The sequence below is a fragment of the Gekko japonicus genome, unplaced genomic scaffold (assembly GCF_001447785.1).
Source record: "Gekko japonicus isolate JY-2015 unplaced genomic scaffold, Gekko_japonicus_V1.1 scaffold1751, whole genome shotgun sequence".
In the NCBI taxonomy this organism is placed as follows: domain Eukaryota; kingdom Metazoa; phylum Chordata; class Lepidosauria; order Squamata; family Gekkonidae; genus Gekko; species Gekko japonicus.
In genome coordinates, this window is record NW_015171554.1 from 185,131 (window position 1) to 248,784 (window position 63,654).

General features: G+C 41.5%; 2 protein-coding genes and 1 long non-coding RNA gene across 4 annotated transcripts in view; all 3 read right to left on the reverse strand.

The window, feature by feature from the left end:
* Positions 1-5,400: 5,400 nt before the first annotated feature.
* CCDC138 (coiled-coil domain containing 138) lies at positions 5,401-43,268 on the reverse strand. Its single transcript, XM_015419708.1, has 12 exons — positions 43,244-43,268; positions 37,343-37,506; positions 35,686-35,844; positions 34,100-34,219; positions 32,370-32,447; positions 32,172-32,282; positions 31,327-31,491; positions 29,166-29,282; positions 27,592-27,784; positions 21,281-21,457; positions 6,574-6,712; positions 5,401-5,575 (listed from the first exon to the last, which is right to left on the reverse strand). The coding sequence occupies exons 1-12, from the start codon at positions 43,266-43,268 to the stop codon at positions 5,401-5,403; spliced, it is 1,623 nt and encodes a 540-aa protein (XP_015275194.1).
* A 2,145-nt stretch (positions 43,269-45,413) lies between these two features.
* Positions 45,414-46,231, reverse strand: LOC107117569. Its single transcript, XR_001482740.1, has 3 exons — positions 46,196-46,231; positions 45,696-45,837; positions 45,414-45,492 (listed from the first exon to the last, which is right to left on the reverse strand). It is a non-coding gene; the product is annotated as an uncharacterized LOC107117569 (long non-coding RNA).
* A 5,782-nt stretch (positions 46,232-52,013) lies between these two features.
* The window catches only part of RANBP2 (RAN binding protein 2), a 42,435-nt gene continuing 30,794 nt past the window's right edge, over positions 52,014-63,654 (reverse strand). For both annotated transcript variants that reach the window (XM_015419711.1, XM_015419710.1), the window contains 9 exons: positions 59,921-60,088; positions 58,579-58,671; positions 57,073-57,275; positions 55,800-56,010; positions 55,159-55,257; positions 54,839-54,984; positions 53,483-53,756; positions 53,052-53,386; positions 52,014-52,498 (listed from right to left, as the gene is read on the reverse strand). In XM_015419711.1, coding sequence (XP_015275197.1) covers positions 52,193-52,498; positions 53,052-53,386; positions 53,483-53,756; positions 54,839-54,984; positions 55,159-55,257; positions 55,800-56,010; positions 57,073-57,275; positions 58,579-58,671; positions 59,921-60,088 — 1,835 coding nt within the window. In that variant the 3' untranslated portion in view covers positions 52,014-52,192. The remainder of the gene's footprint in view (positions 52,499-53,051; positions 53,387-53,482; positions 53,757-54,838; positions 54,985-55,158; positions 55,258-55,799; positions 56,011-57,072; positions 57,276-58,578; positions 58,672-59,920; positions 60,089-63,654) is intronic.

Here is a 63,654-nt window from a genome sequence, read left to right on the forward strand (position 1 = left end):
ACAGAATGTGTCCCCTTGAAGGGGAGGGTCCGCTGAAGACAGGGGTATATGAAGTGTGGGGGTCGAAACCTTATTTTGGGTGCAGAGGGCACTTCCTTATTCAACTCTTCTTTGAAATGCAGGCCTCGGGGAAGCCCCGCGAACAGAAGCTTGTGGCATCAGAACCGGTGTTTGGACCGGGCATCACTGTATGTCACCTTGCAGGGCACAGTCTCCAGAGCGTGGGGATGTGTCATTTGGGGTGGTCCAAATATTTTGGGGGGGAGCAATCTGGCCCCAGTGTCTGCCTGTGTTTGTCCTGGGTGCACCGCACTTTAAAGCAACTGGCACCAGAACCGCGCTTTGGATCAGCACACAGAATGTGTCCCCTTGAAGGGGAGGGTCTGCTGAAGACGGGGGTGTATGAAGTGTAGGGGTACAAACCTTATTTTGGGTACAGGGGGCACTTCCTTTTTCAAATCTCCTTTGAACAGGCCTCGGGGAAGCCCTGCAAACAGCAGCTCGTGGCATCAGAACTGGTATTTGGACCGGGCATCACTTTATGTCACCTTGCAGGGCACAGTTTCCAGAGCATGGGGATGTATCCTTTGAGGTGGTCCAAATATTATTTTGGGGTGCAGCCTGGCCCCAGTGTCTGCTTGTGTGATTGTCCTAGGGTCACTGCACTTTGGGGCAGCTGGCACGAGAACTGTGCTTTGGACCAGGGTACAGAATATGTCCCCTTGAAGGGGAGAGTCCTGTGAATGTGGGGGTATATGATATGTGGTGGTCCAGACCTTATTTTGGGGTTCAGAGCTTTTCAACTCACTCTCCTTAGTGTTTATGAATGACTACACGAATAAGGAATGAATAAGGAATGAATAAGGAAGTGCGAATAAGGAACCAAATTCAGCCTCCTCTTGATTGCCCTGGTGTATGACCTGCACTGGGAGATGGAAAGAGGGTGTGTGATTCTGTTGAATTTGATTGGTTGTACAGTGTTTTTTTTTTAAATGTCGCTTTGGCCACCGCAGCACAAGGACTTATATGATGCTACTGAAGTCAAGCTGTGGCAAGCATTTTGTGACTGGCTATACCTTCTGTGGCTAGGGCTGCCAAGTCTCCCCGGGGGCGAGGATTCCCCTGCCAAAAGGGCCCCCAATCTGCCGGTCCCAATCTGGCTGGTGGGGGAACTCCACCCCCGAAGTGGCCAGCTGACGTGCCCAGCATGACGCCGCCCGGCAGTGATGTATTCACACTGGGCACGTCGCCGGGCAATACCCTGAAAATTCTATGGTACCATAAGAGTTTTTAGGGCGATTGCTAGAGCATTGCCCTGTGACGTGCCCAGTGTGATTACGTCACTTCTGGGCGACGTCATCGGGGCGCGTGCACGAAACTCCCGGACCAGGACCGCCCCCTCCGCTATACCAGATAAGAGACTTGGCAACCCAATCTGTGACAGGCATTTTGTTGCTGTCCCCACCATGTCGTGTCAGAATTCCAAATGTGCCCGCAGGCTCAGAAAGGCTGGGGATCTCTGAACTACACTACTGAATATACTGTATTGCCTGCCTTTAGCACCTGAGCAGCAGGTATTATGTGTCTGAGAACTGACTGCAACGTAGACTCATGGACAGACACTGAAGGCATACAGGGACACTTTAGTTGTAAGTTTTTACTCACACACCCCAATTATTTTTCACTATATACGTTTTTAATGTTGGAGGCAGAGAGACCTCTTCTCTGAAACGAACTTTTTAATTTACACACAAACAAATAAGGATTTACTGGATCTAATAGTGAGCTTGGAAGCCTCAGGCTTACATAGATTTAACCACAACCAGGAGGATATTATTGCATATTCAGACAACTCCCCATAAAATATTGTAATTATAATCCTCCAGCTCACCCTGATGAGAACTGAGATATTAACTGTCTTCTAGAAGCACGGAATGCTGAGGGCAGTCAAACATCAGTTGGGAAGGCAGAAAGAAGAGGAAGAGGAGGAGGAAGACGACGATGACGACTGAGCAGACGAGTGATCAGCTTGCTAGAACCGCATGAAAATCGACAACTGTATGAAGGCAGGTATCTTATTTATTTACTCCATTTATACCCCCCCCAATCTTTCTCTCCACCCCGCCACTTCATCCTCACAACAGCCCCATGAGGTAGCTTAGGCTAACTGGTCGAGTGCCACCTATGAGAGAGTGGGGACTCAAACCTGGGTCTCCCACACCCGCAAAGCCTTTACTTACCTTAAAGTGTACCTGGAATGAGTAGGGGGGGGGAGCACCACAAGGTGTCTTCTTCCACAGCCACTAGCCCAACGCTCTTATTACTACACTGGCTCTCTGTCTGCATCTTCTGTTGTCAAATGGTAAGTCAGGCAATTATCACACCCCCACAGCCCTTTGTTAGCATGTTCCAGTCACAAATGTTAAAGGCTTTCTAGGAATATTAGGAACATTACAAGTGTTAAAGGTTTTCTAGGAACCAGAAACAAGGTGAAGAGGTGTGTCCTGGTGGGGGTGGGGGTGGGAGTACTCTGCGGGGTTAAAAAGGGTAAGCAACCATGCCAAGTGGTACAAATGGCATCTGACTTCATAACCACTGGCAGTCACATATACAACTTTCTATGAGGGAACAGGACTGTGCCATACACAGACTCTGCCAGTACTCCAACACCCACATACAAAATAGCTGGTAGCAGACACGTCTAAACTTTCACAGTTCACCTAATTATATCATTTATGGGGGGGGGAACTCACCCCAAAATCTTTTTGAGATTGACTCGCTAATCTAGGACTCGGCTAAGCGTAGTCATATGGCTTATTACATTTTTAAACATATAAACTGGTACTAACAGTTTATAATAAGCAACCAATGTAGTGTGTTAAATGTAAGTCACTGGATTACCACAACTGCTTATGTGAAAAAGCCACGCACACAAAAGAATAATGGCTTTTTAAAGATTAAATTAACACAGAATAACAATGGGGGGAATTGAAAATAATTATATTCACCATATAATTAAGAAGTTTTAATTTTTAGTTTTACATTAAAATGCTTGGGGGAACAAAAGATGGACACTTCCCAGAGAAGGCATGTATGAACACGGTGCCATGGCCTAGGAAAACCCAACTCTCCAGGCTAAAGAATGTGGCTATCCCAGTCCTATTTGAACAAGTTCCATGTTCAAGTGAATCCAACGTGGGAACCAAGATATTCCATAAATCACCATGAATCCATAAAGCTACATACACTTAAAAAGGAGAAAACAGCAACTATGGTGAACGAATCAGAAAATCAGCACCAATCTTTCTTGCTTGGCTTCACTAATTGGAATTATTTGTAAAAGACATACTAAACACAAAAAAGTTTATGTATAAATGTTAGTATCAGTAAAAAAACAACCCTGCTTATACAGCTTTGAGGATATTACTCTCTAACGAAAAGGTGGCTTAAGACCTTGCAGTCTGTAGAAACCAGGCTTCCAAGTATGGATCTCCCACTACAGCACTGGCCAACTAGAAACACATGCCCAGGGGTTTTGTGCCCCTTTCCCCCATTTGAAAAAAAGGTACAAATGGCATCTGACTTCATAACCACTGGCAGTCACATATACAACTTTCTATGAGGGAACAGGACTGTGCCATACACAGACTCTGCCAGTACTCCAACACCCACATACAAAATAGCTGGTAGCAGAAATATCTGAACTTTCACAGTTCACCTAATTATATCATTATGGGGGGGGGGAACTCACCCCAAAATCTTTTTGAGATTGACTCGCTAATCTAGGACTCGGCTAAGCGTAGTCATATGGCTTATTACATTTTTAAACATATAAACTGGTACTAACAGTTTATAATAAGCAACCAATGTAGTGTGTTAAATGTAAGTCACTGGATTACCACAACTGCTTATGTGAAAAAACCACACACACAAAAGAATAATGGCTTTTTAAAAGATTCAATTAACACAGAATAACAATGGGGGGAATTGAAAATAATTATATTCACCATATAATTAAGAAGTTTTAATTTTTAGTTTTACATTAAAATGCTTGGGGGAACAAGAGGTGGACACTTCCTTCCAGAGAAGGCATGTATGTACACGGTGCCATGACCTAGGAAAATCCAGGCTAAAGAATGTGGCTATCCCAGTCCTATTTGAACAAGTTCCATGTTCAAGTGAATTCAACGTGGGAACCAAGATATTCCATAAATCACCATGAAACCATAAAGCTACATACACTTAAAAGGAGAAAACAGCAACTATGGTGAACAAATCAGAAAATCAGCACCAATCTTTCTTGCTTGGCTTCACTAATTGGAATTATTTGTAAAAGACATACTAAACACAAAAAAGTTTATGTATAAATGTTAGTATCAGTAAAAAAACAACCCTGCTTATACAGCTTTGAGGATATTACTCTCTAACGAAAAGGTGGCTTAAGACCTTGCAGTCTGTAGAAACCAGGCTTCCAAGTATGGATCTCCCACTACAGCACTGGCCAACTAGAAACACATGCCCAGGGGTTTTGTGCCCCTTTCCCCCATTTGAAAAAAATATCAGGAAAGGAATGCTGTCTTTTGAGATCTTTTCTGGGTTTTCCTCAAGCTTGCCGATAACCCATCCCACCATGCAATGGAGGGCTGCTGCCTAAAACTCTGGCATGTCTTCTCACTTGCAGACCTGAGAAGAGGGGGGGGGGAGAGACTGGAGAGCTGTGCCGACCAGACAGAATGCAGAAGCATGTTCCGGCTGCCCTCCTAGTTGCCTAGCACTCCCCTTGGAGTTCTAAATTAGAGGGTGCTTCTGCATTACTGACTACACCTCTGGGTTATGCAGCAGAGATTGGCATGGGTGGAGTGGAGGGACTCTTCCGGCCAACATGTGTGTGTACACAGGTACATGCACAAATGTATTAATTACCATGTACGAGACAAGATCATGCACAGGGGGGCTCAAAAATCTTGCCATCCTGAACCGGCAATTCATTCCATAAAAGGGGATTTACACGCTGCTGCACTCAGAGTTGCAGGTAAGGTTCCCAGTCAGATTCGGAAGCACTGATCAACTTTTACAAGGGACGAACGGGAAAATGAATTCTGTTGCCCATTAACTCCAAGCAGTCATCAGTACACTAGCTTCTGACAGCAGCCACCTTCGGATGGTGCTGCTGAGTGTACATTTCTCTGGAACAAGACCACTTGCATTTATAAAATGTTTACAAAAAGGGGAAAAAACCCACCATTATTCACTTTAAATAAACAATGGCAAACTATCCCCTCCCGATCTCTCCAAGTCTATTGGAGCACCCAATGTGACAATTTTTTTTTGATCTCCTCAATTCATGTACTACGAGCAACCTGCAGGAAAATAAAAAACCTTTACGTAAAATGCAGCTTGTTACTGATGTGTGTTCAGACTGCTGGCAAGAGGGCTGCCGCCTTTTGTCAAACCCAAATTAAACAGAATGGAGTTGAGGTTAATGCATAAAAAGGCATGCTCGGGATGTGCTGTCCTCTGTAGTTCTTGAATCATCAGGTGAATAGTAAACAGTTCAAACATCTTCTTATTACTCCTGTAAAACATTTCCCCAGAAATATTTGTAAAATTAAGAACATCAATTTGAGTATAGTACAGAATGGCAAAAACTTCAGTTGGAGGGAGAGCTAAACAACTGCTTGAAATTAAAAATGTTTGTCATTCTCTTTTTTAAAAATCATGTAAAAGGTATGGCTCTATCTGTCCTGTGTTATTCAGGTTTGGAATATAAATGAATGGATGGCCAACAAAAATTAACAATAATATTACTGTTAAGTAAAGATTGTTTCAAGGCATAATTCAGTGACATATGTATCATTACTATTTGCTATCATGGGAGAGGCAATGGAGAAAACTCCCCACAACAGACACCCTGTGAGGTAGGTGGGGCTGAGAGAGCTCTTGACAGAAACTGCTCTTTTTCAAGAACAGCTCTTATCAGAACTACTGCTTGCCCAAGGTCATCCAGCCAGGTGCAAGTGGAGGCGTGGGGAATCAAACCCGGTTCTCCCAGATTAGAGTCCGCGCACTTAACCACTACACCAAACTACACCACAAAAAAGACTGAAAGGCCGGATATCAACAAAAGAGGAATTGAAGGTAGGCAGCCCTTAAGTAGAAAATGCTGTACGCTTAGCAGGATAGTAATGGGTAAAGACTTTGATTCCATTTTTTTTAATATAAAAGGAACACTGAAGGCAGTGCTATCTGGAATGACTTTTTAAAAATTACTTAATTTCAATAAAAGTGCTTAGGGATTAACTGACGCTTTCAGGGAACCACACTCCTTTGTCTAATACTGGCTTGAATTCTGAGTAGGGGTATGTATTCGGTCAAGGCGGATAAAGCCCGAAAAATACCTTACTGGTATGGCTGAACCCCAAAACATTCAGGATTGTTCAGGACTGCTGGATACCTGGATTTGAAGGGTGTTTAAAAGGACTGCAGTCCTTTTAAACACTTTCCAGCTGAAGCCACAGCTTGGAGAAGGCATTTAAAGGGACGCAAAAGGCATTTAAAGAATATAAGACTTACTTAATTTTCGAGAGCTTTTGTAGTAGAATGCTGAGTTTTTCCAGAACCGGTATATCTAATTTAGAGTTTCGAAGTAGCACTGAACAAGTACGGAAAAAGGACTCACTGCTGCACGCTTCTAGGAACTGGTGCAGAAACCCTGTAAAAGGAAGTAATCGATTATGATTAACAAATTTGGTTAAACGAGATAGTAAAATTATAAATGTAAAGTATGTGGTATCACACCCAATAACCGCAACTACATCAAGCTAACATTCCAGAGTCCAGCTTCAGCACCAATATCACTAATGATGAACTACTCACTAACAAGAATGCTTTCACATTGTTTCATTCTTGACTGATAATCAACAAGACATCTAAGACCCTGCAAGGACCAAAGAACCAGGATAAAACTTCCTGAACTCTCCCAGGTGGCTTGAAATCACCTTAGAAAAGCAGATTTAGTCTTCTTCTTTTGTAATTTCAGCTGCTGAATGCTAGCCTCCTCATCCAGAAGAAGGGTCCTCCAAGTGACCGAGGAAGAACCTATGACCATTCTTGCTGCTCTGTCTGTTCTAAACTTGCCATAATATGTGGATGCCCAAGGCTATGAAATACAGGTAACCCTTTGAGCAATACCACTGCATAGATTATTCAAATCATCTAGCCCTCTGGTCCTCCTGAACATGGTTTCAAGATCTGGTCAGACGATGCCCTGCCTGTTTCATGGCACCTTCCCCTTATCAAGGATTGGTTGCCTAGTTATCTTTCACCCGCAGCCTGAAGTCCCCTAAAATTGTGCATTCAAAAGTCTGATTTAAGTGTGTGAATAAGTCCTTGCAGTCAAAGTAAGTTTCACGAGGTGGCCTTCTACTGAGGGCACAAATATAAGGGGGTGAAAACTGTTTAATCCCATGTGATGAGAAGGTGCGGCCCCTCTAGGGGATGCTCCATTAAATTTTCCACTATGCCTCAAACTATTGCTAAGCTTCCCTTTTTCGAACACCCTTTGATCTCTTGGCTACGTGTTCACTGCATGGATTCATCGTTAATTATTTCATGGGGGCTGGGAAACGTCCTCTGTCTACCAAGGTCCTGAATTCAAACCTCACTCCTTGGTTAAAGGGCTCTGTATCATCTGTCAGACCCTACTGTTATATCCCAATGCTTTCTCTTTCCAATCAGATAGAGAGACCAGTTCCATTCTCTGTCTTGTACAACCTGGAGTTTGCCTAGAGCAGGGGTGGCCAGACTTGCTTAACGTAAGAGCCACACAGAATACACGTCAGATGTTTGAGAGCCGCAAGGCATGAACAAATATTACGTTTTTATTGAAAAATACGCAGATTTGCTTGTTATTAACATTAAATGAGACTGCCAAAAATAAAAAAATAAAAGGGGTTAAAAACAGATATTGATAATTATTTGATAATATTTGTAGGCGGGGGGTGGGAGTGGGCTTTGAGAATGCATTTAAAGTTGCTTTCTTTCTTTGCTTTCCCTCACCTCAAGCCCACCCAGGGAGGGGAAAACTGGCTGGGGAAAGGAAGACCGATTGGGGAGGCACGCCTTCCCTTCGCTTCCCCAGCCGCCCTACTGGGAGCTACACAATATCTGTGAAAGAGCCGCATGTGGCCTCTGAGCCACAGTTTGGCCATCCTTGGCCTAGAGTGAGCATGGTAAGGTCTGGATATGAAATGTGGAATTTCTCAAAAGGGAAATTATTAGAAAGGGGGGGGGGGCGGTTCTTACTCAGCTGTGGAAGACCAAAAAAGATGTTTCACAGTGGAGAAAAAAATACTCGTCTTAACTGAAAAACATACCTACTCCTCTGTTTTAGAGGCAAAGAAGTGAGCACTGAAAAAGGTAATACAGAAACATCATTACAACACCCACCAACACACACTATTTTGTGTGACAAATCCAGTCTTCAAGTCAAATTTAAAAACAAATGGGACAGTCACAAGTCTCTCTCCTCTTCAGTGACTGTCTACCTCCACTTGTCCAAGCCCTCTTGCTTACACTTTCTTATCCCTGTGTTTTTATGCATAAGGCACTTGAATTTAAGAATGATTGAATAGTAGGAGGAGAAAGAGAGGGAGGGTCAATGGACCTCTTCAGGATTGCCAGGTTCGACCATTGCACCGGAGGAGGAGGGACTTTCCGGGAGTGGGGAGGAGTGTCACAATGTGTGTATGTAAACAGGAAGTGATGGCTTCAAGTCATAGAGTTTTGTCCAAAACCCAGAGCGTCGCCCCCCAGATCCCCAATGTGCCTATGTCACTTCCAGTTTTCATAGGCACGTTGTGATGATTTCCAAGTTTCTGCAGGTAAGTGGGGGCAATTTGTTTTTTTTTGGGGGGGGGGAGTGCCCGAAAGCAGGAGACTTCTGCCTGCTCCAGGCAGTCTGGCAACCCCTCCTCCACGCTTTGAATGGCTCAAGGTGTTAGGGTTGGGTTTAGAGAACTGGATCTGCTGCATTGAGCGAGAGCTTCCTAGGCAAGTGACCCACTCTGCTAGCATTAGGTTACTAACTCATCAAGTTTTTCAAAGCTATTTTTGCTAAAGTAATTACTACACCAAAAGTGAATTTTTCAAATGTAATGATATTGGGTGATCATCAGATCCATCTGTTCTGGCATTTGGCTCACAATTGATGGAGGCCAGAGGGCTGGGGAAAACAAGAGAACATATCACAGAGAATGTCATTGGTAGGGACATTTCTGAATCAGCAGTTACAAAGATCTTCCCTTGAAAATAACTGCACTAATTGGTCTGTCTTTACTATGTGTTTACGCCAACCACAATGCAGCAAAAAAAGGGGATGTGGTTTCTCTATACAATCTCGCCATTTGGAATACCAGTCTCAACAGTTGCTGTTAACAAAATGTCAGTTAATGGAAACAAGGAACAACATGAAATACATAGTTCCACTATTAAATGAACCAGTCACTATGGAAAATGAAGAGAAACTTGTACACCAATGCTATCCAGTAAACAGGAGGGCTGGGTATCGATTCCACCAGTTGCAACCTTACCGAATTCCTACATATCCAGTACAGAGATGCCTGATAAACATGGTGTCCTATGACTATTTCTAATTTTAAATTGTGCCCATTCTGCCATACCACCTGCCAAACACTTCCCTCTACCCATAAAACGGATGCACTTTTTCCGCATCTGTCATACATTTAATCCCTTGGGCAAAAGAGTACAATCTTATAAACCCTTATCCCAAATGAACCGGGGGGGGGGGGACACTCAGAAATTTGCTTACATTGAAACCAATGGAAAATAAAAACATGCAATGAAATATATAAGTTAAGCTTTCTGAAAAGAAAAAAAATTGCACCTCCAACTTCTAAGTCATGCTTAAAATGCAGCCACTAGAATCACAAATATCAAATGAAAAATTTAACATAGTGTAATAAGAACTGGTGCATGTGAAGAATTATGACTTTCAATTACTTTGCTTTTCTAGTGATAGGGAAGCAGAGTCTACGATATGCCTTCACAAAAAACTCTAGGTTTCTAGGTGGTCATATTCCTTGAGTATCCCAGTGCCTGCTCCCCGTATCCTACCCTCAACGTAAAACACAGATCTGGTTTCTATTTTGATTACAGAATTCTGGAGCACAACAGTTTAAGGGCAAAGTGGTGCTAATTCTGCTGCTCCACCATATCCTGTCATTTCTCAACAATGCCAGGTGTACCAACACCATTGCTCTCTATATATAGTAAAGGTAAAGGTTCCCTTGCTCGAAAGCCAGTCAAATCCGACTCTAGGGTTGCGGTGCTCATCTCCGTTTCAAAGCCGAAGAGCCAGCGCTGGCCGAAGACGTTTCCGTGGTCATGTGGCCGGCATGACTAAAAACCAAGGCGCATGGAATGCTGTTACCTTCCCACTGAAGTGGTACCTATTTATCTACTTGCAATTTCTTGCTTTCGAACTGCTAGGTTGGCAGGAGCTGGAACTAGAGATGGGAGCTCACTCCATCATGCGGCACCCGGGTCTCGAACTGCTGAACTACTGACCTTCCACAGCCTGCTGTTCAGTGTCTTAACCACTTGAGCTTTGCTACCACAAGTGTAAAGAGCATAAATTATTAGCTGGGGGGGGGGATTAAAAAACACTGAAACTACACACTTCAAAGTTAGCAAAAAAAACCCCTAGGTATTAATCTGGATATTAGGATATCACGTATTCTCATCCAGTTAGCATTAGTTGCTGCTCCAAATGGTATTACCGTTATAGGCAAAAGTCACAATACAAACAGGGATTTCAAAGCTTACCCTCAACAAAACTTTGCAAACGTCTGAACAATGTTCTTTTACAAAACATAAACATAAATGGTAAGGTTGCAAATAGTTTCAATTGTTAAAATATTCCACAGACATTAAAGCACCTTGCCTGATCCTGATTTAACAAGAAATAAAGGGGCACCCAATTGTATAAAGCCAAAAAGACTAATGCAGACTTGGGGTGTATCAACAGACGCATAACAATCAAATCACAAGTTGCCATAGTCCTGCTGTATACCGCATTGGTCAGGCCACATCTGGAGCACTGTGTGCAGTTCTGGAGGCCTCACTTCAAAAAGGATGTGGACAGAATGGAGTGGGTGCAGAAGAGAGTGATGAGGATGATCAGGGGCCTGGAGACCAAGCCCTATGAGGAAAGGCTGAGGGACTTGGGAATGTTATTATATTATCACAACTCCACATGAAAGACCTGTTTATTTTACAGCCCCACTAGCATAAAGGGGAAGTTGTCTGGTATATATGCTGAAGCTTGATAGGGGAGGAATCACCCATGTAGAAATTTTATAGCTCTGTTCTTAACAGTGGAAGAAACTGTTTGAAAGGGCTGCTTGGTCCAAATGGAAGACCAAATTTCAAACTGGAGAGTATTGCCAATATCTGCATTTGAAGCCAGGTGTAGGGCATCTACAGTGTCACAGCACCATAGGTTAAATAAATCATAGATGAGGGACAGAAAGACTAACCCTCTTAATTTGCAGGAGCTTGGACAAATGAATGTTTCAGTGTTATGTATCAGCTTGGGACTTGCTGGGCACGCAGGCTCTGAAAGGAAACAGCTAACTAGGTGAATCTGGAACCAGTCAGTTTCTATATTGTGGAATTTGGTCACAATAAGCTCCCCTGTTATTAGTTTGTCTGATAAAAAAGGACCACCTTGTCTTCTGGGTAACTGCTTGGAACTTGCTGGGCAACCGCAGGATTTGAAAGGAAATGGCTAACTAGGTGAATCTGGAACCAGTCAGTTTCTATATAAGCTCCCCTATTATTAGCTTGTCTTTGATAAAAAAAAGACCACCTTGTCTCTCAATGTCTGAATTGCTGGTACTTATAAAAACAAAGGGTGGTCTAAGTGGGTGGTCTAAGAAGAGGATTAAAGGGGGCTATGCAGGAACTAATTTGTTCATCTATGCTCTCCAAATCTAGAGCACTTCTTTCATAAAGGGGCACTGAATCAGATGGAAGGATGTAGGTTTTTTTAGTGATTTGTGGCGGGAAGGTACAACCCTTACTGGAGAGTGATAACGCAACACAAGCCCTAGATTGATAGCCAGTGCTCTGCACTATATGTATAAATTGTTCCAGCTGATAGGACTTCATAATAATATGTAAGACTGGTTGGGATTTCCATACTCTGTATTTTTATTGTGGGAACAACATGCAGGAACAACTGACACGGCTGCAACTTTGCTCAGGTTTGTCGGGTATAAGACTGTCACTATTGCAAATCATCTCTTATTTTACTAGGACATCAAGATTAAGCTACTGAAGCATATTATGAGACAAGGACACTTTTCACTGTTGAACTCTAGTCCCTCAAATAAATAATTTTCTTATGCAGGAGCAGATGGCTCCACGGAAGCAGATGCCTGGCTTTGGCCCAGGGGGGCATGCATGCCACATGCTGGAAGCAGGCTGAGTGGGGGAAACCCAACTGGTATCCTCCTGAGCAACCTTCACTCAGTCTTTGGAGTCATCGTGCAAGAAGCTATGGGAGAAGAGACCGGAGGCAACCCATAGTTCCCACAAGCTATGTGGCACTGTAAGAAATGTCACAGTCAAAAAAGTAGTACTGTTGGGAGCGAATCATTGCTTCAAAGTGGTCATTTTAATCAAGGCAATAGAAAGGAACAATGGAATTAAAACAGGAATCCCCTTTGAAGTTCAAAGCCTCAGGAAAATGTGTAACTGGGTAGATGACAACACTGCAAGAGATGCTACTGAGGAATTGGTGAATCTGATCCACAGGATTCATCTAAATTCTACTCAGTAGTTTCACCCTGTTCACTTGTAACAGAAGACTAATTATACTTACATTTTTATTGTAAACTTTCACAGGTTTGTAATAATCAAAATACTATGGGCATTTTTTTATTAGAATTTTAAAAAATGTTTATATTTTAATGAAGAAAAAATTCAAGGCAACGAACACACAGTACTAGAAGTGTGCCAAAGGCCGGGCCTTGCTTGTCCATCCTTCTCTACCGAGTGAGTGGTACAGTCGCACTCTTGTTTTTCCATATTTTTACTCAAATTCCTATATGTCCGCTACTACCCCCCCCCCCCACAATCACATTAAGTCTGGGAAGATCTTACCGTTTCTAGTGTGGCATAAATATCAGAAATGGTGCCTCAAAATAAACAGATGACACCATTTCAGTTCCCAATCTCATTGATACAGTCTAAGAAAGCAACAAATCACATAGGAGACTGTTATCCCATGAGAGCTTCTGGGTCAGGAAGCACACTGATACCTCCCCCCCCCATGACTTTTCAGGCCTTGCAATGTCTGAGATTGCAGGAGGACAAAGGTTTAATACTGAAGCTGAGAAATTAAGACCCAGCTACACTCTAACAAGATGTCAGTGCAAGGGAGTAGCCAGATTCCTATGGAAGCCCAGAAACATCCTGACCATTACTCTATGCTATGATTTCCTGAGGACTCATCAAAATCCAGGCTACAGTTAACTATTGAGGTTTGCAGGACAACAATTAACCTTCTAGGACCAATCGGGAATCTGCCTTACAATGCGGATTTCTTTGGAAATCTGATCAATCAAGAGCTGACCTAAGCCCACCAGCCCATCCCCTAGCCTTGGTAAACAAGCATCAGCCAAATCAGTCACTCATATCATTCAAACATCCCACTCAGATCCATCTCACTTTTCCATTACGTTACCTAGTACCCTTCTTTCTGCCTGCATCTTGCATAAAGAAAAATTTGAGTCTGTTGATGGAAGCCAAGATTCTGACCCCTTCCCCCAAAAGAACAAGGATTCTAATATTTCTCCAATCAAAGAGCATCCTTAGTTCACCCAGTTACAGACAGAGTCCTGAAATTTGGAACAACATATAGAGAGGATCCAAAAGTCCCACCAACAGAATTTGGCACCACAACAGCCCTGACAACTACAGACGAATGGACTATATTTACATATGTCTAGCTAAGAATGCACACATTCCTACTTACACAAAAGTGGTAAGCGTAACCGATGCCAGAAGTCTGATATTCAAAAACCTTAGTAGCAGACATCTTTGTGCTAACTAAGCAGAAATAGTGAAACTGATTTTTTTTTTGCCCTAGATAATTACACGAATCGTAGACCTCTTAATTTTAGCAAGAGGCTGATCCAAATTTTTCCAGGAAATCCACATCACTGGTAAAACAAAACGAGCAAGGGTTCTCCATCCAAGAATGGACTGCTCCATCACTATCAGACAAGACTTAACACATGTAAGGGTTCATTCCCCTCGCCCTCAATCAGCCTCTGCCACAATGCTGGTCAAAAGTTTGCAACTTGGACACACTAAACTTTTAAGGTTCCAGGAGGGTGTGAGAACTCAAGCCACAGATAGTGCTATGTCAGTTCTGCTTTGTTAACCCAGGACAGCATTGCAACAGCAGTGTGTTCTGGTCTACTTCTTCCTCTGACCCTTTCAGTCCAAAAGGGAGACACAGAACCTAAAAGATCACAAAGGCATACAGAATGAGAAAGGAGGTACTGGGACAGGGCAATCCTATAGCTGTCTTTTAAAAGTACTCAGGATGTGGTGGATTAACCTTTGCAGCACCGTTTATACTACACTTTAGCCTCTTTTACATTGTTAAAACTGGGCCTCTATAGAAACAAAGCCATTAAACAGTTGCAAAATCAAGAATGAGAACTGAAGCCTTTTAAAAATATCTGGCTAAGAATTTACCCCCTCCCACTTACCCAAAAGCAGTAAGAGTAACAGATGCCAGAAGCCTGATAACTCAAGGATGTCGGTAGCAAGTTCACACCCCTAATGTAGCCAATCCTCCAAGAGCTTACAGAGCTCTTCTTACAGGGGCTACTGTAAGCTCTTGGAGGATTGGCTACATTAGGGGTGTGTCGCCTAATATGCAAAGGAGTTCCTGCTAATGAAGCAGAAATAGTGAAAATGATTTTTAGGTCTAGATAACTACACAAAGCAGAAATAGTGAAAATGATTTTTAGGTCTAGATAACTAACACATATCATAGACCTTTTTTTTTTTTTAACAAGGGACTGATGCAAAGGCGTGTAGAATATACCAAACAAAGATCAGTAATTTGTTCTTTAAGGTATAATTTACAGTATCTATTAAACACTCGTGGCATTTTGAACTGGCTGACGTTCTAGATTAGTATGTTTCTTTGAAGAATCTGAAAAATTAGCCTGGCATTGTAGCCTGAAGCAGGGGAAAAGCATATAAAGGTCTGTGGCAAGTCAGAGTCATTCATTTTTCTCCTAATTGCCTCCAAGATGACTTTCTGTAGAATTTGGAGCAGGAGGACAGACGCAGCAGAACTTGTTTCAAGTTGTTTCAACCATTCTCACGTGGTCCTATCCCTCAGAAAATGTTTGTAATAAGTAAGACGCGCTGCTTCAAGTTCTCTTTCTGTGTGTGCGAGTGTAAAGTGGCATCATGTCACAGCTGGCTTATGGTGACTCCACAGGGTTTTCAAGGCAAGTGATTAAGCAGAGGTGGTTTCCCCCATTCATGATCACTTGACACCTATGCCTTGCAGTGAAAAGGAGTTAAGGAGATGGAAGTCATTTCCAGTAGTTGGGCCACCTAGCCAGGTCTCTCTCCACAAAATTCTACAAGTAACAACCACTGAAGAGAACCATATGCTCCGATATACCAAATGCTTGTTATAACAGCTTCTGTTCTCCATAGTAAACTCTCCTTCCTTTCTTGATTCCCTCAGGCTTCCATTAAACCTATTTATTATCCCCAGCCTTCCGTTGGCTGCTCCTGGTCATATGGCACCCATTCTCTTCCACCCAACTCATCTCTGCTTCTTAATTTTTGAAGCTCATTCTGTGGGACGCTTTCCATTTGTGGCAGGCTTGTCTTCCTGCTGTCACACACCAGCAACTTTCCATTTTCAGAGCAAGTCATTTCTGTCATTCTGAAGTCCACACATACGGCTGTCCAATAACTGAGATCCTTGACGCAGGCCCTTATCCTGGAAACCACATCTTCAGTGACAAAGTGACTGGACTTTTGACTGAGTCCCTATATGTTTCTGTGTGTGCTGGTTTTAATCTGATTAGTTTATTGCTGTTTATTGTTTTATTGTTGGTTATTAGCTACTTAAATGTTGATTTTATGTGTAAACCACCTCAGAAATAAGGCAACCAGAACCACAAACTATTATTTGTTCTCTTCCCTATAAACCAAGATTTCCATTCAATCCAGTTTTGTAATCCTGGAAACACAAAGCATACGGCTATAGTTTGCCGTTAAACTTGAAGTCTTCAGTTAGATAACTGTGCATGAGTGGAAGAAGAGAGCACACAAGCCAATGGAACCAAAGTTTGTCCTTAGAATGAGAAGACACGGGCTTGTCAGCACATCTGAATCTTGCCTTCCTGCCCTTCTGAATTTACATTTCAGATCTTCATGCTTTGGAATGCTTCTTCCTCCGATGTCATCCCAACATTAACCTCCTCTTCTTGATGTTTACTTTTGAACTCCAACTTTAGACTAGCATTCCAACTTACTATGTTGTGCACTCTCTCAATTGTGTCTTCTCTAAGAGCTGTTCTGTCTCTGACCTAATGCCCTGCAGTTCCTCTGTCAGATCATACCCTTCCCTGATCATCATATACCAAAGTCCCCAATGCTCTGGTTCCTGTTTGTTCTACAAACTGCAGTCTCTTAGAAATGCTTTCCTTTTACATTATTTTTGTACAGTTTAAACACTGCAGTTGTCACCTCTTAATTTTTCTTTTGTCCTTCTCTCTCAACAACAACAAAAAATACCCCTCTAATCTAAACCATGACTTGCCCCCTCTCATTCACATCTCTGTTCATGCTCTTGCTCAGATGAAAACTTCTGGAGAACTAGCTAACCTTGCTAATTATGAACATATTCTCCTCCTCCTCCAGCTCTCAGGCTGCTTTACAAAAAGGATGCAAGCCTTTACTATGTAATCTCTCCACCTTACAAGGTAACCCCCTCTCTTGCTATTTTCCCACTTCCCAACCCTATTAATGTTTACCCCTCTCTTGAATTCAAATAAACCACCATTCGATCCATTCTTCTTCACTCCCATCAAAATCCCTGGGACTATTCTGCCCCTACCACTACTATCCGATTTTCCTTCTAGCCCGATCGTCAAACTCCTTCAGGATGCTGGTTACATCCACTGTCAACTTTTATACTACCTCCTCTCAATCCCCCAACAACCTGGCTTCTGTCCTCTGCTCTCCAAAGAAATGGCCTTCATCAAGACCACAAACTGTCTTTTCAGGGGCAATGCTAATGGTCTCTACTCAAGTCTTCTGTAATAGCTTGCAGGCTTCAGGTATAAGATGCCAGAATTCAGGCAACGCAGAGTTGTTCAGTCCAAGGTTTGAAGTCCAGTAGTCAGGCAAGGCAGAGTTGGTGGTTTAGCGTCTACTGTGTGTTGTGTCCATGCCCAACTGCCTCTCTTGGCTGGTTTTATAGCCCTATGCCTAAGGGCCTTGCTTGCAACTGGTTGCTCAAAAGGAATCCTGCAACTACTCATCTTCATTATCAGCAAGCAGCTGGTGTTGGGCCAGGAGGCATGCACTTTGCCGTCTTGTCTGTAGCTCTGCCCTCAGCCTCCATCTGTGGCACTTTAAGGCTGTAAGTGATACCAGTGGGCTGGGAATTGCCAACTGAGGTTCATCTGCTGAATCAGGGCTGGAGGCTGTCGGTGGTTATGCACCAGCTGTTGGTTGTGAATCCTGACAAGCCTTTAGCTCATTTTCCTGCTAATCAGCTTCTGTTAACTCAAGGATGGCTACATGTGACTCTTCTCCTCCTAAGGGGTCTTCCTCTTCTGAGGAGTCCTTGCTATCGTTGAGCCCTGGCTGACTCATGAGAACTTCATCCTACTAGCCATATCTTCTGCATTTAATACAGTTCACAACTGTCTCCTGCTTAACTCCCTTCATGTCCTAGGTTTTATCCTCAGGCTGTTTCGCCTCCTTGCCTCATGCATTGCTTCCATAGGGACAAGTGGTTTCCCTCTGTCCACCCTATCTTTTGACTTAATCCAATCCTGTGGTCAAATGCTGATGGTCCTTCCTTTGCTTTGATGTTCATATTCATCAGTCATCAAGTCATGTCCTTTTACCTTTATGTAATCATTATAAAAACAAACAAATCCAATCATTCATCTCTGCTTCCTCCATAAACATTCTAGTTACATTCTGCCTTGATTAATACAATCTCCCTGGTCTTCTGCTGCCGCATGAGCAGTGTGATCTCTTCTTTCTTCTTCTATTGCTTCTCCCCTCTCACTTCTTCTAGAGCTTGCTATAAAGATCATTCAATAGACCCGGCATTCATACCATGGAACATCTCTTCTTAACCCCCCCAATGTCCATCCACTGAGAGTACAAAATCTTCATCCTCATTTTCAAGGCCCTTTATGGCCTCTACCTTCAATTCTCTCTGCTCTCATATCCTAGCCCATGACCTCTGCTCCTCCAGCCTACCACCTTGATATGTCTGCTTCTTTGAACAAGCTTGCCCTCTTGCCCTTGCAGCCTTTTAATGCCTGGAACGCTCATGGAGATTCCTCTTTGTTAGTTCTTTCTTAATTCAACTCCCTCTTTCACAAAGTATTGGTCTTCATTCCCTTATTAAAGTTAGTAGGTGTGACTGAATTGAACGCTTCTTTGAACAAGCTTGCCCTCTCGCCCTTGCAGCCTTTTTATGCCTGGAATGCTCATGGTGATTCTCTTTGTTAGTTCTTTCTTAATTCAGCTCCCTATTGGACTTCATTCCCTAATTAAAGTTAGTAGGTGTGACTGAATTGAAGGTTTATTAGTTCTGATCTGCCTCCTCCAATGTCGAAATTCAAACTAATCCCCTTGGGATGCAAACCTATCTTTCTTGTTACTCCGTAAGGTGCCATACGTACTGATAGACCTATGTAAACTAGCTATCATCATTACAGAATGCATTAAAAGCCATGGAAAATTTTGTTACCGTGTGTGTACCCTCTTCATTACAAAAGATAGGACTGATTATAGTTTATTTAGAAATAGTCTTTCATGTAGTCTTAGAATAACAGAGTTGGAAGGGGCCATACAGGCTGTCTAGTCCAACCCCCTTCTCAAAGCAGGATCAGCCTAGAGCATCCATGACAAGTGTTTGTCCAGCCGCTGCTTAAAAACTTAAAATCCACCTTACAGATTATAGTTTTTGTAGGTGTAGGCGGATGAGGTTTCAGGCACACACTTTATGTAAACATGCTACCTATGTGCATGTTGTCCTCACCTGGACAGCCCAGCCTAGCCTGATCTTCAGATCCTGGAAGCTAACCAGGGTCAACCTTGGTCAATATTTGGATGGAAAACTACCAAGGAGTACCAGGGTTGCTATGCAGAGCTATGGCATCCACCTCTGAATGTCTCTTGTCTTGAAAACCTACAGGGTTGCCATAAACTGGCTGTGACTTGATAAGAAAGAAGAGGAGGAAGATACCGGATTTATACCCCGGCCTTCACTACTCGAAGGAGTCTCAGAGTGGCTTGCAATCCCTTTCCCTCCCCACAACAGACACCCTGTGAGGTAGGTGGGGCTGAGAGAGCTCTTTCGAGAACCGCTCCTGAGAGAACAGCTCTGAAAGAACTTATGACTGACCCAAGGTCACACCAACAGCTGCATGTGGAGGAGTGGGGACTCAAGCCTGGTTCTACCAGATTAGAGTCCGTGCTATGAACGTAGTATCAAAAATCTGTTTTTTTACATTCACCAGCCAACCCAGGCAATGTGCAAAGCAAAAAGTATGTAATGTCCAGTTGACTGCAGGTATCCTTGTTTATGTGCGTTTCCGCTAAGGTTCTAAACCAATGGTCTTGTCTTCTGGACATTTTGTGCAACTGACATTAAAAAAAAGCATTCCCAATAACATACGATGCGCGCAAAACTGTTCTCCTGACACTGGTGCATAGGGGGCTTAAGATAAAAGGGAGCAATATTTCCTTGTTAAGATGAAACAGCATAATCACCTTAGGCAGAAAGCGTGGGATGAGTGCTCAGCAGTGCTTTATCTCAGTGGAAGATCAAGCAGGATGGTTTGCATAGGAATGTATGGCGCTCTCTTAGTCTTTTAGTACAACTAACTGCAAGCCTTTAATGCAGAATGATTATTATATCTGGCTGGAGGCACATCTGAAGATGTTGCTAAGTTCTGTGCAAAAGTACAACCAAAAGACGGTAGCTTAGAGACAGAAGGAAAATCTTTTCTAATAGATGGCAGCCAAAAGCACACAGTCTCCAAAATGAAGGAAAAATAACACTGATTCTTCCAGATAATTAACAAATTAATTATCTCACCAATTTCATTGCTGTGCAAGATGCATTGTACTGGGAAATTTTCTGCGCAAAAAACACTCTTCCTTGCAGGTTTATGTACGCCAGCAAGGGAAGTTTACTGAATTCCTAATATGTAAGGAAATTATACACAATGATCAGTGATTAACATTCATACACCAGCAGGTTAAATTAACTAAAGCAATCCGCAGCCCATGCAGACATTCTAATTATATTGTGGTGGGTGGGAGAGAAATGCCCTGTAGCATGGTGTTAGATACTTCAATCCCTCAGTTCTATTAATTGGATCCTATGTACTCAGGGCCCCTATGGATATATTCTGGTTCTCTGACCCCATCCTTCCCAGAAGATTACATTCATGAAACCATGTGAGATTATCTAGAAGTAGCAGTTCTTATCTCTGTTTCTTAGAGCGCAAGTTCATATGACAGAGGTACTTGAAGAAGGGGGATTATGGGCCATGTCCCACTCGTGTTACATTTAGCCAAATAAACAATGCAACAATCAGGGTATTACTTTTCATATAAAGAGGTGTGTATGTGCTGTTTCTTCCCCACTTTGACTCCTTCTTCAATAAGAATATTACAGAAGTTAAACAGCATTCAGCCTTTTCAAAATGAGTTTTGAAAAAGTCTAAAAAAGTTATGGGCGCTCACTCCCCCTAGTATGCCTTCTGCAACTATGTTAAACTAAAAAACAAACAACAAAAGGGTTAGTTAACAGTTCCTGCTTGTTTCATGGAAGGGAAGCTTGTTTGTAACAGGTGACCAAGTGTCAATTTTACAAATGCAATTTCATAATCGCAAGGAACTTAACTACATAAGTATTAGAATTATGACTGTAATTTAACACACTTACTGGATTCTGTTGTCATCTGCAGTAAACTGTCAATGGCACTGGAAAGCAGACCTTTACTTGATATTTTTATGTGACTCAGTATAATAGGCACTGCTTGATAGTCCAGAAACAAGGCCTTTCCTTCATCTGTCTTCAGATCCATGCAAAGTGTATCAAAGGCTTGAGCCAAGTAATCAGCTAGAAAGCACATTAGAATGTAGATATTAAAAACACACACTGCTGTTAGTAATCACATCTCAAACAAGCAACTATAGCAGAACTATTTATGGCATATTCATGGCACATGCAAGAAAAAAACAGTAAAGCAAAAAGGCTATAAAATGCAAGAGGTCTAGTGGCAGGCATTGATTACTTTTGCTGTTTACATTTTTTTTTCTTCATAGCACTAATGAAGTGGGCTCCACTCCATAAAAACCACAATATATGTTTGTACTTAAGGTACCATAAAGCATTTGTTGCGTTTGCTTCTACAGATGATAACTGCGGAACATATTTAAAGAGCTTGAAAAATCAGCATAAATTGTTTTTAAAAATATTGTCCAGTTGTCAATTCACCAAAATGTATTTGAGACATTAAACTCATAATACTCAGGATTATTAAACAGAACTCATCCATTTTATACAAAGGTAAATTAAAGTCTAGAACTTGCTTGGCATTTTTGTTGAGTCCCAAACCTGAAAGACTCCTGCTATGTGTGGAGTTTAAGATTAGTCTAACCTTTAATCTCTGCAGTTATAAAAGTCTAAATGCTAACATCTGTAACATCTTACTGAAGCAATAAATAAGCTGCTACGATTGGTTTATTCAGGGGAACCTGAAAGGACTTGTGGAGGGTCACTATTCATTATTGCCTTCCCTATGCTATTTCCTCCCGATAGCCCCCATATTCTCTCCCCTTTCTCTGCCCCCCCCCCCGGGTATTACTCCATTTATAGCCTGTCTTTTTCTCCTCTCCTGCATTTATCCTCTCCTCTCCTGCATTTATCCTCACAACAACCCCCTGAGGTAATTTAGACTGAGAGAGTGACTGGCCCAAGGTCACCCAACAAGCTTCCATGATAGAGTGGGGATTTGAATCTGAATCACCCCAATCCTAGTCTGACATTTTAACCACTAAACCATACTGGCTCTCAGTTTTCCCTCCTTGCTTCCCCGTCAGCCTTTCCCTGAGAAAAATCTGGTCAGATTGCAAAAGTGATGTGGTAACAAGTTGCACAGATGAGATGTGTGCTGGGCACTTCTGGTTCCAGCCAAGTCACACAAGTTGTATGGAGGCCGCGAATCTTGCAAGGCAAGTTGGGTGGCACCAAGTTATCCGGTAATCACTGTGGCAGCTGGGTGTGATAAACTGCATGGTAAGTAAGTTGCCTTCAGGAGGAGGAGCAGGGCTGGAACTGGGAGGCCAAAACAACCCTGTCCCTTTCCTACCCCCTGCCCTTTTCTGAATCAAACCGGTATTAAGGCTGAAATGTTATTGTGGTTGCTTAGCTACCTGCCCAATAGCCACTGAGACCTTAAAAGAACAGGTGGTGCTTCTATTATTTTGAAGGATTAACCCCCTCAATATATTTTTTTAAAGATTTCAGATTTCTCTGAAAACCTGGGTCTTTCCTCAGGTGTGTAGAAAGATCTATCTTGTCTGTTCATGGTTCATTCACAGCCAGTGTCAGGTTCAGAATCAAGATACTGATGAGTGGGGGACCCACAAAGAACTTATGGGGGAGCATTTCTGCTTCCCTTTCCCTAAAAAAAAATTTCCCTTCCCTAAAAGCCCATATAGCATCTCCCCTTTTCCTGCTTATGTTTCTCCTTCCTACTCATCAGCCAACCTACCTTTATCAGCCACCCCTACATCTTCAGTTTTCCTTCATTCCCTTTCCCTGGCAAAAAAAACTGCATGACTCCAGCCACTGGGTTAGGCTGGGCTCAGTTGTGTGATAGGGAACCTCACTTTCCTCTGTATTCGCATCCCTACACTTGCCCTCCTTTCCCCCTCCTCCTGGCAACTCCCATACCCTCACCTTTCCAAGCTTCATTCTCTCTCCCCCCCCACCTTTTATTGGCTTCAGCTATATTACTTACTTCATCTATACTCTGCCTTTCTCCACAATGGGGACCCAAAGCATTACATCATTCTCCTTTCCCCTATTTTATCTTCACAACAACCCTCTGAGTTAAGGTAGGCTTAAGAAAGTGTAACTGGCCCAAGGTCACCCAGTGAGGTTCCATGACAGAGTGGTGATTTGAACCTGAGTCTCCCAGTCTAAACCTCTAACCACTACATCACATTGGCTTTCATGGGATGGCTGCTATTGAACTCTAGCAGGCAGCTGGGCCTGGACAAGTTGTGCAAGTCACATTGTATCAGGTTGTTCTGTGGTTGCTGCCGGGTTTGGCCCCAATGAGTCCTCCCTCAAAGACCAAGACAATCCTGGAAAAGAACCTGCCCCCTCCACCCAGCTTCTACTGACAGAAACTAAGACTTTCCTCAGGTTTGTAGAACTGCCTTGTCTGTCCATGGCTCCAGTCTCTGGATTTAAGTATCCATAGATTTGGATATGTTGAGAATGAGATATATTGATTAAATATTTTGAGAAGAAGTGCTGTTTGTATGCACTACAATGGATTGACATATCAATGAAACAAGACCAAGGGTGCACCCACAAGCAGACTAACAGTACAATCCTGTGCAATTATTCCAGTCTAAGACTACTGACATAAACAGATTTAAGACCGGAGTAACTCCTCATAGGATTGCACTGTTAACGCTATTGGCGCAAGTCAACCCCCCATCTTTGACAAACATTGTGTATACTGGTACAAAAATTTTACTAAGAGATACATTTCTAGCTCTTCAATCCACATTTAACTTCACATGACCTAGCGTTAAGATTTCCTTCACCAGTTTTGTGTGTGTGTATTGCTCAACAGTATTCTCAGAAAAATATGTTTGTTTTACCAAAAATCTCAAATATGTTACCGTTATTATGAATATCTTTCAACTAGCAGAAAGTCAGATTAACATTTTCAGATAGCTTTGCTAAAGTATTGTATAAACTATAGTAATTTTTGAATGTGCAAAGGCTTAGTTAGGATGCCCCCTACTGTACTGTAACTTTAAAGCACAACACTGCCTATGTACTATTTTAAATTACATATCAATCTGGATTATCTGATAGATTCTTTTTATATTTCATGGTCACATTTCACATTATATTCTTTCTTCTTAAAATTTACAAAATTTCTTGATGATAGTCTATAGACTATACACAAAGCAGACAAGAGGCTGCAAGGTTAAGAGCCCTGAAACATCTTTTCCCTCTTTTTAAACATCCAGGCTGATAATAAATTCTGGGGCATTTGAACATTTTAGATTAGGAGATTGTGTAAATGGCTCTCAAACACTTCAGCTCCACACTGTTATGCACCCTGTAATTGGCAGATCTTTTAAACTGGGGCATTTCCCACCTATCGTAGCTCCACAGAAGTCATTTATTTTCTGATCTGTCCATATCAGTTTTTGTATGTATGCAAAACCACGCGTCCTTTAAGAATCCGGATTTCTGAACATCAAAAGTAAGCTTAAGGTTTCAGAGGTACCTTTAGTGATTCATGTTGGGGTTTTTTTGCAGAAGAACTATAGCCCTACTGAGTTCTCCTTTTTTGCTATTGATAAGTCCCACGTGCAAGTCATTTGTCAATAAAACCTTTCTCCAATGAGAAGCATTTTAGATTTATATCTTGGACATCATCTGCCACAAGGCATGGAATGATAGACTGGATCTGTTTTCATTTATCTAGACTATTTTGGTTGGTCATGCTCCTTTAAGATAAGGGTTAATTGCAGCTGCTTATAGAGAGAGTTGACTCATTTGAGTGACAGCTGATATTATTTTGCATTTCATACAGCAGGGCCAACAGGCTTTTTTGGCTACTTCTTCTGAACTGGCTTTCTGTACAGTTGGATCTGACTTGAACCTATGGTGTATGTATATAGTTTTATAGTTACATGTATTAACATTTATTGTTTTGAGGGAGACAAGAGTGATTTAAGCAAATTATTTATGTTGTTAATTGTTTCAATGTGTCCCTGAAAATAAAGAGAGCTTATAGGCTTTCTGCAGACTAATACAGCTGATTTTGGTACAGAGCTGAGGTGGCTGTTCTAAAATTAAACATTTATTTATTTATTTCATTAAGCTTCTATACCACCCTCCCCGCTAGCAGACTCAGAGCGGTGTACAAGTTCATATAAAATACATTAAAACAATCTAAAATACCATAAAAGCCATAAAACCTAACACCTACATGGCACAACAGTACAAAATTTCTAATCCCCAATTTACATTAACATGGGGAGGGGGGGCAAGAGAGGGGGTGAGAAGGCAGTTAATAGGCCGGTTACTGTTAAAACCGTTGTTAAAAAACCGTTGCTATTCTTAACCATATGCTTGGTGAACATCTCTGCCCTGCCGGCCCTGCGGAATTGTAACAAGTCCCACATGGCCCTGATGCTAGTACGCAGAGAGTTCCACCAAGTCAGAGCCAGGGCCGAAAAGGCCCTGGCTCTGATTGAGGACAGCCAGGCCAGGACCAGGCCCTTCCAGTAGGTGTTGATCTCCTGAGCGTAATGCTCCCCAGGGGGCATACCAGGACAGGCGGTCCCGTAGGTACATTGGTCCCTGATCAGTTAGGGCCTTAAAGGTCAAAAACAGAACCTTGAACATGACCTGGTTTCAACCCAGAGCCAGTGCAGCTGGTGAAGCACAGGTAAGGACCTGAGCTGCTGTGTTCTGTACCAGTTGTAACTTTCTGATCAGCCTCAAGGGCAGCCCTGTGTAGAGCAAATTACAGTAATCAAGTCTAGAGGTGACTGTTGCATGAATTACTGTGGCTAGGTCGGGGAGAGACAGGCCAGTTGCCTGACCTGGCAGAGTTGAAAATGCCACCCTGGCAACGTTTGTGACCTGGGCCTCCATTGATAAGGAGGCATCCAGGACCACACCCAGACTCTTGACCGTCTGCGCCGGTATTTCTGGTTTGGCTGGCAATCTATATTTTTTCATGTGTGTTAACTTCTTTTTGATGTTTCTTATATTTCTGCAACTATACTGTTTAATTTTCTGCACATTTAAACACTTTTAAAAGTTATGTTGAATATTATTTATTAATTGTATGCTTGTCACAGTTTTCCTGTTGTGGATCCAGGTGGTTTTTCATTTTGTAGTTTACAATACACCCCTGTTTTTGATCTACCTTGTGGAATTCGTGGTACTAATAAAAAGCATTAAATAGCTTTTGTTTAGCAGCTTCTACCATAATATTAATGTTCACAGGGTGAAGCTGGTGGATCTCATCACTTTCCCCCCAATATCTCTAGTCACTTTCCCCCAACTACCATACTGCTTGCCAAGTGCCCAGGATTCTCTCTCTCTCGTCACTCTACTTTTTCCGAGTACAGGCATTATAAAATCCCAATTACAGTTAAAACTAGGACTGGATTCAAAGGACCAGAAATGGAGCAAAACTCATGGCATGGTACTTTTCTGCTTCTCCCTTCCCACTGAGCTTCACAAAATTCTGCTCCCAGGATCAGAGGACCCCCATAAAGGTCCTTGTTGTTAGCCGCCCTGAGCCTTCGGGGAGGGCGGGATATAAATCCAAAAATAAAATAAAAATAAATAAAGAGCGGGGGGGGGGAGTAAAGCGAGGGACTGCAGTGTGAGTGGGGAACTGGTATAAAGCACCAGGCGTCATTTCCTGCAGGAGCGCACAGGAGCGGAGCTCCGGCAGTAAAGAGCCCCGGGGGTGGGCACATGCAACAAGCCCCGCCCCCTGCTCCCAGCAGCCCTCGGTTGGGCCATGAGGAACGAGAAGCAGCCAGGTAAAGTTGTAGTGGGTGTTGCCTTCTGACACACTTCCGGTGATGTCAGGGGTTGTGGCATATGCAAATAAGTTATGCTAATGAGTTATGCTAATGAGCTCCTGCACCTCTTTTTCTACGAAATGACCCCTGTAAAGCACCCACCCCCCTCCACCAATAGCACCACCACTCTTCCAGCCTACCATGCTGGCAGAACAGCATCTTGGATCCAATCCATAAATAGTTATGCCTATTCTGGGTATGACAGCATTGTAAAGCAGATGTTAACTGGCATTTATTCCTTAGAATGAATCTTAATGTACTTCAGCACTCCCCCTTACCCTTTCCTCCTTACTTCAGTTGAGATAAGGGCATTCTTGTACTTCCTGGATGTTTTGGAGACACCACAGACAAGATACTGAAATCCAAAATATTTGCTGAACTTACCCTGTGTCACCGTTTTGATTATAATTAATGTTGACACAACTCTTAATGGTACACTTCCACTCTTAAAGAAAGTTGCTGTCTTAAGTTTAAGATCAGCAGCATGTTCAGAAGAAACATATTGACTTCCTTTTGGTGAAATGCCTTTAAACAAGTCTTCACCCAATCTTCTCATTGTTGATATCATCGTTGTGTACTGTTATGTAAGTGCATGAAGACAACAGGATTATTCTACTGAGCAAAGTACACTTTCATATTTGCATAAAGGCCATCTAGACCACTATTTGTTTTAGACATTTATCTTACTATAGACTTAAGAGTACCAATTTGCTCATATTATGTCCCAAATCCAGATGTCTGAGTTGATGCTGCTGCTCTGATGCAATAAGCAGGCATTTCTGATGAACATATTGAGGAATGAGGTTCTAAACACTGGTGCCCTAAACAAATACTATCTACAGTGATAAACTTTTTTTGAATTTAGAAATTTTTACATGACTTGAATTAAAGCAAAAAGAACTAAAGATGCTGAAACTTAATAATGGAATCACAGTAACAGTCATCAGGTGAAAACACGTCATGAATAATCTAATTCAATGCAGTACAGGAAATATCCCTTAGAATTTTTCTTCCAGTTAACAGTTTTGAAAATACAGTGACCTGTACCTGACTGTCCTCTTCCTGATCATATGTATACTTGCATCAGCAAAAATTAATTTCTGCACAGGAGAGGCTTGTGTAGAGATAACTACCATATTCAAACTCTGATTTCCTCTAAATCAAAACATTATACTAGGATCCTACCAAAGGGTTTGTTAATGAAGTGCTAACATGACTGCATTGCAATGTGATGTACAGACACAGTGTGAATTACAGTTTTTATAGGGAAATATTCCATTAACCAATGGAACTATGTTAAATATTTATGTTGTACTCAACTGATGGGCCACTTGATAAAAGCTATTATCAATCACAAGCTTGAAAAGAAGAAATATTTAGAGTTCCCTAAAGGAGGGATGACATCACAGTCCCTTGTCAGTTGAAAAGACCAAGAGTCCAGAAGCACCTTAAAGATTAACAAAATTTATGACAGGGTATGTGCTTTCATGAGTAACTAACACCTTGACAGCTGAGTTCATTTTTACAGCCCTTCTGAAGTTCCAGTCAGAGGGAAACTAGGTACCTATTCCACAATATTGTAAGAATTAATTACATTTTGTAAATGACTTCAGTGAAGTGCAGCTTGACCCTGAGTGCATTAAATGGAAGAATGGGAAACAATGGTGCTTCCTCCCTAATAATGCATTCGGAATTAGGATTCTAGCCTTCTCTGCCAGATCAAGTTCTTGATCTCCGCCCTCTATTCACATGAGAACAGCCACCGTTTCCTTTCACAATACTCTTTGTATGATAACTATATTAATCACAGAAATGATTTAGCTACTACGGAAAGAATAATGAATAAAAAACCCTGCTTCAAATGCACATCCAGCTTACAGCATAATAGCTGAAACCCTCTGGAAGGAAAACAATCTTATCTAAATGCTAATGAAGCACTTTGCATAAATATTTCTCACCTGTGTCCCACCATCTAATTGCCTGATAGCCCAATAAATAAATTTAACCACATGCATGTGCAAGTTAGGATTCACAAAGGGCATCCACTGAAGCTGCTCAGCAACTAGAGGCAAGATCTGTAACACACAAGTGGACACGATCATCGTTAATTTGTAAAGAGCCGGATCCAACCAACAGATTCTGCATGCAAGTTCACTTTCACATCCATTCATCTTTTCCTTCACCTGTCCTCCAAGGAGCTGAGGTTCTTCCCCTTCCTCCATTCTGTCCTCACAACAACCCTATAAAGTAGCTTAGGCTGAGATAGTGAGAACAGCCACTCAAGGAGCTTCGTGGCTCAGTGGAGATTTGAACCAGGTCTGCCAGGTCTGAGCCAGACACTCTAACCACTACAGTATGCTCATATTATCAATATCAGAAAATGGCAGGGTACATAGCCTATATACATTATTCTTATGAAATTCTATTGAATTGTTATCTTTAGAACAAAACCCTAGCTGGAAGCTGATCATGAGTCCCCCTAAGCTAGCATTCTGTTTCCAGCAGTGGACAGCCAGCTGCCTCCAGGGAGTTTGCAAGGAGGGCATTAATGCAATGTCCTTCCATTGCCTGATCCCAACATCTCACTTTCCAAGGTTTCAATAAGGTACCGTACATATTATTTCCCAGTATTTTACCCATGTTATCAACACGAAGGAAAGGTATACAGGCTAAAAGAGATGATTTGGCTAAGGGACATGAGGTTTCTTCAGCAGCAACACACAACAGGGCAGGAGACCCCTATTCCCCATGGAAATGTTATCCTGATTCATAACTACTAGATTAATTTAAGAGCAGATCTTGCAATGGCGCTTTCTGTCCACCTGGACTGCACAAGATAACCAAGATCAGAAAATTGTACTTGGAGGATCAAAGCACAAATTGTAACATACAGCATGGCCCTCCATAAAGCATCTGGGATTTTGTGAACTGAAACACTGGTTATAGATGAGACTAGTATTGCTGTTGGATCCAATAATCAGCAACAAGACCCAGCATTTCTTCATGAGCAATCCTTTGTGGGTCTCATGGCTTCCTCTTATGTGCCACTATGTCAGCTATGCTGCCATGGGGGTTGGGGAGTTCCTTCTGTGTCTTGTTAATTGCTACTGCATTCCTATCCATGCTGTTCTGCCTTGGCCGAAACGCTTATCTCTACAGATGTCCAGGAGGAGGTTGTATTGTCTGGAAGTCTCCTATGTACCGTGAGAGACTCCTGGTTCCCAGCTTTCGTTAAGTTTCCTAGCTTGTCCCGCACGCGGGAGGGTATCTAATTGGCCCATGCCATTGGGGGGGGGTGTGCATACGAATACCCTATATCCTATTAGGCTATATGGGTTGCCGCCATTCTTAACAGTGCCTGTGTTACTGCATCTATAGCTTTGCAATAAAAGTATAACCGTTCCTGAATGCGTGTACTTCATTGCTAGCTGTGGGTTCTGACACACTACTGGGCATAATCAGCCAACTGTGGCTCTCTAGAGTGAGGTTGTTAAACCATATTAAGAGATGAAGAATCACTAGCAGACTCAGTATGTACTATTAATTCCAAGTATCCTGTCTGCAATTGGTTTTGTTTTTATTATTTCTGTGATTATGACTTCAAGTCATTGTTGTAAGCTGCTCCGTAGAAGAGTATACATTTATTTTGAGAACCATAACATAGATCATTACATGTATTCATATTATGCGTAATGTCCCCCCCCCACTATCTTATGTTGTCTTAATTAAAAACCATTGTAGAACTGTTATCATTGTTAAAGTAAGGCATAAGATTCTCCTAAGAGAAAGTTCACTGAAATGAACAAAAGCAGCAAAATAAGGAGCTTAGTATATATAACAATATGAACTCAGTTTCAGGCGGGTAGCCGTAGCTGTGTTAGTCCAGTAGCAACTCAAATACCACCAAAATTTCCCATGATACAAACATTCAAACACAGGCTATATAAATGGAAATGCTAAATAAATATACCCCTAAAATACCAAGAGTTACACTGGAAATCCATGGTGTATTTGGGTAATTGGGAGCCCTGGAAATATCTGTCATTTTAAGAACAATTCATTTAGCTGAATACATACATAAGGATGCAGGCATGATAAATAGCTTTATTATAGAACTACCTTGATGCATTTTCCCTGTGTGTAGCTTCTGCTGGAAGAAAGTGTGCCTGCTGGCTTACAGATGTTTTCTTTCTCATCCTCATGCATCAGCTTGCTGAGGTGCTGATCTGAGATCCAGTCCATTAGCACAGTTAAAAGGTCATAGATGCGTAAATTAAGCGGCACCTGCAAGCATACCAGGGCATCTCTCAGAGCATATTAGTTATTTACATCAAGATAGGTACCTTTAACATGCACTAACTTTTGCAGGCTGCACTGCAGGACATATCTGGCTTAACATCAGCTGCACTGACAGCATATGGAAATCTGCTTGCAGAGGAAGATGCAGTGCTGGGCTGAAAGACGAGAAAACTTTCTCTGTTTCATCTTGATGCGCATGGATGACAGTTCTACATGGCTGACACCCAGAATCCAGTGGCTGTTTGTTTCTTCTAACCTAAAAGCTGTGCTTTGATGAGGTTTTTGCTTTTTCTTTGTTAGAAGCTTAATCTTGGATTCTCTTTTGCAACCACATGCAGTGTATTTTCTGAAAGAGCCTAAAGAGTTGTATTCCAGATTTCTGAGCTTCTCCTTTCTCTTCCATCAGCACCAGTCTTTGGGAACAATGCTTAAGATGAGTGATGCTTATTCTCACTCGTCTACCTCAGAATAAATGGCAGTAGCTCTAAACTGCCTGCTTCGTGCATACAAAGGCACAATGGCATGAGGAGTATTCCATTCGCTTAACGTGAGACTGACTGCTAAAGTGAAGGAGAAGCCAGCACAGATGGACATACTCTGTGTAAATGGTACTTTCCCTGAAGATCACACTCAGGATTACCATTTATGTTCAGGGTGTGCCTTACCTTACAAGTTTTTGACACGGCTGTCACTTTTTCTGGCCTGATCGGTTTATGTTCCTGGGCTGCACGGGAAGCTTCTTTAGACTTCTGTATTATTAAAAATTCGTGTTTTCTCTGTGAAAGGATAAATTAGGAAGTATTTGCACTAGACCCTTTGTCTTGTAAAGACGACAAACAGCAAGAAGTGTCAGTAGATCCTACCTGCAGATTCTCCAAACGAGCTTGTACTTTGCGAGACTGGGCTTCTATCTTCCTATTTTGTTCACTCACATCACTTAACTAAAAAGAAACAGAAAACATCTTCCAACGTATGGCCAAAGATAGAATTAATTGTAATCTTTCCTTTCTGTGAAAGTCTACCCACAAATCCTTGGCCAATTGATGCAATGTGTATGACTTTGTGTTTCTTTAACCCAGGTGGGAATCGGAACCTAATCAGAAAGTCAAGACGGAAACTCTTCCAACGCTTTATATTTCTCTGTGGGAAAGTTTCTTTCTCGTTTTAAAGATTCACTGTTCCATAAAATTAATACAACCAAGAGATGCCACCATTGCCAAAGCAATATGAGGCATGCTTGGCAGATGCAATGCTGCAATTAATGTTTTTCAGGTGACTACCCCTAGGAATTGCTTGAGAGTTCATGCCCATTTTTATTGATTTGTAAAACAGGGTGGGGACGGGGCAGTAAAACCCACAGACACGTATAACAATCCAGATTTAAAAAATCACTTATGATTTTACTTGACGGGCTGAGCAGGCCAAATCGAAACCAAAGCTAAAATTCTTATTCACATGTCTCCTTTCACATAGTGGAAGGGATACTGTAACCAGTGTTCCCTCTAAGCTGAGTTAGTGTGAGCTAGCTCACAGTTTTGTAGCCTCTGGCTCACACATTTTTGTCTTAGCTCAGGAAGGATGGCTCCAGAGCAAACTCATTTATGCAGTAGCTAAATCACTCACTTACCACTTTTAATGCTAGTAGCTCACAAAGTAGAATTTTTGCTCACAAGACTCCACAGCTTAGAGGGAACATTGACTGTAACCATCAATCTGCTATGGAACTAACAGGTAACACAAATGATGGAAGTGTCTTGATGACTTTCCTAGACCAAAGCCAAAAAGCTAAACTGTGCCCACAGTGTGTGTGTGCATGTGCTAAAATTACAGTGCCACCCAAAACGTGTATTTTCTGAAGCACTGAGTCAATGGCACTTACTCTCTAGTAAGTGCGTTTAAGATTATAGCTCGTGTCAACAGTTTTCAGGACCTTTGGTTTTCTTAAACAATAAAAAGGAAGTACATGTTTTTAAATTTTTACATGTATTATTCCAATACAAATTTCCTCATAAGCCTTTGAAGTTGTTGGAATAAAACACTGAAACACACACGACCACCTTTTTCACCTAATCAAATATTTCGGCTTATCCATTTGTTGATGTTGGAACATACAATCAACACAGGGTACTATTAAAAATTGTTTATTGAATGTGTTAAAATACACATGCGGAATCAGATCCTGCTGTGTTTAGGGAATCAGATAATTTTCCAGAAAGCCCACATCACTGGTGAACACTTCCATATGAACAATGACTGGCAAATGTTCTGTGTATTTACCGATACAGAAATGCCCTTCAAATGTTCAGAACAGATGTAACTGATTCACAGCAGAAATCCACTGTTTGCTGCAACACATGAAGCAGCCCCTCATTATTGGAAAGCAGAGTCCATAAACCAACATATGTGAAAGCAAAATAAAAAGACCTAAATATATAGTTTTTGGAAAATATATTTCTTAAAAAGCCAGGTCCTTTGATAATAAAAGACCATAAAACAATATTAACTGTTTGATGCTCATAAGACCTTTAAAGCATTCTAACTTATAACATTTGAAATTTGTCATTCATGAATGGAACAAAACAATTGTACTTGCCTGTTTTTTTAAAGTGTCATTCAGTTCCTTGAGAGTGTCAAATGATGATCTGAGCCTCTTGTTTTCCTTTGTTTTTTCTTTCAAGGCTTCAGACAACTGTTGAATTGCTGCTTCATGTTGCTACAAAAAAAATTAAGACCGTAGAAAAAATAGGATTAATGTAAATAATGAGCCCTACTTTTAAAGAGCACTTTCAAAAGTTTAGAGCTTTTCATTTAAATTTCAGGTTCTATGCCCAAGTGCATGCATGCTGTTCTATTGTATCCATTAAATAATGCATGTCTGACATTTAAGGTCTGTGAGGTGAAAGATTTTCTAAAGCAACAAACCAGTAGCATATCCCTGAGTACACTTCTTCATCATTTTCCTGCTCACACAAATACACTGCTGACTTGAACAGTTAGTTGCACAGATAGCTGAACTGGCTCAGACTTAATCACTGCAAAGTGAAGCAAGAAGTTTCATTCTCCACTTAAGAGTGTGGTACTACAGCTAAGGATATCCAAGTTCAGTCCCCTCTCCGCGATAAAGCCTGCTGAGAGCCTGCAGGCCGGGCACTCATTCTCTGCCTTAACCTCCCACCACCACCTATACATTTCACATGCAGCTTTGGTACACTTTAGTAACACAGGGGCGATACCAGTCGGGTCCCCTTTAAGCATCCTATCGCTAGTTCCATGAATTTTAAAAAAGGCAACACAGATCAATCCATTAGCTATTTATCTCTAGTTCTATTTAAAACATTAAAAAAAACCAGTAGCAAGGGGTGGAGGAGGTGGAAGGTGGGAGAGGAGGGCGTGCAACTTCAGTGTGTGTCGAGGTGTTGATGAGTGGCAAGGGGTAGCAAACCCCCCCCCCCAATGGAGTATTATGCATTTGGAGTGAAGTGGCTTTAAAAACATAGGTGTAAAAGTGCTACAACCCCCTTCCCTGGAAGAAAGCTATTAAAAATTGAAGTGATCCTTATAAAGAGCAAAATGAAGGCGGCGGCGGGGGGACGACGACCCAAAACGACAAAGTTCAGGGCCAGAACCGACAAAAACGACTCATGAGGAAGAACCCTACCTTTCCTCAGAGTTACTCAGAGGATAAAATGAGGGAGAGGGAACCCCACATGCTGCCCTGAGTGCCTTGGTCAAGGGCAGGGAGGAAGGGCGGAAGGACGTGTGCATGTGAGTGAATGTTTTCCAGTTCTCTCCCCTTTCTTATCTTGCATCCTCTCATAATGACTGTCTTCTTCAGGGGAAACAGAAACATAGCTGTGCCTCTGGTTCCAAGAAATCCGCAAGTCAGCACCCACTTTCTTCCAAAATACTACGGCAGGATCTAACCCTCAGTTACACCTGCATGCCCGTCTATGCATGCATTAGGTTATGTGTCAGGGAAGTCCGCTCCCTAAACAGATACATTTATGTGTGCAAAGCTATTCTGGGCCAGGACACAGCGTCTGAATGCTGATATTACAAAAGCAATTTAACAGTGAAGCGACGATAAGCCCCTTCACAGAGACTGGCACGAGGAAGCTTAACTGCACTGCAAGCCAAAAATATTAGCCCCAGATAAAAATAAATTGGCAACTGTGATACCTCCTTTATAATTTGAAGTTTTGCATGAACTTTTTCCTCAACGCCTCGTATCTTAGTCAAAGCGGCTTCGTGTTTACAAAGCAAGGCTTCTCGTTCAGCTAAGAAGCATTCTCGCTGTTCAAGTTTTAAAGAATATTCTTGCTGAGTTAGACTTTCTTGCTGAATTGGAGCAGACAAAACAAAACATTGTACTTGAGAGAACATACCTGTATGAAATACAGTATTTTGAATGTAAGCCAACCATGAAAATAAACCCTAAAATATGAACAGCCTGCAAAAGATTTATTTTCCTCATATACCTGTTAGCTGTATTGCAAGGTGGCATAAAACTGAGGAATGCATTCATCTCTCTGGTTGGGTACCTGGAAACAATTTTTACTATTCACAGGCAACCAAGACTGGTTATCTACGAGCTTAAGTTGGTAAACAATTCAGTTCACTCACATACAGAATATTCTAATTGCGTGAGTCTCCGAAGGCTAATTCATCTTTCTTCTGAACGTCCATGTCAAAATTCTGTAAGGACCTGAATAAGCTCTACACTTTCTAAACAGTATTTTACGATGAAAGAGTCAAAAACATAAATTGGATTAGAATCATTTTTGCAACTCTGTAACATCTGAGATCTCAGATACTTTAGGAATGTAAATATTTTCAGAAAGTCACAAGAATTAGAAAGCTTACTGATTTCAATTTCAAATTTTCTCATTTGGAATAAGCTACAATTTATTTTAACACCTGAATCGTCCAAAATGACAAACAGCAGCTTGTTCTTTTGGCAACAGACCTAGATCCTGAATAATCTCTTGTGGACAATCCAGGTTTGTCATTTTGCCGAATTCAGACATCAAAACAAAACACACTGTTCCAATCAGGAAGTCTTTAAACTCCATTCTTCACATGAAAGAAGGAGGGAAAGAAGGCCTAACCCTGAGGAGTTCATGACGCATTCTTAAGTTTGTTCATGACATTCACACACAATATTAACTGTACAGAATGAAAAATTCAATGTAATTCAAAAGGCACAATACTTCTAAAATAATAGAGGATGTCTCAGTAAAAGATCACTGTCCTTTGTATTTCCACCTCCCCATGTGCCATTCAGAAAAAACAAGTGTGAAATATTAACAATACAGATGCACCTTGTTAGCCAAATTGCCTTGAATTTTTAATTCATCTAGGGGAGGTTATGATTATTAATTGGCAATAGGCAAATTAGAGTTCACACCAATGTATACAGAAGTCCCACCTTTGCTGTAAGTATCAGAACAGACACGGAGACTGTATTCAGAATAATATATTGTTTTTTTACTGGAGGATATATATCATTCAAACAATACACAAACACACACACATTTATACCAATTCTCAGATTCTGGTGACTCTGGACTATTACTGTGGTGTCCCTCTTTCAGGAAGGTGTCCCTCTTTCAGGTGTGCAGTCTCAACAGGTATTCCCAGGTCTCCATATCATACAGTCTCTTTGCACAGTCCATACTGTTCATAAAAACACATTGGTAGGCTTGCATGGCAACAACCTTTCAACGATGGAGGTCAAAGCAGCCCTATGAGTTACATATCTAAGATAACAATTTCTATAGCAAGGAAATAAAATCACACACAATGTTCTACCGTATTCAAATAAATGTTAATTTACCTGCAGCTTTTGATATATGACAGACAATTCATGATAAATTTGACTTAAGTGAGATGGTATCAGGCTTTCCCCATTCAGTGCTTGGGTTCCAGTCTCTCTTACCACTCCACTGCCACCACACTCACTGCATGTGGCCACTGTCAATCCAGATGGCAGAGTGACATCTAGTAGGCAAGAAAATAACCACACATTTTAAATACATTATTCCAATTTTTTAAAAGTAAACAGAAAATACATTTTGTTAACTCATAAAAGTTAAAGGTTGCCGAAGGATTGCATAGCTAGACATTAAAACAATCTAGAGGCCAGCAGCATAGAGTTCTGGTGTCTCAGTAAATGCAGCACATAGGAAGATAATGCTCGTGACATCTCACAGACAGCTAGAGTAGTCAGTTACTAGTGAAAATTGTGGTGAGGGCCTAAGCAACTGAATTACGTCAGGAGGAAGTCACCAGAAAACACATGGAATAAATAAGCATTGCTGTTTAATTTAGCAAAAAGTTGCTCGGGGATCTTGGAATCTTAATTCATTGTCTCATAACAGGCACACAAAACACCTTAAATAGTGAAATCAAGATAGACACAAAGCATGACAACTGAACATCGGATTCACTTGCAAGGACAGCAATAATCCGTTGCAATATCAAAGGGCCCAAAACAGCCAATGAAGCTTCATTGGCAACAGGAGCTGAACTGACAAGAGAGGCTGCTGGGGGAAAATAAGACTTGGTCTGTAATCCTGCGCCTGTAATCCCAGCTGCTGGGAAGGCTGAGGCCAGCAGATCGCGTGAGCTCAGGAGTTCTGGGCTGCAGAGGGCTATGCCAATCGGGTGTCTGCACTTAAAATGCCACAGAAGAGTCCCAGTGTGTTGACCTACACAGGAGAAAATATCACTGTTTTTTTAATTAAAATAAATTTTATTTAATGCCTTCTCAAAGCACAATACCACCAATATCAGAAAAGACTCATAGAGATACACAGTTTGTTGGCAGCATGTAGAGAAACATAAAAGAGGCATTTAGACGCATCAACAAAGGTTCTAGCAGCGCAGCTGTCGTAACTATTTAAAATTGCTCATTACACCCAGGCTAATGAAACTAAGAGGCAGCTGGATTAAAAGACTTAATTAAACTTCACAAATACAGTGACGACCAAACGTAGAGCAGCAAGAAGTGCAAGGTGCGGTAAACAAAAACAAGGTGCGGAACAACAAAACAAAAAATGAACTACTACCATGGGTTAAGAAGAGTTAAAGAAAAGAGAAAAAGAAGGGGGCAAGGGGCGGATAAAATTAACAGGGTTGGAAACTAGTCAGAGGGTCAAAAATACTGATTTTACTGACCAAAATTCAAAAAAAACTGAACAAATACTGACAAAAAACTGTCAAATTACTGAACAATTTAATGTCAGCCTACTGATAAGCTAGCGTTTTAAATGTAAAACTAGGACTTCATTAAAAATTATTATTATCTGGCCTCTACCACCCCCATAGCCAGCCCCATAGTTAGATGTGACCCAGATAAAAGGATTGCACACCTTTTTATTGATTTTTTTTAATGAATAGAGGACAATGTTTTCATTATTGTACAAAATTTAAGGCAACAAAAGGTTCCCTTTTAAAAATAATCATATATTGCAGATAATAAAACAGCAAAAATGTATTAAAACCCAAACATAAAGTAATAATTATGACAACAAAATATAATTACTGTAAGGTGAGACTTGTCTTTGCTTTTACTTTATCTTTGGTTTTATGATGAAAAAAGAACTGCTCAGCAGCCTGCCATCCCTGGTGGAGGCTGTGTCGGGCTGGGCATTGAAACACCCTAGACTGATTGTCCTGTTTGATTTCAATGTCCATGCGGATGATGTGGCCTCCACTCAGGCGATGGACCTAGTGTCATCCGTGGTGGTGCTAGGACTCTCCCAATATGTAACGACTCTCACTCACCGGGCCGGACACACCCTCGATCTATATGCCATTAAAGGTCTATTGATTGATTGATACCCTCGATCTGATCTTCGCAGCAGGGGTCAAGTGGACCGGGTCACTGCCTCAGCAGTGCCATGGTCAGACCCCATCATGCCCTGAAGGCCCATCTGAATGTTTCACCCTGTTTGGGTGGCGAGCAGATTTCAGCTCACCTGCGGAGTCAAGTGGACTTTATGTGGCTTCAAATGGCCCTGCGGGATCCGATGCCCCCTGGCAGCTTGTTAGATGAGCTTGTGGAGGATTGGCATGGCTGACTCTCAGTGGTCATCTATGAGATCGCTCCCCAACGCCCTCTGCGCCCTCACTCTTGGCTGGCTCCTTGGTTTACCCAGGAGCTGCGGCTGATGAAGCAAAGGCTAAGATGGCTAGAGAGATAGCAGCAGTGTGCTTATAGGACGTTTATGAGATCCTACAAGATGGTACTCAAAGCTGCTGAGAGTACTATGTGGCCATAACTGCATCTGCGAGTTTATGCCCAGCCCAATTATTTAGAATAATTCGGTCTATGACTGTACTACCACAAGGCAGACCAAATGTTAGGGAACTGGACACTGGCCTTTGTGAGCTACTTTGCAGATAAAGTCCTGTCGCTCCACAATGTCCTCCCCACCACAGTTGAGACAGTAAGTGAACTCAAGGCTCCATGCACGTCTTCTAGTCAGGTTATGGATTATTTCAGTTCGCTCACCCTGGAGAAAGTTGACAAACTGCTCTTAACTGTATGCCCTACCATGTGCTGCCTTGACCCATGCCCATCATGGCTAATTAAAGCTGGCTATGATGGGTTTTGAGATGCCCTAAGGGAGATTAACAACAAAACCCTCTTGGAGGGACAGTTCTCTAGGGCACTCAAGGAAGCTGTGGTTCGTCCCCTCCTGAAAAATCCATCTCTGGATCTGGCCGAATTGGCTAATTACCGGCCAGTCTCCAATCTGCCCTATTTGGGCAAAATAATTGAGGGCCGTGTCAATTCAGCTACAGAGCTTTTTGGATGACACTTCCATTCTAGATCCTTTCCAGTCCAGTTTCTGCCCAGGCCACGGGACAGAGACGGCACTGGTCGCCCTCACGGATGACCTCCGGAGGCATCTGAATCAGGGCAGATTGGCAGTGAAGTTGCTGTTGGACCTTTTGGCGGCATTCAACATAGTCGACCATCAGTTAATGATCCACCACCTCACCGACACTGGAGTCCAGGGGCCTGCCTTGCAATGGCTGGCTTCCTTCCTTCAGGGTCGGGGACAAAGGGTGGTGCTAGGGGAGCAACTATCCCAAAGGCACCCACTAATTTGTGGAGTGCCCCAAGGAGCGGTGCTGTCCCCAATTTTATTTAACATCTACATGCTCCCCCTTGCCCAGATTGCCTGATGGCATGGGCTGGGATGTCACCAGTATGCGGATGACACCCAGCTCTATCTGTTGTTGGACAGCCAGTCTGACTCTACACCGGAAGATCTGGACTGGCCATTGCAAGCCATGGCTGGTTGGCTCAGACTGAGCCATCTAAAACTGAATCCGAGTAAGACAGAAGTCCTTTGCCTGAGCAGGGGCGGCCCAAGGATAGGGATCCTACTTCCAACCTTCAATGGGGCCATTGGTGCCAGGACCAAAGGTTAGGAGCTTCGGAGTGCTCCTGGATGCCTCACTAACAGTGGGGGCCCAGGTAGCATTCACTGCCAAATCAGCCTTTTACCACCTCTGGCTGATTAGGCAGTTGGTTCCCTTCCTCAAATGCAAGGACTTGGCGACAGTGATCCATGCGATGGTCACCTCAAGATTGGACTACTGTAATGCTCTCTACATGGGGCTGCCCTTGACCCAAATTCAGAAGATAGTTAGTGCAAAATGCTGCAGCCAGGCTTCTGATGGGCCTCCCTATGCAGGAGCACATCCACCCTGTGCTGAAAGAACTGCACCGGCTGCCGACTAAGGAGTCGCACCAAATAACATCAAATAATTGAGAAGTGACAGTGCCCTGGTCCTTGGCTTACCCCCAACAGCCTGTGCTGTTGCCTAAATATAGAGACCAAAATGAGCCAACCACCAATATAGATCATCTGATTACAACACTAGTATTGGTTCCGCCTTCTGTAAGCATTGTTATAAGTACCTGATCACTTACTAGCACTTTATGATAATGTAGAGCTTTATTTGTTTTAAGATTGTATATAATTAGTTACCTATATGTTTAATCTCTTTGTAAGCCGCCCTGAGCCCGCTCCAGCAGGGAGGGCGGGGTATGAATTGAATAAATAAAGTTATTCACGAACTCCTTCGTTTCTCAACAGTTTTCTGCACTGCATCCACAAGCATTTTCCCCCTTGTCCTCTTCTTCCATTGCTTTCTCAACTCCTTCTAACATGAGCTGTGCCATGTTGAAGCCCACAATATCCATCATCTCTACTTTCATTGTCTCATGTTTTAAGAGGTTAATTATGTTTCTATACTTTGTGGAAGATTTCACCAAATCACTTTTATTCTTAGGAACAAAGTCCTTAAAGTACTTCATAACTAAACTGAAAACAATCGGTCTTCTCACTGGAAAGTCATCATGTTTCCCCAAAAACGCAGTAATGAAACTGTAAAAACACAAACTGCATTCACAAAAATCAAAGAAATTCTGACTTTACTGACCAATTTTTTAAAATACTGACAAATTACTGACCAAGATGAAAAAACTGACTTTTACTGATTTTACTGACCATTTTCCACCCCTGAATTAAGTTGGCGTCTAAAAGTGTCATCTTTTGTTGTTCAGTCGCACAGTCGAGTCCGACTCTTCGCGACCCCATGGACCAGATCACGCCAGGCCTTCCGGTCTTCCGCTGTCCTCTGAAGTTGGCTCAATTTCATGTTCGTTGCATCTATGACACTGTCTAACCATCTCATCCTTTGCCATCCCCATCTTCTTTGACCTTCAATCTTTCCCAGCATCAGGGTCTTCTCCAGTGAGTGCTCGCTTCTCATTTGGTGGCCAAAGTATTTGAGCTTCAGTTTCATTATCTGGCCTTCCAGGGAACAGTCAGGGTTGATTTCTTTTAGGATTGACTGATTTGATCTTCTTGCAGTCCAAGGGACTCTCAAGAGTCTTCTCCAGCACCATAGTTCAAAAGAATCTATTCTTCGGCGCTCGGCCTTCTTTATAGTCCAACTCTCGCAGCCATACATGACTACTGGGAATACCATTGCTTTGACCATGCAGACTTTTGTTGGCAGGGTGATGTCTCTACTAAAGTGTCATCTACAGTTCCCATAATGTCTAGATGCTTTGAATGCACCATGCAGGGAAGAGCATGAATCTTCTTGACCTGTACCCTTTTAATGATAATGTAATATTTTAGAGCAGCTAAAATTCTCAATAAAATATCACAATCCTCTTTCACACACCACATAGAGAGGAGAGAGCTATAAGAAAAACTAAAACAGTTACAAATAATACTAGTGATAACAATATCAAGTTATAACTTCTGAATTTTTCTAATGGCCATTATTTCCTTATTGATGTAGTACCCATCCGCCGCCCTACTAAACCTGGCAAATCAGTGCTCTTTTGGAGTTAAAATGTAATTAAATAGCCTTAAAAAATTCTGTCCTCTACCACTGAAGGTATTAATTGCAGAGTCCTTTACGGGCCAAGGAGGTTTTAAAATTTTCAAAAACATTTCCCTTTTAAAGGTGTCCAAGAAAGATCACTGTTGAAAAGTTCTACGTGAGCCTCCTCTGAGATGCAACCCTTGTGAATTCTCTCTTTGATACTAGTTCCACAGTATCCATCCTGAGCATTTTGACATCAATGAGAACTGGCAGACAGAGCAGGAAGCAAAAGCAGCAGTAGATGAATGGTGAAGGAAAATAAAAAATGAGCTGTGAGCGGTAGAATTCCCCTCCTTGTATGTAGCTTCCTTACCAGTTTTCCATTTAGCAGTAACCATAGTTGGTTATAGCCGGGAATCAGAAAATTATGGTTAGTGAGAGCAGATAAAGATGGAGGACAGAATGGGAGACTCTACGACTCGTTTGTAATTATACAAACCATGATCTGGAGGGTCATGAAAGGCAAATGAGCACTTGAGTAATTCACTGTTACCCCCCATAGTTGTAACAGTCGAATATGCTACACGCACACACGGAGCAGGAGCTTGATTACCATCTCTACTATGAAAAGCAATCACAGCTTCTAGGAGAGGAGCTGAACAGTGATCAAGCACAGCATGCCTACTTTTCACTCTCCGTATACCAAAAAGAAATCCAAGTGGATTCCCAGCAGACAGCTATCCCAGAGAGGTTCATTCATTTTCAAATTAAGAAAAGGGGTAGTTTTGCTCAGCCTTATTTAAAGTTCTGTATCCTAATAAATTAACTAGAAACACTTGGGTTGGTTTTTTTTTAAAGACAATGCAATAGGAACCCAACAGCTGCATTCAAACATCATGAAACCATGGTTTTATACACTCCGGTTTTTCATGATACCTAAGTGCAGGCTGCAGGCTACCATAAAACTATGGTTTGCTGGTGGCTGTTAAGCCAATATTCTAACCCAGAGTTTATACCCGGCTTGTTAACAGTGGCCTGGATCCTTCTGCTCTGCAATGGAGGATGCTCTTCTCGTGTGAGGTGCCTTCTGCTCATACAAGACGCTGGACTTTGCATACCTGGAAAGCACCTAGCACTGGAGGTCCTTTGCAACAGCGCATAAGGAACATACAGGATACAGCCCACGGTCTGCAGTCACATCTAGAAGCAGAAACCCCAGTTCCCCATCCCTTTCAGCCTCCTATATACAGAGCTGGCCGTGTACAGAAACAGAAAAACCTAGCCACGTCTGCCATATTCCGCTATTGAGAGTGCTCTCTCAGGACACTCTCTCCACTCGACCTCCTCTTCATAGCTACCGCTCTCCCTGTGACTTATGAAGCCAAGCTGTGCTGCTTCAGCCTCTTCAGTATGAAAATGTAAAAGTGAACAGAAGAAGAGATCTAGCTTAATCACATGCTTTTTTTCTCAATTTGCTAACTTGAACAGCAGAAATGGATCCAAACAAAACACTGGTACAGTTACAGGTAGTTCACAATGCACCTACGGCCACAACTTCTTCCCTTAAACAGCTCCCCATTCAAATCCTCCTTTACTCTCCAAGAGAGAAAGAATGTGTTTACCTCTACCATGATCATGCACTTAAACCCAAGCTTTTAGTTTATTTCTGAAAGAAGAGAAGCAAAGGAAACAACACAAAACAGAGAGGGTTGCAAGGGCTGTCAAATATCTATTTTGCTTCAGAGCGGAAATTTTTAGAAAATGTAAGAAAATGAATGGCCATTCTCTTTATCTCCCTCTATCTTCTTGACCTTCTGTTCCTGGTCCACTGTGCCCATTTTTGTATTTTAGGAGATGACTTGTTTTAGGAGATGACTAGTGTGCTGTCATTCTTCAAGGCTTGGCACCTCCTTCAGAAGTTCAATCTGAATATTGTTTCTAGTCCTCATGCATGTGCATGAATCATCACTGAATACAGGGCTGAAGTATATCTGTACCCCTGACAGCTTATTACAGGATGCTGACATTTTTCTGAGCACACCTTTGACCAAGAGAATCAACACTCTCTTGGTTCTTAAGTCACTGCAGAACAATTTCTTGTAGTGTAAATAAATATAATAGACAGCAGGTAGATTAGAGGGGGGGGAGGTACATACAGGCAGTAGTTCTTACTACAAACACGGCTGTTTTACAAACGTGTCCTTTTTTTCATCTGTAAAATACTTCAAAGTGTCTCAAAAAAACCAACCAATCAGTGTAAAACAAGTACTGGGTGTTATTCAGGCACATATGTGTATCAATAAATTTTGAATAAGTGGTTGATGCTGGCCCCTACAATTTAGAGGCACCTCCTAGATCTCAACCACATTTATCCAAGTCAATGCAGAGGAAGTCATTATTGCTCTAAGCACCAGAGAGGACTGAACTGCAGATTAGTAAAACTGAAAACGTTATCAAGTGAAATTTCCTTAGAGTTATATTTAAGTAGTAAATTTTCAGTTACCTGTTTCTGTATATATACCTGTCCGTTGAACTTCATTACTTTCAAGAGAATCTCTGATAAACTCCGGCTGTATGTTAGATTGGCCTGAATCATAGTGGGAACCGGACTCTTCACCAAGCCTAACAAAAGTAAAGGATTGCATTAAGCTACATACAGTGTAGAGTAAATTCTGGAATTACTAGGAATCACCTTAGTTTTACAGTGAGAACAATGTTCAATACTACTTTCTAATCTTAAAATAGTTTGAAACAAAATCAGGCAATTGGTGGGAGGGGAGTTGACGTTTTAAAAATGTATAAAACAGTAAAGCGGAATTTCTTACCAACCCACGTTTATAAAATTCTTTGAAGCATTAGAAAAATGTTTTCTACTGTTCTTTCTACCACTGAAGGTATGCTTTGAAAAGCATGAGGAATTTATGAGTAAAGATGAAATTGCATCATCCAATGAGCTGTCCATTTTACCTATAAGAAAATCCATCGTGCTGATTAGAGGATGAACAACAACAATCAAATTATGGTCTATTCTATTCTCTATGAAAACTTGAAAGGGAAAAAGCTATAACAGAACAGCTGATGACAGAGACACAAAAGCAAACACATGCCATTCAGATGGAGGTTCTCCAAACTCAACAGAGATTAAAATGGATTTTGGAGGATTGGTACATGAAATACAAAATGTAAAAAATAGTCAAATATACCAGTAGGAGCTTCTAGTCAGACACTCTCTAAACCACTTTTTAAAAAAACAATAAGGCTAGCATTATTATCCTAATTTTCAAATTCAACTGAAAACAAATGAATCCCTTCAAAAATGGGTTACCTGGAGAAAACAGTTCTCTTCTACTTTTCGATTTGGTTTTGGTTTGTACTGTATCCAAAGAACAATCCTAAAAGAAGAATTTTGCTTTGCTGTTATTAATATCACACGTCTGCTCACTCTATACAAATTACTGTTATTCTAGCTCTTTTGTAACACGATTTTGTGGGCTCTCTGACTGAAATTAATGTTCTCCTGAACCTGGAGATTATGTCATTAGATAAACAGTGTTATAAAAATATAATTAGAAGACATCACAGCAGGAACAAGAAATGATGTTTCAAATGCTGGTATCAACAAAAAGGACAAGTAATTCACCCACAGACAGAGGGATTCCCCCCCCCCTTTTTTTTCCTTTTGGTCCCGTGTCCCCTTCCCTGCTGCGCAGAGAGCAAGGCAGTCGGCCAAAAAGGAGTCGATTGCCATCTGGACTGGTTGTTTAATTAGTGCATTGTAATAATTTTATCATGTTGATTGTGTTTTATCTGTTTTATTGCTGTAGATCGCCCAGAGCCTGCTTGCAGGGTTGGACGATTCAAAAGAAATAATAATAATAATAACAACAATAATAAGGCATGGGTCAATCACATACATCATTACTGCACTCCTAACAAGTTCTTGTACTTTGTTAACAATTGCACGCAACGCAAATATTCCACAGATGTAGTTGCTACCCTCATATCTCCAGAGTGGGGAAAAATGCATCTGTTGAGTTTTTGCAGTTAAAGACACAGTGGCGGCGACAGGAACAGCGGCTTCTCCAATGTCAGCAGCAAAATGGCCAAATTAAAACTGTAATGAAAACTACCTCTAGCCAGTAATCCTAGATCAGACGTGCCTTAAACTGAGACACTTCCTCACTACAGAATTACCAGGGGTTTAGTTAAGATCTGAGTTGGGTTCGTAGTACAAAGGGCAAGAGGCATCTGAACACGTGCAGAGTGCCTCCCTTACACAGGACAGACTCCCACCCCCCCCTTGGGGGGGGGGGAGCACAATGGAAGGTGTCACGATAAGCATTTTTCTATTCTGGAACTTCGCCACGGATTACCCGCAACCGAACTACTTTTATCAGTGAAAAAAGCAAAAGGCACCTCACACTCATTCTCGTGCGAAGGGGTCACGAAACACATAAAGTAACGCCCCACCTCCCCCGCCCCGCCAAGGCCCCACCTCCCCCGCCAAGTAGCGCCGTCTCCAGCGCTCGACCGAACGACTCAGCTTCGTCGGGCTCGCCATTAGGGAGGAAAGGGAACGCCAATAGAACCTCCGGCGCGCGCCCGCCTCCGCCACTGCCGCTCACAACGGCCGAATAGGCGGAGGCAGCGAAGCCTCAAGGCGCTTGCGCGAGGGTGCTCAGCCACGCCTCTCCGCTCTCAGCGCCGTTTCCAAGACTACGGATGCGGATGGGTTTAAAGGCGAGGAGCAACGCTTATGTTTGGGTGGCCGCTTTGGTATAGGACTGCCTGGCTCCGAGCCCAGGTTCACACAGGCAGCCGGATGAGGGGACAGAACGGGCTTAACCACTGCTGAGTAAGTGTCGTGTTTTGTTTTGTTTTTTAAAAACAAACAAACCCGAAGCGTTACTCTGGGCATTACGTATAATCCGTGTCAAAAGAAACCTGTCGAAACAGCACCAACCTGTAGAGGCACGCGCCAAGGAGCGAAGTTGCAGCCCAGCCAGAATTAGATTTCTGAGCAGGCTGAGTAAGCAGGCAGGCTGGGTTGGGGCTGTAAATCAATTTTTAAAGAAAGGGTTAATGTTACGGGGTTTAGCCCTCCCCTCCTGTTATACAAAATGTCAGGAGTTTTCTATTTGTGCATCTGATGGAACAGAATTTTAATTGTTTTAGCTTTTATATATTGTATGCACTTTGTGCCTTATGTAAGCCGCCCTGAGCCCGTTCGCGGGGAGGGCGGGGTATAAATATAATAAAATAAATAAATAAATGATGGCCTCCCCGTATCTTGGTGGGACTGGAGTCCCCAGCTGTGCCAGTTCTGTGTTAACAGAAAGGAACATTGACAAGCAGTGCTTTGTAGACAGAATCAGGCCGGGTAGCAGCAGAACAAAGTTTGAGTGGCCCCTTTAAGACCAGCAACGTTTTATTCAAGGTGCAAGCTTCCGTGTGCAAGCACACTTCCTCAGACACATTGAAACGGAATTTCTTCAAGCCTTATATACAGGAAGATTTGAGGGGTGGGTGGAAGCGTCAGGGTCCCGTCAGAGTCAAGATGCATAAGTGAAGCTGAGATTGGATCAAGGTGGCAAGATCAAGGAATGGCAACAAATTAGCTGGCAAATACGAGAGCGACAAACAGATGTGAGGACTAGACAGAAGTGATGCAGACCCATTCTGCCACTTCAGAACTCTTCTGGCTCAGCCCACGTCTTACAACTCTAACTCCTAGTACTAGGCAAGATAGGTAGACAGTTTAAATATGCTGCAAAGGTAAATGGCACAACTTTTTGCTGTACAGCCAGCTAGGCATGAAAATCCCTGGAATATGCCACATAACCAACCTCTGATTTAAAGCAGACTATTGTCTACCCCTGCAACATGCATCTGACAACAGGAACTTTGACTCTTGAAAGTTTACTCCCCCTTCTCTCAAAAAACTTGATAGCCTCTAAGGCGCTACTGGACAGGTCTAGCTTTTTGACTGCACCCTAACATAGCTACCCTCTGAAACATGCAACATGGCTATCTATGCAACAGCTGCCTGGGCTGTGGATCCTTGGCATACTACCATTATACATATACTTACTAAGAGCCCAGTTTGACATGGCAAGACACTCAGAATTTTACTAAGTGGGGCTTACTCCCAGGAAAGTGTTTTTAGGATATTTTATATTTTTTTATATTTTACTTGCAAGTTTGAGAACGCCTCATTTTTTAAAATGAGGCTAGACTGCTTCTCCCAGCCAAACTAGTTTTGTTGATATGTGTACCAACCCCCAAGCCTTCCAGCATGAAATAAATGACCAGCCTTAGGATATACATAAAGTGCCCTTCAGCAGCAGCAAGTGCCTACATTTGCAGACTGGCTGTCATTACCCCTGATCCAGCCAAGAACCCTAACTTCTTAAAAGGTACCTACAATCTATCCTTGTTTTAAACAAGGTGCTGAATACACGTATCTTCTTGGGCTATTGAAAATTGCCCAAGATTCCTGTTTAATGTTCATTATAAGAACATCGAAGAACCCTAACATTAAGAGACCATCTAGTACATATAGCCACAGCATTGGCATGGGCTGTTACCCAAGCACAAACTAAAATACTCCTTAGAAAGCTCTAGGCGTGTCCATAGCAGAAAGCCAATTCATATGTACGTATTTACTACTTCCTGCCCAATATTAAATGGTAACATATTATGTCTGAGTGAGCTATTACAGATTAACTGGCTAATACCAGCACAATAGAATTGATATGACAAACATGGATAGGAGAATCACAGCCTCAGTACTGAAAAGGAAGCTGCCCAGGAAGAACGGGTAGTAGCTTGTACCCTCCTGCGTGCTGGAAGAAGAGCCTCTTGTTGTCTAAGGAAGGCTTCAGATCTGGTGTGATCGAATACAAGCCAGTGATAAGCTGAGACAAAGAACTGGGTGGAGGATGTTACTTGGCCCGCTCCATGTACATGTGGTATGTCTTCGCTGCAGGTTTTAGAAGTTTCCAGAGGTACTTTGTGCATGCTTGAGATCCCATCTGTGTGATCGACATACACCTTGATGAATCCTGCCTCTAGTCATGTGCTGGCAGCAGCTTTGCCCATACAATAGCCAGACACATTAGGAACCTGTCCTCCATGTGTTTGGTCTGACAAGACACACAGGTATTGCCAACAGTAATGTTCTTTTAAAGGTGTTACTCTCCAACCATGTTCACAATCGCTAATTGTTGTGGCTTGGTGATTTATTGGCAGTTTCCAAGCCAAGTACACAAGACATATATACTGCCAGGCTGAATAACAAATAGTTACCTTAAGCTACCAAAATATATTCTGGTCAAAGACTTGAAAGTTATACTTTATTAAGGCAAATGGCGGTTATTTTTGGAGTGCCAAACCAGACAAGATGCTGGGAGTTCTTTATACAGAGCTGTTTGTTTTAATAGGTATACAGGATTACAGCTGGGTTTAGATTGTGGCGCTGGGACATTTTCCTTAATTTTATCCGAAAAATTCTAGTTTACCTTTCCCTCCCTAATCAAAAGGGCTGTTACAAAAAATCCAATACTCAATTACATAAAACAGATTAAAATGCACAATTCACATCAACGGACAAACTACTTCAAATCTAGTTCTGTACACCATTAACTGAATTTAAAAAAATCTACTACCTCACTGGCTTTTCTAAAAGCAGAAAGGATGGAAATGCTTCTGATCTACCAGTGTGGTTTGTTCCACAAATTTGGGGCTCCTGAAGAAAACCTAAGAGTTGGAAGCACCTGTTGCTACCCTGGGAGATAGCACAGGTAAAGGTTGATCAGCAACAGTATCTGGCCCATGGACTTGGAGAGACAGTCCCCAAGAAATCTGGTTGTGTATGAACATAAAGAGAACCAGCACTGTGAACTAAACCTGATTAATTCATTTTAATTAAATTAAAACTGATTTATCATGGTCCAATCAGCACAAATGTCAACTGCAGTGCTTTGTACCGATTGAAACTTCAAAGCTGTCTTCAGAGGCAGCCGCAGAGAGCATTACAGTAGCCAAGTCTTGATGCTTCAGTCACACACAGCAGCATGGCCAGGTTATCTGAATCAAAATGCATTAAAAGCATCTGAACCCAATGAAGTTGGTAAAAAAGGCTTCCTCACAAATTTTTCACCTGTTTTCCCATCAACCGAGGAGCAGCCAGCACCACACCCAAGTGCTCTATTAAGTCAGCCAATAACAAGCTTAACCCCATCTAAAAATCCAAGCAGAACAGCAGCCTTGAAGACCAGAATCTCTTACCTTATTTTTATCATGTTTTCCCTCAGCCATTTCACCACAGCTACCGATTACTGTCCAAGTCCAGAGAAAGCTGCTTTTACATATTGTTTTGATATTTGATAACATTCAACTAAAAAAAACCCTCTTGCTGATCATTTAATGATCTACCAAGTACAACACTGCAGAAGGACTCTTTGTGGAACCTGCAGAAAAAGATGCCACACTGCAGACTGCTTCACTTCAACAATAACTCTTTGGGCACGATCACATATAAATGACCTTAAGCAAAGCAGAGCACTGATTTATCTGAACAACGTAGTTCAATAAGACTGCATATGATCTACTGTGATCCGTCCCAAAAGATCAGAAGAGACTGAATTCCCTCTTTCCTTCACCACAGTGATCAACGCTATCTCAAGTATAAAGCCAGACTAAGAAAGGATCAAGAGAAGATGCAAATGAAAAATAACCATTTTAAAAGCCTTTTCCATCCCATTATTTGCCTGCCCTGAAACAGCCCTGTGAGATTATTTTAAGTGAAGGAAGTGGCACCGGGGACGAAAAGGTTTACCTAATCCTGATCCAAATCAGAATCACATATGGTTGTGGTTTTCTGTCAAAAACAAAAAAACCCTCACTTTTATACACAAACTTTGGAAACTTTGGAAGTCTTACCTAATATAGTTCTGCAAGCAAAACATGGGCAAGGAGTTGATTTACATTGATTTACATTGCCTATGAATGTCGCGAGATGTATCAGTAGGCTGTAACCTTCTTCGACTCCCTTGAACAAAGGGGCTGAACTTCAGGCTCTTGGAATTTCATTTTAAACTGTTTAATGAAAATCAGGAACATCACATATGAAATATGTGTTTAAGCGTTTATTTAATAACATGCAAATTCCATTAGAACACTTTAAAAAAGTACTCAGCTATATGCTGTAAATTTACATTTATACATTAAAAGTGTTCAGCTTTTCAAAAACTGAACATAATTTTGTCTAGATCTGTTGAATGCTGATTTCTTTCCATCCACATACGTCTCACAGTAATTTTTATATTTGCCCACAGTCTGTAATCACAATTGTTTTTGACACTGTTCCTTTAGGACTGCCAAAAGATTCTATTTGCTTCACAACATCCATGCCGTCCTTCACAAACCCAAATACAACATGTTTAAAGTCCAAGTGCTCTGCCTTTTTTAGAGTAATAAAAAACTGAGAATTATTGGTGTCTCTGCCACGATTTGCCATGGACAGTAAGCCAGGGCCAGTGTGTTTTATTTCGAAGTTTTCATCCTCAAATTTATCTCCGTAAATAGATCGTCCTCCGGTACCATCCTGTTTAGTGATGTCACCTCCCTGGAATGAACAAAGGAAATTCAGTGAAGCCTTAAAAACAGTTTTAAATCTTACCATTTATATTCACAGGTTCCTTACCTGAATATTAAAAGTGCCAGCAGGCTCAGACATTACATGCATTCCTATATAGTGTCAGAATTACTTAACCTAACCAATGAGAGAAAAGGGTGAACCCTGGAGCTCAAAATAAATTCTGATGATCTGTTTAAGTTATTATTTTATTTTATTTGGGCTTACATTCAATGCACTGAATGGCTGTTTCTGGAGATATACTTGTGTAAAGGAATATATATGGGGGCTCCAATTCGGAGAAGTGGCATTTCATTTTCTCTTTTTCCACCCTCCTACTGATCTGGCGTGATCTGGTCCATGGGGTCGCGAAGAGTCGGACTCGACTGTGCGACTGAACAACAACAAAACTGAATACAAATTGAAAAGAGGCTGTTTTTGAAATTTTAGGTACCCTTTAGTTTTATTAACCCTGACAATAAATCCCTGGTCTAAAATGAAAAACCCTTCACTACATATACCCAACATTAATGTTTGCACTTACCTGACAGACAAAACCTGGAATTATTCTGTGAAATGTGGAGTTTCTTAAACTAAATCCTTTTTCTCCTGTGCACAGTGCTCTGAAGTTCTCCGCTGTTCGAGGAACAATATTTGAAAACAATTCCATGGTTATACGACCTAGAAGTTCATTGTCAGTAGAAATGTCAAGATATACCACAGGGTTAGTTTCTTTTGACAGTTCTGCTGCTAGGGATACGTGGCCTTTCTGTAGCTCTGATAAACTTTGTTGACACTCTTCAAACCTCCTCTTGAAGGTATCAGCTAGTTCTTGGCTTTTAAATCTGACTGCCAGCTGTTCTACTTTAGCTTCACCATCTGAAATTAAAATCCCAAACATTATTCCAGGTGTTGTGATCAGATTAACTATAACATTAGGCAAATTATGAAATATTTCCCCCCACAAATACTCACCCGCATAATCTGTAGCAGTCCAAACCATAGCATTGTTTGAGGTATTCAAGGGTTTTAATTCCATTGCTTTTGTGATTATATGGTTTGCACAGACTTTAAGAACTTGGTCCCTTCTCATTAAAACTCTATAGCATTTCTTCTGTGTATGGAACAAGATTTTTATTTCTCCCACACCACGTTCTTTCCACTGATTGACTTCTCTGTCCCATCTGTAGAGTTTTGACCTCTCTTTGAAAAGAATTTCTTCATCTTCTTCTCCTGACTTCACCTCAACCTGGCAGATACAAGAAGTCTTATTCAGACCAATATTACCATTACAACTTAATATAGTTCATTCCTGAATTAAGGCCTTGGAGAAACTGTATTTCACTGAATGGGATTTGTGTACTACTTTTTCCATCGAATGTGATTTGTGTATTACTTTTGTTTTAGAAATACGCACAGCAATACTCAAGAGTATGAAAATTCTGTCCATTGGTTCCCACCATGTGTGTGCACATGTATAAAGAAGGGGAGATATACTGTCTAGCACCCCCAGCCCAAGGAAATAAATAAAAATTTGATTGCTTTCCCATTTATGAAGTACTATGCACCGCTGCCTTTTGGAAACACTGAAATCCCAGGTTACAGTTCCTTCTTTTACCAACATCACCCAAGATAACCCCACATGTCTTAAAAAATTAAACTTCTGAAACTTTATCAGGAATCTTTGCCTGAGCTCCCAGTACAGTTGGGGGACAGAGTGGAATCCCCATAATATACTACAGCTGCCCTGCATGTGAGCAGGCATTCTTTCTCCCAGGGTGTCCCTCTTCTAGTTCCTGTTATGTTCGTGCCTATTTCACATTATTCTAGATTTCCTGATACCAACAACAATCTATTACTCTGAAACTTAAGGTGAAGTAGCAGGCTGTCATCAACGGATGAAGAGGAGAAGCCAAGACTGACAGCCTGGAATAAAGTAATGGATGTGTACCTTATCCTAACATCTTCCTTCTTAATACATCTCTTAATCTTCTGCAATATCCTGTGGGGTTACAACCAGTGTTCCCTCTAAGCTGAGTTAGTGTGAGCTAGCACACAGTTTTTTAGCCTCCAGCTCACAGATTTTTGTCTAAGCTCAGGAAGGATGGCTCCAGAGCAAACTAATTTATGCAGTAGCCAAATTGTTCACTCACAACTTTAATGTCAGCTCTTCACAAAGCAGAATTTTTGCTCACAAGACTCCACAGCTTAGAGGGAACATTGGTTACAACACTGGAACTATACATCATATTGTAACACAATAGCCATGTCATGTAGGGACTGCTGCAGGAACCTTACAGATAACCTTTTCCTCTCTGATTAAAGTCTTACCTCTGGCAGAGACACTATTGGTTCAAAATGAATATCATCACTATGTACAACTTCTTCATCACTTCCATCTTCTTCATTCTCTCCTTTGGAAGCTGGCTGTGCTCCAAACACAGTTGCTCCTGTATCTGCCCACTTGAAGTTTTTGTCTGTTTGAACAGGGGAAGGGGAGGAAATAATCTTAGCATTCTAGAAAAAGTATCCTATACTTACATACAAAATTCCTTGCCTCAATAAAGTGCTTTATTCCACTACTAAAGGCCTCCAACACAACAGGTCCCTTCAGTATACTCCCCCATACACCTTTTAAAAGTGTGCCTTACCTTTAGAGCCAAAAGCAAAATCCCCAGAATTATTTGAGGCCAAATCAGCAAAAGACAAGCCATGTATGTTGCCAAGGTCAAACGAGAAAGGCTGGTTTTCTGTATGCAAGAACAGAATGTAAATATCATTTTAGTGGTACTACTTTTCTTCCATTTCCCCCAGTGCAAGCTCTAAAGATTTGTCCCCTTCTCTACAAAGAGATCTCTCACCCCTTCTCTCCCATCCACCTACATACAAAGGACCTGAAGGTCATGTTTAAAACTCGGCATACAAACATATTCAATATGTTGTCTATCATCCGGGCAGGCTAAAGCACCCTCTTACATGCACACGCACCATACTTCAGTGCAGCATGTGAAGTTTTAAATAGCTCAAGATTATTCATGAATGTTAATAGATCTTGATACAGTTTGTGGGTTGGATCAAGCCAGCTTTTCCACTTACTCTTACCTAATTCCCCTCCTTTCTCCATCCCTCATTGCACTTGCCTTTCACCCATCCAGGTCCCATGATTCTTAGCACAGGCTTTATGCTCAAAAGGGACCCCCCTCATCCCTTTTTCACTGGCAGAAAAACTAGCTGGATCCACCTCTGAAACCGGTATATGACTTTTAACTCTATTCCAAGCAGGAGAGTATACCCTGGGTGGTGGACGCTGAAGAACCTTGAGCATTTTCTTTTTTAGTTGACAAATCAACAGGTGTATCATCTGTTTCCAATAAAGTATGTGTCATCTGTATAGATTCTGTAGCAGAGTATGATTCTTCATTTCTACTGGCGGCTGCAACAGGTGCACCTTCCATAGTGGTCTTCGCATCACCTGAACTTGTGAATTCACCTGTTTGAGCTTCCTGAAAGAGAAATTCACTGTTAAAGCTTTTTTGTTCGTGTTAAACTAGATCTAAGTCTTCAGAGGTCTCAACTGAATTCATGTGAGAAGTATCAGATAGTACAAGAAACCACATCTAGTTTATGTAGCCAGGTACATTCCAGGCAGTAGAAGTTAAAAAGAACTATAGACAACAATTATCTTAGCATTTTCAAGATTGTTTCATATCACATTAGTAAGTACTTATAGTAGAATCACAATTGAATGGAACCAAAACCCTGTAAGTCCAACTTCCCTTTCAAGCTATTTCATCTACATATCTTCCTTCCCAAACCGAATTATAGTATGCCAGACATGACAGCTAGTGCATTACCGGAAAAAAAAATCCCACAGGCCAAACAGTTTGAGCTAATTTATAGCCCACGCAAACGAACCCTAGCCACATGCTCTAGAGCAGACATATGAAATTAACCAGACCATGAGCATGACTCTAGAGCAGACAAAAGTAGAGTCCAGAATCACTGCCAATGTGGTCTGAATCAACACACCTTCCTGAGCTTACATATGAAATTAACCAGACCATGAGCATGAGCAAATCTTTGTAAGTCACATCATGAGAAATTTAATTCTGTGCCTCTCTATGTATTCAACAGCCCGTTACCAGCTGTGACAATTCCTGATGAGCCAAAGAGGGGGAAATTCAAGCTCATTTGCACCTTAGCATTTTGTACAGATAAAGCCCCACATTTTGTAGTTTACAAACTAAATCCAAAGATAAAGGAGGATGGGGGAAGACCAGGGACACAGAAGGATTATTTGCCACGTTTACTGACCCTTCAGAACATTTCTGCTGACAGAAGGGATTTATCAGTGCAGCTGACCTTCCTACTCCCTTCTCCTGCTGCTGCCCAAAACATACAAGGGATTCTAAGGAACAGCATAAGCAGGAGTTGGAGGTATGCAGCAGGAGGAAAGGAATGATCAAAAATTGCCCTGTTTTCCATTCATGGAAACCTGTGGTGGGATCCAACCTTATAAGTATATTCACTTGCAGGGATATTTAAGATCAAACCTTGTTACCTACTTTAGTTTCTTGAATTTTTTTAAGTTCTGTTTGAAAGTCTTCCAAGTTGTCATTGTCTTCTTCAGTATCACTGCTAATACCACAGAGAAATGTTGGAGGAAGCTTCAGTGTCTCTGCTTTAGCCTTTTCTTCAGGAGTCGGTTTCTTTTCCCAGACTAGAACACAATCACTTCCACTTTCTGCCTCATTTTCTCTTGTGATACCTAAAGGGAGAACACCTGAGATTTTACCGAAAAGAATGAACAGTAAAGTAGAAGTAAAGCATCAAAATTGTTCCTGAAAAGGTTAGGCAGATCTGTTTATTAAAAACCATTCCTGTAACAATTCCAGGCTCATGTCCATTTTGAAAAATAATTTGGATGATCTCTATAGTGCTGTTCTAAAATGAAATCTAATGAAGCTCCCAAGTCAGTGGCTGAGCTGTTCTGATACCATAGAACATTTACACACTTTCCTTCACCGATGTGAAATGTGCACATTTGATTCAGCTGTCTGACTTCAGAAGTTAAAGGTCTGTAATAAGCTGGGAGAAACCCCTACAACAGGAACTCTGCAAACAGGAAAAAGCTTAGTGGAAATGGCCAAGACACAGAGAAAGTAAACAGCAGTGTACCTGCTGGATTCAATCAGTTTTCCACTAGTAAGAAGGGAGATTTCTGTGACTACCCAAGTCATGTGGGATAGGGACTGCAGTAAGGAGAATTGGACAAGACTGAGCAAAAAAACAGCTGGCTGGATCATCAAGTAGAACACCATGGATCAGGAACTTGAAGATAGACAGAAGAGGTTTTGAAATCTTTTAAGACCACATTGTTTTCTATTAAATGTTGCACCAACATTTACCTTTTTGGTCTTTAGTTGTTAACCAGCACCTTCAGTGGCAGTGTGATGCAGTTGTCACTGCCAAACTGCAAGCTAGGAGAGTCAAATTCAAATCCCCACTCTGCCATCAAACTCACCAGCTGATCTTGGGCTAGTCACTGCCTCCAAGCCTAGTATAACCTCAGAGCTGTTGTGAAGATAAAGTGGAGGAGGGGAGAACCTTGTATCCTACACCCCCCAACCTCCCTGAAGAATGGGATAAAAATGTAATAGATAATTTTGTAGATTATAAATGTCGTGTTTGTAGCAAGACTCTCAGCATGCATTATGGTACTGCAGGGGTCTCATGAAACATGAGAGCACAGCAGAGTGTGTGGGTGTATGTATATATTTATACACACACACACACAAATTATAACACATGTACATGAAAACTTTTTTCTGATAGATGCTTAAGGCAGTAATCTCATTAGCTTTATGCACACTTCTGCAACAAAAGTCACAACAAACTTGGATTTCCTTTCACTAATTATTTGGTTTCTTATTATTCTATGATGCTCTGCATATTATACAGTAAACACAAATAAATATGCACATTACTGTAAACTCCTGTAAATTTGGAATCGAGAATTACACCCCTTAAAGCTCAGTGTTACAAAACTCTTCCCAATCAATGTGCTGTACCTCCATCGGTTTCCTTTGACCTTGTGGGTTCTTTAGGTTCATTAGGATACAACTTTCCATTAAGATTCTTCACTGCTGTTTCATAGTCCTCATCTGAAATACAAAAGAAGTGGGATACTGTGGCATTAATTACTACTGACTGACCTGCACAAATTCAAGCCTACTGCTACAAATTAAAGGAAAAGCTAGTCAAACACATTTCAACAATCCATTAGCGATACTGGAACCCTCCCCCCAATTCACTTGTGCTCCAAGGTCTCAAAACATAAGATACAGCAGTCATCACTGTTCCAACCCAGAACTTGTTATGCTGAAGACCAGCTGACAGCAACAAAACTTAACATTAGTTAGAACTGAAGACAAGGTGCTGCCAGTCAGGCTTAACGTAAATCAATCAATTCATAGTTTAAAAGAAGTCTTCTTCAGAAACAGACTGTGATGTGTATTCAACCACCCACAAAAAGAAGGCAAAGAGTTCCTCTTTGTTACTGCAGCTCCCTTAGGACCTAAAAAAGATAATTTCTGGGGCTGTGGGATTCATGCAAGGGAACAGCCATGTGGGTTGATGGGCTGTCATGAGGATAGGTAATAGGATTAAATCAACCCCTTTCCTCATTAGAGCTGCATTTATGGAATAGGAATGAAGAGCAATACTTCACTCCAGCACACAAAGAACCACCCCAACCCACATAGCTATTTCTCCACGTGAGTCCTGTGACCATGACAATGATTTTTCCAAGTCGGAAACTGCTGCAGGAAAAGAGGATGAAGCAGAGTTCTCATGTTCCATATAGTCAGAAACTGCTGCAGGAAAAGAGAAGGATGAAGCAGAGTTCTCATGTTCCATATACAGAATGGTAAGATAGATGCTATAACCAATTTCTGAAAGCCAAGAAGATTATTTCAGGATCAAGAGTTGAGAATAGTGTTGCCAAAGAAGTTAACAGTAAAAGCATTTCGCAAGCAAGCACAGCTTTAAACTTTATAGAAGCCATATCTGATACAAGCCAGTAGTGACATAAAGGAAAGGCAGGGACATGGAATGCTGCCATTTTCCATAACTGAGAAAGGTAAAAATACAGGCCCAACCTAGAACAGTGGGATGGTTAGGGAACAGCAATTCATATCAACAACAGCAACCATTCAAACATCTTTACTATGTTTTATCTTGTTCTCCATGACAAGTTAGGGTCAGAAACAGAAGCCCTAGTAATCACCAAGGGCAGAATTATTACACAGTGGACATAAAAGAAGAAAAGTCTGTCTGAACTTACAGGGACAGATTTTCATTTTTAATACCATCCTGCAACATGAAAGATTATTTTTCTGGAAAGCTACTTACCATCATCATCATCACTACTTAGATAGCCAGGTTTGTTCTTGTAGCAGAAGAATGTTGGTGGTAATCTAAGGGAGTCTGCAAGAACTCTTTGTTCAGGAGTGGGTGTTAATTCATAAACAATCAATACATCATCTGAAGTAACAGTATCTGGTTCCTTCTTAACCTCAGCTATTGAAAAAATACAAACACACATGAACTGTCTGAGCACATTTAAATCAGCAGTTGTTACTTTTAACACAAAAGTATTTACAAAATAGTCAAGCTGTAAGTATATCCAGGTAGAAGACATTAAGCAGCAACGTTTAAATCAAACCAGTAAGATGGAAAACTTAGTATGAGAGGAGTATACTTCCAACAAAGGCCATTTGACCAAAGTCATGCCATGCTTTGTTAAACAGCAGCCTGCCATCACAGCACACTTCCATCCGCTGAAGAGCACCTTAGGATCCAAACACAATGGCTGCAAGCACAAATCAGAAGCTAAAGACTGATTCACGCAACATACACATTGTTTTACTTCTGATCACTTCTTCCAAGAATTAAAATGGTACCAAAAAACCCCAATGTTCTAAAGTGTAACTTGACTGCATGTTCTCAAGTATAACTTGACAATTTGATTGAAAAAGTGGCTTAACAATCAGGAGTTGGGTACAAGGAGTCTCTTCAGCTGGAATACTCATCATTTAGTAAAATGAAACCTCTGACCGTCAACCAAATGTTAAAAAAAATAATCATTAACAAGTTTTGAAACTCATCTGCTACCCTTCCTTTGAGAATTACAAATCAGATTTTACCCATCAGATGTAAACTGAAATCTCAGGATTTGGGGATATTTTCATCACAATGAAAGCTTCCCAGGAAGGCTTACATTCTAACTTGCAAAATTAGTTATATTAAGTAGCAATTTTTGCAAGGTTTGTTTGTTTACATAAGCTTTTGACAGGGTATGTATGGCAGGTATCTTTGGGGGGAGGGAATTATTTGGGGGAATTTTATTTTAACCTGTAATGCTTTAATTATCACCTGTAAACGGCAGTAGAGTACTAGTATTTAAATAAACTGTTATGTACTCATGATCAAAAAGAATGAGAAATTGTCAGAGGTAAAAATTCAGTTAATGTTTATAAGTCCTAATTGTTCCTTTTTATTTATTTAAAATATTTTTATACTGCCTTTCAACCCTCAAGGTGGTGAACTTTTAAAAAGACACTGAAAATGAACTTTTAAAACAATACACACATATAAATGAATAGGAAGAATGGTCAGTAAGGTAACACCAAATGAAACAAACAAGCCTTCCACCTGCTGATAGAAGACAATGATAGACAATGACCAAAAAGGCCCTTTCTTAGGTTACCATCCTGCCTTGCCTCAGATGACACGGGCTCCCCGAAAGATGTTTGTAATGGTCAGGCAGGATCATGTGGGAGCAGACAATCTTTATGGGGGACCCAAGCTATATAGAGCTCTGAAGATCAACTCCAGCACCCTTAATTGCACCCAGAAGCAATTTCAGAGCCAGTGTAGATTAAACAAGACTAAAGTGACAATGGCCCCTACAATCCACTCCAAAGACCCAGGTATTTTACTCACTGAATTAAGACAAAATGTTTACCTTTTTGCAGAATAGTATCCTAGACTCCAAGATAATTAGTATTCCCTATTGATAGCAATCGCAAAAATGCCTTCACATTTTCCAAATGTTCGTTTTTTTAGACATTAAAATCCCTGTTTATGCCTACACAGAAAAAAACTCCTGCAACATGACTTCTTATTGTGATTGTTTTGAGAGCCAGTGTGCTATAGTGGCTATTAGGGATACACTCAGTATAAACCGAGCTGAAAAAATATTCGGAATTTTTTGGGACCACTGGATAGCCACAGTTACAGGGCATTTAAAGGGCTCTCAGTCCCTTTAAATGCCTTTGGAGTGAACTTTCCACAACACATTTGAAGTTTAAACGCCTTTGGAGTTCAGTCTCCACAGCGCAATTTGCCCAATGGCTTGGAGAAGGCACTTAAAGGGACCCTTTAAATGCCTTTCCCCCTCCATTGGAAACAATGGAGGATGGGGGCACCTTCTTCTGGGGTCCACAGAATTGGACCTCCTGTTCAAATCTCTTTGAAACTTGGGGGAGGGGGGGTTGTTTGCTTGTTTTTTGAGACTCCAGCAGCTATGCTGCAAATCTGGCGCCTCTACCTAAAAAACAGCCCCGCCAGCCCCAGATAGCCCTGGATCAATTATCCATTATACCCTTTGGGGACCACTGACTATAATGGTCCACATAGGGTATGATGGAGCAATCCTGAATATTTCCTGATTCCCAATACCATAGCAATATTGGGATTCGGGAATATCAGGAAATACCAATATTTTTCAGGTTCAATATACCTGAACCTGAAAAATACCAGTGTATTTTTGTGTGTGTGTGTGCACACCCCTGATGGCTATGGTGTTGGACTAGGATCTGGGAGACCATGGTTTGAAACCCTGGGTGACCTTGGGCCAGTCACACACTCTTAGCCTAACTGACCTCACAGGGTTGTTTGAGGTTAAAACTAAGGACAAGTATGTAAGCTACTTCGGTTCCCCTTTGGGAGAAAGGTGGAATATAAATGAAGTAAATAAAGGCATTGCTTTTACTTTGTTGTAGTTCTCCATTCAAAATAGGCTTTGAAACACATCCATCAGTACCACTTTAACAATTCTGTGTATAAAATACTGGAAAATAAACAGCGTTTGGGGAGTCTAGTTAACCAAAATAGAGATAAGCAGCTTTCTTTTATTCTTGTGGTGGTTCTCTGCAATGCTGAATGCCTCTTGATAAAACTGCAAAAAAGCTTAAGAAGAAGAAGAAGAAGAGGAGATTGGATTTATACCCCGCCCTTCACTTGGAGTCTCAGAGCGGCTTACAAACTCCTTTCCCTTCCCCTCCCCACAACAGACACCCTGTGAGGTGGGTGGGGCTGAGAGAACTCTGACACAAACTGCTATTTCAGGAACAACTGTGCCAGAGCTTGTGACTGACCCAAGGTCACATAAGCAGGTGCAAGTGGAGAAGCGGGGAATCAAACCCGGTTCTCCCAGATTAGAGTCCGCACACTTAACCACTACACCAGACTGGCTCTCTTAAACATTTCTGTATTTGAAATGTGAAAATACAAGAGGCAATATAAACAGGTCTCCCAACAGACACATCACCACCTTCTATACACTGATTTCCTGTATCAGAAGTCCACATCAAAACTACTCATGCTGAAAAACAAAGGCCTTTGTCATTATCTTGTCTGACTCTACTTGCATCATAAGGCTCAGTAAGTTTTACCAGAAATAGTAAGCTGCAGAACTGAGTCACTGTACATTTTTTCCTATCACATTCTAAACTGTATGTTGAAAGTTCAGAGTATTAATGCTGTGATATTTTTGTGTTTTAAATTTCACTGCCTGTAAAACTTAAGAGCCTAGAGTCAACTCATGGTGCAAGTACATTCTACCAAGACAATACAGACAATTTAAAAACTGATAAATCACCAGGCCTGGATGGCATACATCCGAGAGTACTGAAAGAACTCAAATGTGTACTTGTGGATCGCCTGACAAAAATATGTAATCTTTCCTTAAAATCTGCCTCCATTCCTGAGGACTGGAAGGTAGCTAATGTCACTCCCATCTTTAAAAAGGGTTCCAGAGGAGATCCGGGAAATTACAGGCCAGTCAGTCTGACATCGATACC

Excerpts from the sequence above, each read along its gene's own strand:
- CCDC138 (XM_015419708.1), bottom strand. The coding sequence starts at position 43,268 with ATGGTTACTGCTAAATGGAAAACTG. Across the intron at positions 32,448-34,099 it reads ATGACACTTTAAAAAAACAG|TTAAGTGATGTGAGTGAACA; the intron begins GCAAGTACAATT and ends GTTTCTTTTTAG. Across the intron at positions 27,785-29,165 it reads AATTAGATGGTGGGACACAG|TACACAACGATGATATCAAC; the intron begins GTGAGAAATATT and ends CTTACATAACAG.